The sequence below is a fragment of the Ovis aries genome, chromosome 1 (genome assembly GCF_016772045.2).
Source record: "Ovis aries strain OAR_USU_Benz2616 breed Rambouillet chromosome 1, ARS-UI_Ramb_v3.0, whole genome shotgun sequence".
NCBI lineage: Eukaryota > Metazoa > Chordata > Mammalia > Artiodactyla > Bovidae > Ovis > Ovis aries.
This window is the reverse complement of record NC_056054.1, coordinates 159,047,740-159,119,828: the sequence shown is the minus strand read 5'-3', so window position 1 is coordinate 159,119,828 and position 72,089 is coordinate 159,047,740.

The following is a 72,089-nucleotide window of genomic DNA, read 5'->3' as shown; positions in this document are numbered from 1 at the left end:
TATAGATGATATTTTAGGTTGTGCAAGATATAAACAAAAATATCATCACTGTCAGAGTGTTAACTTATCTCCACTATGTTCATGAATGTAATGTTTCTGTAGCCTCTCTTTGAAATAGGTGGAATGCTCTGTAAAGAAAAAAAAAAAAAATGGAATGGAGATCAACTCAACTTTCATTCTTTGAGTTTCCAATTAGAGCTTGAAGCAGATATGACTTCATGAATTAAAGTGATTTAAAATGTCTTTTGCCTATGGTATTACTCCAGCACCACCAACTTAATGGACATGAATTTGTCCAAACTCCAGGAAATAGTGAAGGACAGGGAATCCTGGTGTGCTGCAGTCCATGGGGTTGAAAAGAATCGGACACGACTTAGCAACTGAACAACCTTACTCTATTTCCTCTTTTACTGTCCTTTGCTCTCTTTCTGTCTTACATACTAAATTACAAGTTCGTTTTAAGAAGTCTTTGCCTCTTTGTCTTCTAGCAGGGCAGTTGATCATAAAAGCTAACATTCATGGCATATATTCTTACTGCTAGGTGCTCACCATATACTTCACATGAACTGTTCTTTTATTTCTCACAAAATTTTTTGAGATAAATTTTGAAATCATTCCCATTCACAGAGGGAGAGATGGAGAACTACAGAGGTTGTGTATAAATGTCATATAGGCAGTTCTTCCTTAAGAAGCATTTGAACAAACTTAACATCCAAGTATGTTTCTCCTGAAGTTAAAATTGACTATGAAAGAAGAATTTGCTTTAGGGGAAAGAATTTGAGGACTGGGACCAAGGGGCTCACTGTTAAATCACAGCAGCAGAAATGCTCTGAACCCCCCTGTCAGGAACAGCTATGGGGGGCCAGTAGGATTAAAGTGAAAGTTGTTCAGTCATGTCTGCCTCTTGCGACCCCTCCTGGGATTCTCCAGGCCAGAATACTGAAGTGGGTAGCCTTTCCCTTCTCCAGAGGATCTTCCCAACCTAAGAATCAATCCCAGGTCTCCCACCATTGCAGGTGGATTCTGTACCAGCTGAGCCACAAGGGAAGCTAGGATTAAGATGATCCAATAATCTTACCTCCATTGCTTTCTGAGGAAGGAAGTGCATTGTTTTTGTTTTCCTCACTGGATGGTAGAAAGAAATCACCATAAAACAGGACAAAATAATATACATTTCTTTTAAAAAATAAAAAGATTTAAGAGCTCTCTGATAGGCATGAAAAGTGAAAATGAAAGTCGTTCAGTGTCCAACTCTTGCCACCCCATGGACTATATATAAGATGCCATAAATTAACATTTATTAGTAACAATTTTCATAAGTTATCCTATTCTATCATTTTAGAATCTGTGGGCAATTTTTCTGGTATTTTATAATCAGATTTTTAGTTAGGTTTTAACTACATATAGGAAAATTCAGACAACATTTGATAAATTGCATGTTGGATCATAAATCATCTGGGGACTCATTTTGCCAGCTGAACCTTTCTTTTTTTTTTTTTTAGGCTTTTGATTCTTTTGCTAATCTTAATAATGTTTCTGTTTAAAAATAACCATCATCAGATAGTGTGTATTTAGGGCTGTGACCAATGAAGCTGGAATGCCTTCCACCGTCTGTCTAGGAGGGAGGTTTTGCTTGTGGGAACACAGGTTTGCTGAATGAATTCCCCTGGTACAAATACACTGTTCAAGGCAGCACTTGTTCACTGTACTTTAAGTGAACAGATACATTCCAAAATCAAATGAGGACTTGGGGAATTGCCCACATTTAACCAAACAACCAGCTGTGCAAATGTTAAAATGCAATTGATCCACTATAGTATTTGAGAATCATGGAGGGTCATTTAGTTCAATACTCCGACGGTTACCCAGCAGGGCTGGAAGCTTTGCAGGTCCAGCCATGACTGATAATAGTCATTACTGAAGATGATCAAAAAGGTTGACTGGACCTCTTTTACCCTATTACCGCTCCAATTATGCGTACCTCCCCTCAATTTCCAGATCCTGGAAATTTCTCCCCTAAAATCTGGCTGAAGAGAAGGGTTGTGTTGGTTTTTTTTTTTTCTGTTACATTTTCCCTTCTTCATTTGATTTCTAACTGCTATATGGAAATAACAAAATCCAACAGACAGACAGTGGAAAATCAGAGTTTGTATCACAAACAAAAAGTGAGAATATTAGTCAAAAATATTTGTTTTCTGTTGTCTCTTGCTTGTTTTCTGTTAGTCTCTCCCTCCTGCTCTAGTCAAATTTTCTTAATGATTTTCAGCTCATGAAGTCTATATTCACTTTTTTTCTGTATGGAAATGAAGCTTTTACATGAATCTTAGATTTCATTTTGTTCTATTTCCTTTGGTTTTCTCATGTATTGGCTCTATTTTTTCACTCAGCTGTATTTTAATGAATTATTCCTGGTGACTGAAATATTCTTCTGAGATACATATATGTATATATATACATATTATTTTTTGCCATTATATAAATAATCAATTAATTTGTTAAGGAGAGTTATGCATTCCATAAAATTATAACAGCCTATTTTCAGACCAATTAAAATAAGATTGTTGTAAAATGTGGTTGAATTGAGAGTTGAATCCTTTGCTTTTTAGATAAGGGCTCTTATAACAACAAAAAAAGTATTTCCTTTTGGCTACACATAGCATTTTAGTGCTTTGGAACATGCTTAAAAAATGTAATTTTGGTTCAAATAAAAATAAAGTATTTATTATTTGAAAGAGTAGCTTAGGGCTGAATTTTCACATTTTCTGCTGAGATGCAAGCCAAAAGGAGTCAATTAAAATTATTCTTTTGCTTAGATAAATAGCAGTTACAACAAAAAGCATTGAAAAATAACACTTCAGCAGAGCCCAGAGATATGGAAAGCAGTGTTAGTGTGTAAGAAAGCTCTAGGAACCGAAAGATACCGTCAAGTGGACAGAAATTGTTTTCTTTGTATTTGCTTTAGTGGAGTAAGACACTTCTCCAAGAGGCAGAGAAAATGGTTTTCATGCTCTCTCTCTCTCCTAACTATTAAATCACGAGATTCCATTTCCATCATTAAGTCATTTCTTTGCAGGTGATGTCTCTAGTCCTTTTCCACTCTAAGGTTCTATGAATTCTAGAAGTATTGACTTAGAGATTGTTTCATAAATCATGAATGCAAACCAACCGATCCAATCACAGATTTTAATGTTATCAGACCTAGGAGTGACCCTCCAATTTTCATCACCATAACCTGAATTCCTGAACCAAACAAATAATCTCATCTGATGTTATCGAAAAAAGGTTGCACTTGAGTAATGAAATTCCAATGTAATTGAACTCTGAATTTCACAGGCAAAAATTTAAGTTTAACCTTATTTTGTTTCATGGACTTAGACTTTCAAAAGATAGCCTCTCTTAGATGATTTGTGTGGAGTACAAGGACTCAGCTGGTAAAGAATCCACCTGCAATGTAGGAGACCCCGGTTCGAATCCTGGGTTGAGAAGATCCTCTGGAGAAGGGATAGGTTACCCACTCCAGTATTCTTGGGCTTCCCTGGTGTCTCGGCTGGTAAAGAACCTGCTTGCAATGTGGGAGACCTGGGTTCAATCCCTGGGTTGGGACGATCCCCTGGAGAAGAGAATAGCTATGCACTCCAGTATTCAGGCCTGGAGAATTCCATGGACTATATAGTCCATGGGGTCACAAAGAGTTGGACACAGCTGAGTGACTTTCAAAAGGACTAATAGGCCCATTGTATTTTAAAGACTTTGAAGTATTTCTGTGTATCTCTCATTGCTAAGAAGTATAGGACCTTTCAGGATGCATATTTACAGTAACTTTCATTTCTTAGAAAATTAGGTAATCATAAAATACTGAAAACAGAAATATTTCAAAGTAATTGCATTGTCTATAAGATTCTGTTCTGTAATTAAGGGACTGGGAGGGGAGTGATAGTTACTCTTTTCTCATCCTTTCTGTGTTCCATTTTTATACTACATGGCATAAATTCATTTTTTAAAATGTAATAAAATATAAATAGAGCAGAAAAAAATCCAACCTCTACTCCTTCATAAAAGGATAGTTTAATTTAAAATTGCAGTCACTAGAATGATGTTTAGTACCCAAGGTCAAGTTTCAGGCCTTCCTTTGCCTTCGCTTTTGTGTAGGAAGAAATGCTTTTTATATTGAAATTATTGTTCTGTTTTTCACAATATCTGTCATGGATGACCGTCACTTACACAATACCAGTAAATGTTTGGATGAGGCTGATTGAATTAAATTGCCCTTGGGTTAGTGCTGGGTAGATGAAGAATAATTATGCTCACAAGCCAAGCTACTTTTGTTCTGTCATTTTGAGAAAAGATGGGCCAACTTTCCTGAAGCTGTGATCTAATAGTGGGCCAGATTCTAAGTAGGGACCTTTGAGTAGTTTAATTTATGTTGTTAACCTCAAGTAAAGCTGATTGTTATTTAAATATGATATTCTTTCTTGGAAATCAAGATTTTTCGTGCTTGCCTTCTAATACCTACCTTGCTTCTAATAACTTCTAATACCTAACTCACTTCTAATAACTTTGGCTCAATCCTCCAACTAAAAAGTTAACAGACGTATATACAAGTTTCTGTATTTTAGAAACTTATTTAGAGTTAGAACAAGATCAAACATAAAGGAAGACAAAACTGGTCAGTGATTGGAGTTAGAAAGGAAGTTGGCGTAAAGAGGGAGAATGAGTCTGGTTTGGAGTCACCATGCAAGAAAAGTAGGAGAAAGAAGTATCAGAAAACATTTCAAGGCCAGGTATGTATAACGTGGAATATAATAGATGGAGCAGCAAAACACATCCATGTCTTCAAATTATTGAAAAAAAATGAAGGCTGAAATTAGGAAGACAAGACTAAAACATTAGAAAATAGTTTCATTAAAATATATGAAGCCACATGCCTTTAACAGAGTAAATGATAACAAGACTTATTGCTAAAACCAGTTATAAGTAGCAAAATATTCATCTTTTCATGACTAAATGTAATTAGATTTGCATTATAAATAGGATAGCATTTATTACAGGAAAGTACAAGACATTAAACTGCATTCAGGGCTTACATCATTGAGAAAGCAAAATTATGCGAGAAATAATAATTAGCTATGCTAGAATAAAAAGCCCTTTTTATCTAGTTACTACCCACTTTAGATATTAATATGATCCAAACTAGTCTACACTGCTTTCTAAGAGTTTATTTAAGAAGTATAGCATGCTGCAATTCATGGGGTTGCAAAGAGTCGGACAAGACTGAACGACTGAACTGAACTGAACTGGTGGCTGCAACTTAGCGTTTTTCTTTATTTTTGGCTGGGTAGCATTTGTGTTTATCTTATTTCCAGTTACCTGCTTTTGTTGGTGAAATGTCTATAATGATTGGAATTGGTACCCATTCTAAACTGGGGAGAATTTTCATTTTACTCTTGGTATTTGCCAACCTTTTATTTTAAAGCAAAGCTCTACTTTTTACCTGGAGCCACCCTGAGGAAAATGGGAATTTAGTATAATGAAGTACGCTATTTATTTATGTGCAATTACTATTCTCTCAATTATACATTTTTCACAGTCAACTGCTTCGCTAAATTAATTCCTTTCGTTCCTTCAAACTGTATTCCCTTTAAACATGTTCCCCATGGTAAGGAAAGCTGCACGTAAGAAATATGGTCTATGATGTCAATATGAAGGCTTTATTTTATTTTATTATTCAGTTATGCATATTAAAACAAATACATTATTCCCAGCGCTGTTATTGTTTTGTCAGTCAGATTCTTTAATACCACAAGAAAGAGGCACACAGGAATTGCCTTGGCACAGGGAGCTCATTAAGTTTGTATAGAAATAGTAGGTTGAAAGTTTTTCTAAGATTAACATGTACTACTCTTGGAGAACTGAAACCGTAACTCAGTAGTATCTAGAATCTAATAGGAACGTGAGATACTTTTTCACTTACCGTTTATGTTTCTAAATATATGGGGATTTGGTTGGCTTAGGTTATCATCCTTCAATTTGGGTATAGTTTCACAATGGAGCCCTTCAGAGGTGGTTGGCCCCACTTTTGACCTGCTCCAAGTGTAGTTTCAGAATGAAACTATAGGGTTTCGTTTCCGAATGAAGTCTATTTGGTATAGTTTCAGAACGGAGCCCTTTAAAGGTGGTAGGCCTCACTTTGAACCTGCTCCAGCTTGGTTGTCTTTAACTAGCACACTGATTACTGCTGCAGTCAGTGTTGCCAAAGGACTAGATTGGTTTCACCCCATGTACCTTTGAAAGCATCATATATAGGAAAGGACTGGTTCTGGCCACTTTTCTTAGGAGGACATTGTGGGCTTGGCAGTCATCTGAGGTTATACAAATCTCCCTCCATCATGTCCCGTAAAAGTACCACTTTGTTAGCTAAAGGTTATTTTTCTCATTTAAATTAGTTGATTTTATTAAATTAGTTATTTCTTTATTTTAATTAGAAAATGTGGTAGGAATGAGAGGATTCAGGAAAAATTATTCTATGTTAAAATACTAAAATCTAAATATCCTTATATCAAGAGACTAGTTGCTAGCTTCATAGTTTTCTTCCTTGAAATCACACATATTAAATTTGAAAGTATTGCAGCCATGAAATTAAAAGACTCTTACTCCTTGGAAGAAAAGTTATGACCAACCTAGACAGCATATTCAAAAGCAGAGACATTACTTTGCCAACTAAGGTCCGTCTAGTCAAGGCTATGGTTTTCCAGTGGTCATGTATGGATGTGAGAGTTGGACTGTGAAGAAGGATGAGCGCCGAAGAATTGATGCTTTGAACTGTGGTGTTGGAGAAGACTCTTGAGAGTCCCTTGGACTGCAAGGAGATCCAACCAGTCCATTCTGAAGGAGATCAACCCTGGGATTTCTTTGGAAGGAATGATGCTAAAGCTGAAGCTCCAGTACTTTGGCCACCTCATGCGAAGAGTTGACTCATTGGAAAAGACTCTGATGCTGGGAGGGATTGGGGGCAGGAGGAGAAGGGGATGACAGAGGATGAGATGGCTGGATGGCATCACTGACTCAATGGACGCGAGTCTGGGTGAGCTCCAGGAGTTGGTGATGGACAGGGAGGCCTGGCGTGCTGCGATTCATGGGGTCGCAAAGAGTCAGACACAACTGAGCGACTGAACTGAACTGAACTGCACTGATTGCATATATAAAGGAGTTGGTAGATATTGTTTCATGAAAGTCAAAATTTCAGAGCCTGTTATCTCTGCAATCTGTAGGTTTGATATGATTGTAGTATGGAAACGAGGGTTTGTTAGACAGAGACTTGTGAATTTCTAGTGATGGCTCGTGGGTTGTGAGTCTAGAGTCTAATCCTTTTCTAAGATTAGAGTTCAGATTTATTGCTACAAATAAAACACTGCCTATTTTTTTTTAAAAAATAAGTTATTCATAGAAAGCAGAATAAATATACACTGCTGGCTTTCTTCCCACCGGTTTTGCTTTTTAAAACGGGATATATTACGAGGCAGTTAGCAGGAGACAACTGACACACCACATTTTGGGGTGAGGTGGGCAATAAAGCAGTAAGTGGAAGGGGAGAAGCTCCTTGAATAATTTAGTGGTCTCATAAACTGAATTCTACCAGGAACTGGTAAGAGTTTTGGTTTGCTCTGGAGGAAGTGTCCAGTGGGTTTAAAAGAGGGTTTCTGACACTCAAGTCACAGAAGGTGTGGAGTGTAACACTTCCACTTACCCAGTCACACCAAATTAAAGACAGAGAACTGGGGAAGAAGTAGGTTAGCAACTCTAAATTATGCAGGAACAAGAGGTAAATTAGTGAACCTCTCTGGCCATCTGCACACATTTAAAGGTTGAGAGAAACAGCTATTATTTTGATGAGTGCATAAGAAATGCAGTCACATAGCTTATAGAATGTGGGAATAAAGCAAACATTTATGGCATGTTTTATTACACGTGTCATACAGTGTTTTAGTGCTTTTCTATATCACTTATAATCCTTGACGCCTTTTGTGTCGGGCCTTGTTATCATCATTTACATCAATGAAAAACTGAGCTCAAGGTAAGGTCCCAAGATAGTAAAATGCCCTTTGGGGTCCAAAGCTGGCTGATTTAAAGTCCAAAATGCCTAAGGGACTTGGAGAAATTTATTTGCTATTGTTCTAGCAGCAATGAGAAGCTTCCTCCTGGAGTTATTGTGGGGGAACTGCTCGCTAATTAAAAAGACATTAAACAACTTGTAAATAAAATTTAGTGCCTTTTCATTTATTTGCTTCAACACCACCTGCCTTGAGCTGGTGCCAAGGGATGTTCTGTGTGTGGTAGAATAAATTAGGAATAAATGAGTCATAGTATCCACCCCCAATAAAGAGGAGAGGTGGACATATGAATGAAAATTACAGTATCATATAAAAAGGGCTAGAACATAGGTGCCTTAGCTAAAAGTATGAGTTCCACCTGATGTTATTCTTTTAAATGTGTGTTTTTAGAATTTTTTTGAGACAAACTTTATACACAGTGAAACAGACAGATATTATATGTTTCATTTAATGAATTTTAATGCAGCATATGCACCTGTGTAACCACCAACTAAAACCAGACATAGGACACTTTCATCATCCCAGAAAGTCCTCCCATGTCCTTTTTTATTCCTTTCCCATCCCTTAGCAACTGTTCTAATCTCTATCACCACAGAATTTCAACTTGAACATCATGCAAATGAAATCACTTAGTATGTTCTTTTTTCTTTTGATATAGCTTCATATTATCAGTAAAACATATCAAAAATTTGGCTCCAAATGTTGATTGTATCCATAATTCTTTCTTTTTATTGTGGAGTAGTATTCCATTGTGCAAATATACCACAATTTGCTTATCCATTCTTCTGCTGATGGACAATTGGATTGTCTCCAGTTATTGGCCAATTGTTATTTGATATCTGGCTCCTTAACTCGAGCAGTTTTTGGCTATACCAGCTATGTATTTATTCACTCATTTATTATATTTATACCTACCATTATCCACTAACCAATATATCTATGCAAAATATACATTTAGGGTGAGATTATTTGTTTGTGAATGTGGACATATGTTCATAATTTTAATCATTTTTTGATAACTTTAATATTTTAATGTTGATATATTAACATATCTGATCAGATTTTCATTGATTTTATTTTGCAGTGTAGTCAGTGAGGTTCTTATACTAGGATTAGCAATAATGTAATCCTCACCATTTGTCCACTTCATGTAGGTTTAATTTAGTTGAACTGAATAGTACAATTTGTAAGTTCACTTATTGGTTAAAATTGAGTATCATAATCTAAAAGTCCTCTTTCTGGTGCAAATGTAGACTGCTACATACATCAATAAAATGAAAACAAAGCATAAGTGAAAGAATTTGTCCCATTTCTCTTACTTGTAGGTGTTCCGCTCATTTCTCATCCCCTGAATACTGTAGATGACGTGAATATCTGACATATATATTGTTTTACTGAGGGGACTAACGTCAAACTTAATAGTACTTATCTCTTTAATTTTTTTAAATTTAGAAAGTAGTTATAAATGCTAACATTTTCTGCACTCTATAGCGGTTTGGTTTATTCACATCCTGGAGGGCCTGCACTCTACTTTAGAGACACCTGATGTAGACTGTGACTTAGCAGAAAAACTGGACGAGGTAGTCAGAATGCTCATTTGAAACTATATCACACTCCTGGACTCACTGTAGAACCCCATACTAGTCACTCCGTATCTTTTGTACCTCAATTCAAGATAAGCCATTAAGACTAAATAACTTCTAAGGTCTCCCTGCACCTAACACCACACGTGTTTCGTTCATTCTGTCTTTGTGTCTTTTTCATCTTCTCAGGAGACCCATCTCCTAATGTGACCTCCCTCTTATGACAGTGAGGCCCTTTCGTAGTATTTGAGACAACACTGTGGGCTCAGTCTGTGGCATACCTTCCCCCCTGCCTATAGTTTAGCTATATGTCCTGTTCCAAAAAGACTCCCAAACGATGTTCTGCCAAGGGCAGTATGTAAGGGTCTAAGATAAGCAAACCTGTGCCACACCCCCCCAGCTGGTAAGATCCTGAGGCAAATGTCCAAAAACTCTAGGATGAGAAGTAGTAGTAAAAGTAGTGAAAGTCACTCAATCATGTCTGACTCTTGCGACCCCGTGGACTGTAGCCTGCCAGGCTCTTCTGTCCATGGGATTCTCCAGGCAAGAATACTGGAGTGGGTTGCCCCTTCCTTCTCCAGGGGATCTCCCTGACGCAGGAGTCGAACCCAAGTCTCCTGCATTGCAGGCAGATTCTTTACCGACTGAGCTATGAGGGAAGCCCTAAAGATGAGAAAAAGAAGACAAATTGCTACAGCATATACTTACTCTCCTAAAAAGAGTTGGCAGTATTCAAAACGTGCTTAGAAGTGGGTAAAGTCATAGCAGGAAGGTTTATCTTATTGTTTCCTTGACCAGGATTTAGATCTCTTTCTCGTGCTAACTACTAATTATTTTTCTGAATACTCAATGAGAAAGTTGAGCATAGTTTGGAAGATCATTACAATAGCTGGCAACTTAGGGTACTTTGAGTTTTGATCATCATCTTACCATTGAATGTCTGAATTACTAATTTTAGGAAAAGAAGGATTGCACATAATCCTTGCAAGAACTATAAAAATCAGGATTAGAAGAGTGAAGTAAGATTTGAGAAGGAAGCTAGATTGGACTTTGATCACACTGAATGTCTGGCTGCTGTGTGGGGTTTTATCTTGTAAGCAATGGCAAACCACGGATACTTTTTGAGTTGGTTGAGACCTAGTTGTAAACCATGTTTTAGGGGAAAAACAAGATTGCTGATGATGTATAAGGTAGAATGTAGGAGTTAAAAACAAAGTAAGATACCTACAGGATTTCATGTAGTGATTGGGAGCAAGTGGAATGGAAAAACTGAAGTAGGTCTAAAATGGAAAAAATTAACAAACTGATAAGTGACCAAATATTAGGAGAAGGAAAAGAGAAAGTGTTACTGAGATAGTGTAAAAATGACTTCCTCTGAGAACGAACTTACAAAATAGAAAGAGACCCACAGATCTAGAGAATTAACTTATGATTGCCAGGGGAAGGTTGGAGGGAAAGGATAGCTAGGGAGTTTGGGATGGACATGTACACCTTGCTATATTTAAAATGGACAACCAATTAGACCTACTGTGTAGCACATGGAACTCTGCTCAGAGTTATGTAGCAGTTTGGATGGGATGGGAGTTAGGGGGAGAATGGATACATGTATGGCTGAGTCCCTTCAATGTTCCCCTGAAACTATCACGACATTTTTAATTGGTGATACCCAGATTTATAAAAATAAAAAGTTTTGAAAACAGAATAGTACAGAATTACTTCCTCTGAAATTAATACATTTAAATACAGTAATTGTAAATACAGATAAATATATGTAGCATATATATAACATAAATATGTGCAGATATGCTTTATCATTTAAATTCTACCAAAACTGAATTTTCTGAAGGAGAGAATTATTATGTCTCAGCAAAAGTAATGCAAGGCGGATACTAATGAAAAACAAGAAGCCTTGCTCTCACCGTATTCTTTCCATCCCCTCTGGCAGTGCTGTAATGAGGACCTATTAGTATTTTAGTTGTCACCAGCTACTCATGCAAACTACATTAATTTTGTTGAAAATGGTCATTAGCAAAGTTAATTATTTTTAAAGTGTTAACTGATTATTGTGTAAGTGTTATGTATTCACTAATTATTATTCCTTTCCATTAATTATATATAATTACCTAATTCCTAAAAGCAGATGATTCCTGTTTTGCCATGCTGTTCACTTCTGTTAATTTGGCTTACCAGATAATCCCTTGTATTAAAGGAGAGCCATACACATGAATGTTCAGAGTCATTTGATAAACATTAACTTGTTAATCCTAACGACTTCTTGATATCAAAATGAAAAGCTCTTATTTTGCAAGCTTGTGTCTTATAGTCACTATCAAGTTCACAATTGAATAATATCTGAATAAACAAAGATAATGAAATCTTATATAATGCTGGATAATCTATGGGAATTAGTCCATTTGCCCAATCAGGAAGAAAAATAAATCAAACCTGAGATACAGAATTAAATTATTCTTATCTTATAAATACAGAAGATTCAAGGATCATAGTTTCAATGTGAAGAGTAAGTAAATAAATATAGACAAACATAAATATAAGTCAAGTAGAGGGAGATTTTATATCTAATGCATAAACTCAAATTAATTTTAATTATAATTTGAGGTTATAATAATATGATATAATTTGTTGCACCTTGTAGATATAAATGAATGTTGTGTGAAATGATTTAATATTGTACTATTTAGTAGTGTGCTTTTTTTTTTTTCTATTTTCAGCATATCTGTCTTTGGTAGTTCACCACAAATGTTAAAATGATGGGTTTGAGTGTCAACAAATTCCATCTGTTACTCAAAACAGCATGTTTCCTTCCTTTTCTTATGCTCTAATCCCCACTATAGACACTTATAATTTCAATCCTATTTGCAGCATCTCTTTTTCTCAAGATACAGGCATCAACATTTTATAAAAGTAGAAGCTTAGAAGAAAATGTTTTGAGAAGCAGAATAGTGAACAAGTCACTATGGGATGGAATAAAATGGTTTAGCCTGATGTTTTCTGCCGCTTGTAGTATGTTAGCACACATTTCAAAGGTCATTTCATAGCCTTCCGACAAGTACTTTAGGGAATTGGGGAGGAAGGGTATTTTAACACTCAGCTTCTTGCTGTGTCCTCACGTAGCCTCTCTGTGCTCATGCCCTTGGTCTTCCTTCTTATAAGAACACCTTGTAAGGATACTAGATTAGGGTCTCTCATTTTTTTTTTTTTTGCCCTTTTTCTCTTGAGGTATAGTTGATTTACAATGTTATATCAATTTTAGGTATACAACATACTGAATTATAATTTTTAAAGGTTATAGTCCATTTATAGTTCCTGTAAAATATTGGCTGTGTTTCCTGTGCTATATAACATATCCTTGTAGCTTATGTTATACACAGTAAATAATTTGTACCTCTCGCTCCATTACCCCTGTCTTTTCCCTTCCCCTTCCCACACCCCGACTGGTAACCACTAGTTTGTTCTCTATAATTGTGAGTCTGTTTCTTTTTTGTTGTTGTTATTTCAGTAGTTTGTTTTATTTTTTTAGATTCCACATATAAGTGATATCATATAATATTTGTCTTTCTCTAACTTATTTCACTGAATACCATACCTTTCAAGTTCATCCATGTTGATGCAAATGGCAAAATTTCATTCTTTCGAGGATCACATTTAATCTCAATTGTCTCCTTAGAGGCCCTATCTTCCAAATGAGGGGTTGCGGCCTCAACATGTGAATTTTGGAGGAGCACAATTCAGTTCATGACATTCTGCCTTCTCATTCCCAAAATTCATGTCCGTCTCATATGCCATATACTTGACCTATCCCAACAGTCCTCACAAATCTTACCCATTCCAGCATCAATTTCAAGTTGAAAGCCTTGTCTAAATTTCATGTAAGTCAAGTGCAGGTGAGACCTGAGGTACAGTATTTCCTGATTCACTATTCCTCTCCAGCTGTGAACCTGTGAAATTAGACAACTTATATGCTTCCAAAATACAAGCAAGGTGGGACAGGCACAGGACAGATGGTCCCATTCCAAAAGGGAGGAGTTGGAAATAAAAATGGACGATAGGCTCCAATCAAGCAAAATTCCATCAGGTTGTAAAGCTTCAAAAGAATCCTCTGGCTCAGGGCTCTGTGTCTGGACTCAAGAGTCACCTCCACATTTCTAGGTGGCAGTCTCACCTCTGCAGCTCTGCGGGGTGGTCTTGCCCCTGGGCATTAGGAAGCAGCATCCTGACCCACAGACACTGAGCCAGCCTCACCTTCGGAAATCACTCGGGAAAGAGTCTGGCCCCCAGGGGCTGTGGTAGGAGTGAGATTCCTGATTGTCTCCAATTGCCCTCTTGATCATCCTTCCCTTTCTTTGAAGAACACTAGTTCAAAGATGGATAGTTCTGTTGTCCCATTCATTAGAATCCCTGAAATCCAACAGTGTTCCTTCATTTGTCCCACTTTTCCTGTCCTCTTTAATCCCAGCTGGCAATGTTTTTGTCACATTTTTAGTTAGTTTGTTTTTTTTAAACAGTAATGCCCTACTCAGAATACCAAAATCTGTATTGGTCTGCTCAGGTTGCCATAACAAAACACCCCAGACTAAGTGGTTAAAACCACAGAAATTTATTTTCTCACAGTTCTGGAGGCTAGAAGTCCAAGATTAAGGTGCCCACAGGGTTGGCTTCTGGTGAGTTCTCTCTTTTCTTGGCTGGCAGAAGACCACCTTCTCCCTGTGTTTTCACATAGTCTTTCCTCTGTGTGTTCATGGAGGGCAGTGGGGCGGGGGGAGAGAGAGAGACGGCCAGAGGGAGTGCATGAGTGCACCTCTAGTGTCTCTTTCTCTTCTCATAAGGATGCTAGTCCCATCGGATTAAAGCATCATCCATACCACCTCAGTGTTAACGGGCAGCTAGAAGGCTAAGGGCTGGAATCTTTTACTCACACATCCAACAACTGATGCTCGATCTGGGATTTTAGCAGGAACTGTTGGCTGAACACCTACAAGTTCCACCTGGTGGGTAGATTCCAAGTATGAGTATCCCAAGCGCTCAAGAAAGTCCAGCAGAAGCCATGTAATCACTTACAACTAACTTAACCTCAAAGTCACACGGCATCACTTGTGGGAGAGGTGAGAAAGCATGAGTCTCTCAGTCGTGTCCAACTCCTTGCAACCCCATGGACTGTAGCCACAAGGTTCCTCTGTCCGTACACTCTTCCAGGCAAGAATATTGAAGTGGGTAGCCACTCCCTTTTCCAGGGGATTTTCCCGACCCAGGGACTGAACCCAGGTCTCCTGCATTGGAGGTGGATTCTTTACATTTTATTTAAAGTACCACTCTCTTTCAAGGAGGAAAAATAGACTCTACTTCTTGATGGGGGAATGGCAAGGATATGAAAATATTGCTGTGTAACCAGAAATTTTGCTGTGGCCATTAAAAAAAAAACATTCTGCCACACTGTATATGGTTAACAGACTTTGAGGGGTATAAATTGGAATCTTCTCTCTGGTTTACCACTAATCACATCTTCTCTAGCAGTACTCTATCATAGCAAGCAATCAATCATAGATACTCTTTTTTACTTCAGAATCACCAAAAGGACAAGGACAGAAGCCAGAAGAAATTTATACATAGCTCAGCAATTTACAGATTTATTGGATATCATTTATATTAAATCTAATGTACCTACTTATAAAGGGGCTTCCCCCATAGCTCAGTTGGTATCTGCCTGCAATGTAGGAGACCCTGGTTTGATTCTTGGGTCGGGAAGATCCGTTGGAGAAGGGATAAGCTACCGACTCCAGTATTCTTGGGCCTCCCTTGTGGCTTAGCTGGTAAAGAATCTGCCTTCAATGAGAGAGACCTGGGTTTGAGACCTGGGTTTGATCCCTGGGTTGGGAAGATGCTCTGGAGAAGGGAAAGGCTACCCACTCCAGTATCCTGGCCTGGAGAATTCCAAGGACTGTATAGGCCATGGGGTCCCAAAGAGTCACACAAGAGTGAGCAATTTTTACTTTCATTTTACCTACTTATAAAGAAAAGTAAGAGCTTTAGCATAAACTTTAAAAAAACGTATTTTTAACCTGGAAGATGGCTGGATGTAAGAAAGAGAAGTATAATAAACTGCTTTGGTAAAGATTTTGAAAGCAAGTTAAAGCTCCTAAATTATTATAGAGCTAAATGTTACAAGTTGAGGCAAACATGGGACACATTTTTTCAAGTGAGTGTGTTAAACTTACGTAACTTCTTGAAATTACTATCTCAGATATTTGTTAAAATTTAATAATATATTTAATAAAATAATAAATTTAATAAAAATGTTATTTTGACTTGATTTTGAGCATTTATTATTTTAATTAATGGTCTCTATAGAACTACCTATTTTTTCATAGTGTACTAATTGACATCATATTACAATGATCCTTTATTCCAAAACTTTGTTAGAGAACATTGCAAAGGAAATCTGAAATCCACTGTAAATCCTTTGTAACTAATGTCTTTTTTTCCCTCAATCACTCTCTTTCCTTACAGCTTCCCCTGATCTCACTGTCTTCCTCACTTTTTTTCTAATTAAGGTGACATAATGTAGAGAAGGCATTCATAAATAGTTAAGTGTTCTTGAGGACTTCCCAGGTTAGACACCGATTAGCCTGTGGTGGTCATAGAGAAACACAAATTGATATTTTGTGCCCCAACAGGAACTGGCTGTGGGTTTGTCTTCACTTTGACTGGCGCCAGACAAAAATGAAAAGCAAAGTTGTGTTGAACCACATAATAATTCTGATGGGCATTAATTTTGAGTTTGTCCACAAAGAAGATGAATTTGTGAGTTTCAGAACACTGGATCTTTTGAGTAATAAGTAAAAACATAAATGCTGAAGTTGACCAGCATTATCTTTTAAAGATATTATTTTCGTATGTGACATGCAATTATTTAGCTTAAACAATTTTAGTCGGTTCTGGCTGCTCTAACAAATGATCATGGATTGAATGACTTAAGTAAGATACATTTATTTTTCACAGTTCTACAGGCTGGGAAATCTAAAATCAAGGTGCCTGCTGATCCAGTGTCTGGCAAGAACCCATTTCCTAGTGTAGGTGGCTGTCATTTTGTTGTTATCCTCACATGGCAGAGTGGAGAAGGAAATGGCAACCATGCCAGTATTCTTGCCTGGAGAATATAATGGACAGAGGAACCCGGCAGGCTACAATCCTTGGGGTTGTAAAGAGTCAGGCATGACTGAGCAACTATCACTCACATGGCAGAGAATAGAGAAGCAATTTCTCTTACAAAAGCACTTACCCTGTTCTGGAGGAGTCTGCCCTTATGACCTCCTCTAATGCTAATTCCTGCAAAGGTCCCACCTCCTAATACTATCACATTTTTGGGGTAGGGTTTTCTTATGATGACTTTTAGAAGAACACATTCAGTCCATAATAGACCAGTAAGTGCTTGGATGAAGATGGGAAAACGAAAATCTGAAATATTAAACAATGAAAAAAATGAGATCTACAAAATGAGTAAAATTCATTATTGAAACAGAACAATTTGATGTCAGTGTCTGAGATACTTATTTATAATCTACAGAAGCTTATCATTTCTCAGTGGGTCTTCATTCTTATTTTATTTCGCATGATAGAATGACATGCAGACTAAAATGCTAGAGTACTTTAAGGAGCAGACTGTTGCATGCCATCTGGATTTCAGAGAATAATTTATTCAACACTAAATTTTTCTTGGACTAAAAAGATAAATAAATAGATAGATAGATAACAACCAAACTTATGAGGACAGATTCTTATTTTAATTTGGAACAGATCTACCCTTAAAAAATTTGTCAACCAAAGCATACAGATTGAATCCAATTTATTTTATTGCAATTAAGTCATGAGTGGACGTTTTCCACACTATCCCTTAAGAAATAAACAATAAGGTAAGTTACTTGTTACACTATTTATTTTCCCAATATGAAACTAATTAGTGAGTTCATTCTTTTAACAGCTGTCTCTGTTGTTTAGGATTTTCCTAGGAAGATCAGGGCCACTGAATAGAAAATAGATCTTAAAAATCTAATAATAATAGTAGAAAAAGCCCACGAAGTATGTCTGAGGAATTAAGTAAAACAATAAATAAGTCATTTTACAAGAGTTCAGTGATCTTGAACTTCCTATTCCTCTTATCCACATTGAGGTGGTATTGGTTAGTGTCAATGGGAAATCTTACTCTGAAATGGAAAAATATTAGCAACAAGTCAACCTCAAAGGGTTCAATGAGTTTGAATAAGTATTCTGAGTTCAAAAGTCTGTTGGGATCTTAATTAAACCTCCACAATCTACCAGAGCAGACCAGAAACTTAGACAGAGCTGGCTTTTTTCCAGTATTGTCTCAGAATCATCTTGCTCCTATCAAAATGTTAATTTCTAAATCCCCATAAACTTTAATATCTTTTCCATTCATTCTCAGTGGGTGTTCCTTCACGACAGACTTAGTAAAGTTGAAGGTAAGTTTATATATGCAGAAGATATGCAGTGGTAGGTAAAAGATGAAAATCTAATGTCAAAGAGGCAAAACTCAGAGTTTCAAAACCTTTGACTCAGAGTGAATATGAGAAACAAATGGGAATAAAAAAGTTAAATGTTCTCCAAATCATACAAAAATACATGGCAACAGGTAAAACTGTGTTAATAGGTTATATACACTAAACATTACTTAATTGCGTCTTTATAAAATAATTCAATTCTTTGTCAATTACATCTCAATAAAGCTGGGAAAAAGTTACCTGTTAGCTCTTTGGTTTGCACTGCCAAGCATAATTTATCTATTATTGATTCTTGGTTTCATGTAATACATACAAAATACTTTTCTTACAGTGACGTGGAAGTTGGGAATTCTGAACATCAATATTTCTTGCTAATCCTTCAAACTCCCCTCATCTTATAAAAACCAAATCTTAAAGAAGGCTGTATTCCATCCAGAGTAATTCTCTTTTTCTTGATTTTATTGATTTCAGCCATGACAATCTCAGTATCCATGCTTGTATATTCAGAGTTAAAAAAATTAAGAAGAGGTGGAGAAAAGAACTAGCTTTCTAGTTCAGTTCAGTTCAGACGCTCAGTCATGTCTGACTCTTTGCAACCCCATGGACTGCAGCATGCCAGGCTTCCCTGTCCATCACTAACTCCCAAACCTTGCTCAAACTCATGTCCATTGAGCCAGTGATGCCATTCAACCATCTCATCCTCTGTCATCCCCTTCTCCTTGTGCCTTCAATCTTTCCCAGCATCAGAGTCTTTTCTAATGAGTCAGTTCTTCCCATCAGGTGGCCAGAGTAGTGGAGCTTCAGCTTCAGCATCAGTCCTTGCAGTGAATATTCAGGACTGATTTCCTTTAGGATGGACTGGCCTGATCTTCTTGCAGTCCAAGGGACTCTCAAGAATCTTCTCCAACACCACAGTTCAAAAGCATCAATTCTTCACTGCTCAGCTTTTTTTATGGTCCAACTCTCACATCCATACATGACTACTGGAAAAACCATAGTTTTGACTTGATGGACCTTTGTCAGCAAAGTAATATCTCTGCTTTTTAATATGCTGTCTAGGTTGGTCATAGCTTTTGTTCCAAGGAGTAAGCGTCTTGTAATTTCAGTCACCATCTGCAGTGATTTTGGAGACCAAGAAAATAAAGTCTCTTACTGTTTCCATTGTTTCCCCATTTTTTTGCCATGAAGTGATGTAAGTGGATATCGTGATCTTAGTTTTTTGACTGTTGAGTTTTAAGCCAACTTTTTCACTCTCCTCTTTCACCTTCATCAAGAGGCTCTTTAGCTCCTCTTTGCATTCTTCCATATAAGGGTGGTGTCATCTGTATATCTGAGGTTATTGATATTTCTACTGGCAATCTTGATTCCAGCTTGTGCTTCATCCAGCCCGGCATTTCACATGATGTACTCTGCATATGGACTTTCCTTGTAGCTCATCTGGTAAAGAATCCACCTGCAATGCAGGAGACCTGGGTTCAATCCCTGGGCTGGGAAGATCCCCTGGAGAAGGGAAAGACTTCCCACTCCAGTATTCTGGCCTGGAGAATTCCATGGACTGCATAATCCATGGGGTCCCAGAAAGTCAGACACAACTGAGTGACTTTCACCACAACAACTCTGCATATAAGCATATAAGCTTAAAAAGGCAGGTGATAATATACAGCCTTGACATACTCCTTTCCCAGTTTGGAACCAGTCTGTTGTTCCATATCCAGTTCTAACTGATGCTTCTTGACCTGCATACAGATTTCTCAGGAGGCAGGTAAGGTGGCCTGGTATTCCCATATCTTTACGAATTTTCCACAGTTTGTTGTGATTTACAGAGTCAAAGATTTTAGCGTAGTCACCGAAGCAGAAGTAGATATTTTTCTGGAATTCTCTTGCTCTTTTACTCCTACATAGTTTATCATTGGATATTCTGCTAACATTTTTAGGGGGACTTCTAATAAAATATTTGACTCAGGAAAGGATCATTCATGAATGATGAAATTGCTAGATGAAAGAGTGCTACAGATATTTATAGGATGCCAAAATGCCATCACGAAGATTAACTGTCACAAACGGAAAAAGATGTTACTTTACAGAGGAGGGGTAAGGCCATCATCCCTTAAACAGGGAATTCGATGTTAGCATCACAGATGGTGCAGACACTGTGTGCTTTTCATTATGATGCATTATGAGGAAAACAACATCATCTAAAGTATCATGCGTCATCACACTCCAACATAACGGTTGGTTCTTAATTGGCTTCTTGTTTGAACAAGACATTTTTGGATCATTGGGAGAATTCTAAGATGAACTGAGTATTAAATGATATGTAGAATAATTGTTTGTTAAGTATAATAATAGTATTTTCTTATTCAAGGAACTATTACTTTCAGGATTATACATAGTAACGTAATGACCTATTTAGGGGTGAAATATCATGTACCTGTATTTACTTTAAATTATTACACACAAAAATAGATTAAGTAAATATAGCAATTGTCAATTGTTAATGGAGATGATATGTGTATTATTTAGGGTTCTTTAGAGAAATAGAACCAATAGGATGTATGTGTGCGTGTGTGTTTATATTTATTTATTATAAGGAGTTGGCTCACACAATTATAGAGGCTGGCAGAGCCAAAATCTGTAGGATGGGTCAGCAAGTTGAAGATATGATACAATCTGAATGCTGTCCTCTGGCAGAATTTTCTCCTGCTTGAAAGAGGCCAGTCTTTTGTGCTGTTCAGGACTTCCGTTGCTTAGACAAAGCCCATCCACAGTAGGGGTTTCCCTCATAGTTCAGTAGGTAAAGAATCTGCCTCCAATGCAGGAGACTTGGGTTCAATCCCAGGGTCAGGAAAATCCCCTGGAGAAGGAAATGGCAACCCACACCAGTATTCTTGCCTGGAGAATCCCAGGGACAGAGGAGCCTGGTGGGCTACAGTCCATGGGGTTGCAAGAGTCAGACATAACTTACCGACTAAACCATCACCACCATTTACACTATACAGGGCAATCCGTTTTACTCAAAGTTTATTGATTCAAATGTTAATCTCATCCCAGACACCTTCATAGAGACTTTTAGAATTTGGTTGGCCAAATATCTGGGCACTGTGGCCCAAACAAATTGGTGTGTAAAATTAACCATCATAATGAATGTATGGGAATTAGTTATATTATTCTTTCTACTTTTATAGAAGATTAACCATCTTCAAAGTAAGAACTTTAAAAATTAAAAAAATTAACTTGTGAGTTTTCATTTCCTATGAAAGGGTAGCAAACTGAAAATATTTTGTTTCACAAGCTTTTTTATAGCATTACACAGAGGGGAAAAAAAGAGGAAAAAATGGAAGACTTTGATGTATAAAGTAGGAAAAACAGATGTGAGAGTACAGTGGTTTAGTTTTCTGGTGTATTTTATGTTGCATCTGTGAGGAAAATGAAAAAAAAAAGTTTCTAATCCCATAGAAGCTCTCAAGAGAATGTTTAAAATTATAAAGCCCACTTAATTACTTCATTCAGTAATATTTTATATGGACACATTTAAACAAGGTTTGATTGGAGAAGGAAATGGCAACCCACTCCAGTGTCCTTGCCAGGAGAGTCCCAGGGACAGGGGAGCCTGGTGGGCTGCTGTCTGCGGGATCACACAGAGTCGGACTCCACTGAAGTGACTTAGCAGCAGCAGCAGCAAACAAGGTTTGAAATAAAATCTTGTAGCCTCATGGCTTACAGTGTTGAGACAAATTTCATTTTACTTATTTGAATACTCTCTTCAGTAATCACAAAAGGAGATTACCCATCCCACCTGGAATACTTAGAGGAGAGATGAGAGATAGGATGTCTGCTCTTGAGATTTCTGACACAGATCAAATTGGAAAAAAAGGGAAAACACAAGCTAAATATCTGTCAGCCTTGTTTGTGATAATAACCAAGGCACTTAGGTAATGATTTTGAAAGAAATAGTGCCTAAAGCAATGATTTAAAGCAAGACAATGGGACAGCTGGAAAAATTGCAGATTGGAGTTAACCCTACTTTCTGAAGAATTGCCACTGGTAGGGAAAAGGTGTGGGTTTCCCTGGCGGGTCAGAGGTTAAAGCATCTGCCCGCAATGCGGGAGACCCAGGTTCAATCCCTGGGTCGGGAAGATCCCCTGGAGAAGGAAATGGCAACCCACTCCAGTATTCTCGCCTGGAGAATCCCGTGGACATAGGAGCTTGGTAGGTCGGAGGAGCCTGGTAGGCTACAGTCCACGGTGTCGCAAAGAGTCAGACAGGACTGAGCGACTTCACTCACTCACTCACTCACTCACTCAGGGGAAAGGTGTATGCTCGGGGCCCTGGGACAGGACAGGAAGCAATGTCTTTTCTTCGCCTTGGTTTTCCAGGTTCCCTCTAGCGCTGTCTGTTGCCACAGTTCAACAAAGATCCAACCAGGTAAAGCAGAACTGTTTCCAGTCTTCCAACCCCAGGATCACAAAAAGCAGTAAAAAGTTTGAGTTTAAAGTTTACTATCCAGATGTCTGTCAAATGTGATATGAGCATTTAATATAGTTAAGAATTTTATCTCGAGTAAAATCATGTCTTTTAGAATACAGAATACGTTCCAGAAAGTGTCAAGCTTGTCTTCCTCTGCAGATTGCCTTTGCCATTCTATATTTAATAATCCTTCCTTTAAAATGGAAGAGAAGGAGAAATGGGAAAGAGCTGATATAAGAATATATAGAAATTATAGTATGAAGAGAGGATTAGAAACCATGCCAGTCTCTAGTCTGTATTCTGGGAAATGTAGATTTCTGGGGGACAGAAACATCTTTGTGATCTTTAACATGGTATTCCATTGCTCATCAAACCTTCCTTCCGAAAGTACCAAGCACAGAAGAAAATATGTTCTAAAAAAAACTTCTACAAGCAATTTTTTGGCTTTTTATTAAAAAATAAAAGTCTACCTCATTATATATGGTTTATATATAGTTGCTTATTTTAGTACAAAATATTGCTCTGCCCCCATTTTTAAGGTGCTTCAAGTTTTAATCTGTGATTTTGAAAAACAGTAGTACACAGCATACACCCCATGCGTACATCGTTTAAGAAACATACAGTGATGCACATACCACTCAATGTAAATAAAAATATATCTAGAGACCCTCACATTAATCAATATGATCATCGGTGAAATACTTGTATTTGTGTAGAAAAATCACAGAATAGTCATTTTGAAGACTACTATTATGTCTGTCTCATCAGTCTATCAAGTCTTTGGCAAGTTACTTGATTTTTTTGTGGATTATGTTATCTTATAAATGGTTGCAATGCACAGTCAACTTAGTGGACTCATGCTCAAGCTCCAACTCTCTTCCAACCACTACACATTTAAAATATTTACAATTCTATTTGATAAATATTATTATTTTCATATAACAGAAGAGAAAACTAAACTTCAAAAGAAATAGGAAAAGGAAAGATCAAACGCATTCAGCTAGGAAATAATGACACTTGGATCAGCTATTCTGTCTCCAGTTAGGATAAAATGAGTAATGTAGTGATTATACTTGTAAACTATAAAGTGCTATATAAGTCTAATAAATTCAAGAAAATTCCTCACTTAGCTTTCATCATTTTAAATCAAGAAAGAGATTTTTAAAAAATCTCCTGACAAGCTTGTGGGCAGCAAATCTTAACTCCAAAATTCAGTCCTTTAAGAGGAAAAATAGTGCTTTGTCTGTTTTTCACCCTCCAACTTAATTTGCTATGATTTGTTTTATTATTTTTTTTGAGGTGTGTTAAAATTATCCTAATAATCACTCAGTTTTTCACTCCCTAAAAGTTTCATGTGAAGAAAGAAGCAATATTCATTAAGATCACTTCAATGTATGTTTCATCCCCCATAGAAATGAGAAAGCTCCACTGTCCCAATATAATTCATGCTTATAATTCAAGTGTTTGATTGCATTTTTCAACTGGCAGTGTCCTCCCCAACCCTACTTTTAAAAACTACTTTTTTTTCCCTCAAATCCTAGTTCACAGTTCAAATACCCCACACTTCTTAAATTTATTTTTTGTTTGAATTATTCCATCAATATTTGGAGTCCATGCTATATTATGTAACACTTAATCATGTAATAATAAAAATGTTCACTCTAAAGAAGACTGATTTTAAGAAAGACAATATTTGATGGTAATACTTCAATTTTGTTCACATTGCTACCATTTCTCAGTGTATTATTATTGTTTTTCTGAGGGGATTATAAACACTTTAAAGTAAGTTATAGTTTCATTATTAAACCAAAAGTTTCTAGCAACAGCTGTTACATGTGGTTGCTCCACGAATTTAACTAGCATCATTACTTCAGCAAAATTTTATTATCATAATGGTTCTGCCCTTTAGACCTCTATTCATATAGACCCAGCTTCAACCTCTACTAATAACATTCTCTTAAAAAGTACACATAATATTTAAAAAGTTGAAGGAAAGAATGCATAAGAAATAATAAAATAATATCTTCTATCCTTTAATTGAGTTCCTATAATTATTTCAATAAAAATGTTTAAATGCTGTTAAGTTAGTTACTTATAGGAATAAATACGTAAAAAACAAATTGCCTCAGAGAAAATGAATCTCATTTAAAGAAGTCATTTTATTATCTGGGTAGTAATGACTAGATGAACAGGTGTTTTTCTTTCTTTGTCCAAGGATGTCCCTCAGTAACAAAAGAATATCCATTCCTATATACCACTTCTATATTAACAAAAAAGCAGGGTAAAGTTTTTGTTAAAGTTGAAAGGTAGACTGCGTAAGTGTCAGCTTTCCATGAGGCTTTCCTTTCAGTCTGGCAAAATTCAGGTCAGTAAATCTGAGGCCCATCTGAGATTGGTCTCATAGATCAGTCATAGTTGGGGTCAGGTCCAGATCAACTTCAGGCTTCAATCAGTGTGCTGACCTGAATAAATTCAATCAGAAGGCTTCATTCAGTCCCAACTGAAAAAAAAAAATCTTTTAAAAAGTAAAAATCTCTTTTAAAACATCTACCCTCATACTTACAAGGGATATCAAGAGAAAAGGAATTGTCAGAGTAGATCATGATCTTGATACCACATTCTTGGAATCAGCTTATCCAGGTAGGAGTTAAAGCACTTCACTGTATAAACTGTAGAAGAAATTACAGTCATTGCCCGGCTAAACCTTGGAAGAAATGAAGAATTTCAGTCTTTGATGCTGTCAAACTGACACTATTCATCATCCTTGAATTGGCTTTTGGCTTTAAAATAAAACAAGCCAGAGCACCCCTTCAGATCCCCATAATAAAGGCAACTCCCTACCCTAGCTCATCTTGGTTTTAGAGCTGAGAGCTAAAAAAAGATTCCAAGTTGTTAATACTCCCAAGATTGCAACCAACACCGAAGTCAAACAATCTTAAGGAGTTACTGAACTAGGTATTGATTGTAAACACTGAGTTTGTTATTTGATTTTTCAGTTTTCTAGGATCAAGGTGAAATTCACATCTCTCCAAAAGAAAGCATGCTCTCGTTCCTGGAAGCCAGAGTTTACGTGACTTGAGTTCATTTGAAGAGAATAATTTATAGTGGCATGAATAAATAATAGCAGGGAGTTCTGTCTAAACAAGATATATTCTGAGAAAATGTTTGGTCCCCATTGTAACATCTCCTTTTATGCTATGAGTGACTTCAAGAACAAAATCATTTCAAAATCATTCAGATTTTTAAAGGTTGGATTTCTTAAACAGTGTCCTGGTATCACTAAGAGACACTTATGTTATGATCAACTATCTCCTTGCTAAGCTTACTTGGTAAACTTGAAAGCAGGTGATTTACAAAGGGTATCAGAGTGACATTTTGCCCTTTTATCAGATCTCTCTTCAAGAGAAAAAAAATAGATCTATAGCCAGTGAGTTTTTTTAGTACACCACAAACTGACTTGTTTGGTGTGGGAGAGAAAATTTGTGCATCTTCAGTTTGTAGGTGGGAACCTCCCCAAATATTACAAATTCAGCCCTCCTCACTGCTGCTGCTCATTATATCTGTACTGAGGATACTTGCAGGTTCTGTTTCCTTTTGTGCACATTAAATCTTTAACTGAACAAACTCCTTTAAATTAATCTGATAGCATTTAAGCAGTAAGCACTGTCCTCTTGAATTCTCTCTTTTGCAGATTAGACCTTTGCTGTTAAGGGGTTAGTAAGAACATTTATGTTACTAACTCCAGAAATAAAGGCTTAAACACTAATTGTGTGTTGTTGAGTCACTAAATAGTGTCTGACTCTTCTGTGACCCCAGGGACTGTAGCCCACCAGGCTTCTCTGTCCATGGGATTTTTCAGGCAAGAATACTGGAGTGGGTTGCCCACTTTCTTCTCCAAGGGATATTCTAGACCCAGGGATCGAACTCGCGTCTTCTACACATGTCTCCTGTACTTCAGGTGGATTCTTTACCTCTGACCCACAAGGGAAGCTTAAAGACCAATTAATGTGTTTTAATTCTAAGGGTTCAAAAACCTAAACAAGAAGGTGATTAAAACTAGCTTTTATTTCAGTAAATGATCAAATGAAAAAGAGAGTTGCATAGCTCAAAATGAAGAGCATGGAAGAGGAGTGAAGAACTATTAATTTGGATCTCATTCTGCCTCGTACTAGCTGTGGGATCTGTGAGCAGGTCCCTGAATCTCACTTTTCTTATCTGAAAAGTAAGGATAAAGGGTTGAGATCCTATCCAGCAATAAAATTCTATGGTGAGCTAAGGTCCCACATTGAGCTATTTCAGATTTTATTATCCTAAAGGGAGAGCAATAAATTTCCTTCCCGTATGCAGTGCTCTTAGTAGAGGCATTTGTGAGTAATAGAATTTTATAATAATCTGGTTCCATGCTTACTTATATAGACCATTCCACCAACATCTTTGGCTTCCAGAAATCTATTTCATTCTGACTACTGAGAATTAAAAATTGTATCTGTAGTTACAATGTAAGAATAAATTACATTAAAGAAGATGTTCCTGAAATCCAGCAAGTTTCTGGATTTCGAGTGTTAGTTTATTACCTAAAGGAATACAGATGGATTAGAAGTCTTATTCTGCATGTTATGTAATGTATCTCCTGTTGTTCACGTGTTGTGGTAGGCTGAAAAATGATCCCCCAAAAGATAGCCACTGAAACCTGTGAATGTTATGCTATGTTGGTGTTAATCTCAAAAATAGAACAGCCATTGATTTTATAAGCCAAATAGTTTTATTTAGAAATAGCAGAGAACTATAATTTGGTTCAGACAACCAATGGTGAATCATAGGCAAGTCCAGGAAACAAAGGAGAGAGGCTTACTATTATTAGATTTTAGGAGGAAACTGGGGAGGGCTATTTTGAACAAAACTTCAAGACTGTGGCTTCTTATTGGCTGCAAGCAGTGGCTAGTGTGTTGTTGTTGGGGCAGGGAGAACTCTTCCTTCTTTTTCTTAAAAGCAGGAGATGAAATTCCTGTGTGAAAATGTTCCTCCCTATAGTAGAAGAAAGGTAACATTCTTTTCATCATGGGTAAGAAATTGATGAAAATGCTAGCAAAGTAATGCTCAAAATTCTCCAAGCCAGGCTTCAACAGTCCATGAACCAAGAACTTCCAGATGTTCAAGCTGGATTTAGAAAAGGCAGAGGAGCCGGAGATAAAATTGCCAACATCTGTTGGATCATAGAAAAAACAAGAGAGTTCCAGAAAAACATCTACTTCTGCTTCAGTGACTATTCCGAAGCCTTTGACTGTGTGGATCACAACAAACTGGAAAATTCTTGAAGAGATGGGAATATCAGACCACCTGAGGTGCCTCCTGAGAAATCTGTAGGCAGGTCAAGAAGCAACAGTTAGAACTGGACATGGAACAACAGACTGGTTCCAAATAGCAAAAGGAGTACATTAAGGCTGTATATTGTCACCCTGCTTATTTAACTTATATGCAGGGTACATCATGAGAAACGCTGGGCTGGATGAAGCACAAGCTGGAATCAAGTTTGCCAGAACTAGCAACAGCCTCAGATATGCAGATGACACCGTCCTTATGGCAGAAAACAAAGAGGAACTAAAGAGCCTCCTGATGAAAGTGAAAGAGGAGTGAAAAAGTTGACTTAAAACTCAACATTCAAAAAACTAAGATCATGGCATCTGGTCCCATCACTTCATGGCAAATAGATGGGGAAACAATGGAAACAGTGAGAGACTTTATTTTTGGGCTCCCAAATCACTGTAGATGGTGACTGCAGCCATGAAATTAAAAGACACTTGTTCCTTGGAAGAAAAGTTATAACCAACCTAGACAGCATATTAAAAAGCAGAGACATTACTTTGCCAACAAAGGTCTGTCTCGTCAGAGCTATGGGTTTTCCAATAGTCATGTATGGATGTAAGAGTTGGACTATAAAGAAAGCAGAGCACCAAAGAATTGATGCTTTTGAACTGTGGTGTTGGAGAAGACTCTTGAGAGTCCCTTGGACTGCAAGGATATCCAACCAGTCCATCCTAAAGGAAATGGATCCTGAATATTCATTGGAAGGACTGATGCTGAAACTGAAGCTCCAATACTTTGGTCACCTGATGTGAATGCTGACTCATTGGAAAAGACCCTGACTCAGGGAAAGATTGAAGGCAGGAGGAGAAGGGGATGACAGAGGATGAGATGTTTGGATGGCATCACCGACTCAATGGACATGAGTTTGAGTAAGCTCTGGGAGTTGGTGATGGACAGGGAGGCCTGGTGTGCTGCAGTCCGTGGGGTCGAGATAGCTTAGAGTGAACGCTATCGGATTTGTGATCTCCAAAGAAGAAGATTTAGCTTTGGCACCAGAGACCGGGCTTGACCACTCAGGGCTCCTGTGTGGCACAAGTTTTACTACAGTGAAAAGGGACAGAGAAAGCTTCTGACATAGACATCAGAAAGGGGTGGAGAGTGCTCCACCTGCTAGTCTTTAGCAAGGGAATTATATACTTTTAAATTAGTTATTACAATAAATCAAAAGAATGTCTCAAGTTTGTGAAAATTTTACCAGACCCACTCCCACAATTTACATTTTAGGATAACAGGATTAGAATATAACTATTGAAAAATCCTACTAGACCCACTCCCGTAATTTAGATTTTATGATACCAGGATTAATTAGAAGTTTCTCAGGAAGGAGAAACTGTCCTCAAGCAGGGTACATTGTTGTTATATAATCCCTAATACAGAGTTTAAACTGAGTTGTTTGTGTATAATCATCAGTTCTGGGCTTAAAGAAAAAAAAAAGAGTTGTATGTGACTAAGACTAAGGAAAGTAGAGGGGGGGAAAAAAGTTGTTTTTCCTCCTCGTTGAGAACCATACATGGGGTCACAAAGAGTCAGACATGACTGAGCGACTGAACTGACTGATCAAAGACTGTGTACAATATAAGTCTGGATGTCAGAGATTTGGTAAGCAGCTGGGCTTTAGACATCTTTGTTTCTATTTTGCATCTCTTACAGTATACCCATATTTAATGATAATTTATTTTTAGATACTAGTTTTAAAAAAACTTTGTGATGAGGGTATGGTGTGACACTTACTTTTGATAATGAAGATTATACGTTTGAGGTTTTCCTTTTTTGGTTTCTAGGAAGCTGAATATGAAAATAAATATTTTATCTTAATGAATAGAAAATAAAAATGCTACATAATTGGTCTTAAGTCCAGACATCAATCTTTTAAAGAAAGTCATCCAGAATACTTTGCCATCTACATCCCAAGAATTTCATGGGACTCTATTCCCTGTAATTAACTCACTGTCAAATTAATATATATAACTTAAAAAATTAGTATATCATATGACATAGTTAAGAAGCAACTTTATTTTTGTCTCCTACTGACCATTCAAAATGTTTTCAGTGATGCTCTTCGTTCGTGTGTGCATACTAAGTTGCTTCACTTGTGTCTGACTCTGTGCAGCCCTATGGACTGCAATCTGCAGGCTCCTTTGTCCATGGAATTCTCCAGGTGAGAACACTGGAGTTGCCATGCCCTCCTCCAGAGGATCTTTTTGACCCAGGGATCGAACCCATGTCTCTTACATCTACCTGCATTGGCAGGTGTTAGATGCAGGTGCTATGATTTTTCTATCATTCTGTTATAACAGGTCTTCCATTAACTTTATGTTTAGGACATAGTCTCCAATTAGTAAATAGAATGTCTGGGCTGACATTAGTGAAGACTACAAGCTTGATTTACTGTCAAAGTCTTTTCTCCATCTGCAGATTGCAGCCTCAGTATGGAAGTCTTTATCAGGGAAGGAGACATGCTCGGTTTCTCCTCCTTTCTTCCACCTGAACCACCACATCAACCGCTCTCACCACTTGTTAGCTCCCTCCATTGTTACCTACTGTTTCTTATCCTGCAGGTTCTGAGGGAGTAGGAGAAAGAAAGTAAAGTGAGGGATTTGGAGAGATCTGACTTGAAGTTGTACCATTATTAGCTGACTGTGTGCCCTTTGGGTCCAGTGTTTTCTTTTATGAGCTTTGAGGGGCCCCTGTGTTCCCTTCACACCAGCGGATGAACCACTGATCTCTTTTCTGCGAGATCATCAAGACTTGGATTCCTTCTTCAAACTAAAATTTAAAAAAAAAAAAAAAAAGAAAAGGATTCCTTCTTCAGATCTGGGCATCCAGCCTTTTTTGGCTGGGTTCTGTTTGTCCCAGAAAACCTTGGGATAGCACCCCAGATAACCCCCAGGCTGAATCGGTTGTCTTGACTACCTCTGAGAGAGCAACTCAGTAGTCACAGCAGAAGTCCCCTGATTCTCACTAAGGCTAGTTATCAGATCTACTTTCTATCTCTGCATTCTCTATATGCAGTAGGAGTTATACCTAGATCACTATCTGTTTAACTGATTCAGGTGTGATTTGTTGCTCAACTCAGAGAACACATTTCAAAGCTCTCAGAGTGGTCCCCTTGAAACATGTCACCCCTTGAAATGTTTGAGGTAAGGGGAAAGATATTCTTCCATTAGGGTGAGTGGGTTTTTCCCCAGCGATATTTTCCTCATGACATCTTTACTCTTTCTCCACACTCTGACCCCTTTAATTGGTCCATGATTTGTTGACAAGATTCGAAAGCCATGGAATTGGTCCATAGGGAAGCTGCTTGAGTATCTGCATATGTGTATTTCTCTCATAGTCCCTGTGGTGTTTGCTCTTTCTAGTACTGACTCCTCAGTTACTGAAATAGAATTGCACTAAAAAATCCTAATAACCTGTGGTCTTTCAACCTTGACAGTCATATAAATCATATAAAAAGTATTCTAGAACACATGCCTAGATCCCTCTCCAGATTATGAATCACAGCCTCTGTGGTTCAGCGACTAGGAATCTAGTTGGTTTTTTTTAAAAGCTCTTATATTTTTGCTTCATTGACAGGTACATTCAAAGAGGCATAAATGATGTAATACTTATGAGTGTCTGAGTCTCTTTTGGTGGAAAAATCATGGATACTGTGAATGATGCTTTTATTAACTATTCTAAATACTTTGCAACCTAAAATTGCTTTCTTATTTATAGAGAAATAAAATCGTTTTATTTCTTATATATGACAAATTCTTGAGTATCTTGGTATAGAAATGATTAATCCATGAAGTTTTACACTTTTGGAAAATTTGGATTTTTCTTTTAGTTTCCTTATACAACAGAGTCATTTAGTAGATAATCAAATATGTATTATATGCATCCATAAGTTCTTGTGTGTGTTGTTGCTAAAGAGTTAAGCATCAGTGGAAAAGCCAGTTTCACTCATGTTTTCAATTCAGGCCCCTTTCTGGGGCTTATATTCTCCCAAATAGAGCAAAAGTCTTGCAATATGTTTTGATTTTCTTCCAAAAAAGAAAAAATCCAGAAAAGTCTGCCCTCCAAATGCATAATATAAAAATATATACTTACATTTTAACTAAGAATCATAATTAAACACCTCAGGCAGCCAAATAAAATTTATCAGAAAGAAAAGGGTTTGCTGATCATTTATGCTATTGTGCCTTAGGATAACATGCAGAAGCCAGTCGATATTACTATAAAGATTTGTGTAATGTCAACAATGAGCAACCAAGTCATTCTGGAAAGTGAGAGATACTTTACACAAAAGTTTTACTCATGGTTTCGATTTGATATGAACTTAAACTTTACTTACCCTTGAGAATCTTAAACCATAATCTTAAACCTGGAATCAAACAAAAGTATATTTAAATATTTCTATGGGCATATAAAAGTGCATGTTTAAAGTCAGTCCCTGTAGAGTGACATAGGAGCTGTTGTAGATGGGGTAAAATTTTTACCCATAAATATCAGTGTCATATAGCAGCGTTAGAGAATTTCTCCTTGTCTTCTCTCCTCAAATACAAATATTTCCTCTGCTTAAGTTACCACATTATAGAAAAATAACACTTTATTAGGAATAAATTTGCCAAATTTGTTTCCTTTTTTTGACAAGGAGATCTAGTGACACATTAAAGAACTGAAAATCTGCGAACCCAGAAATGGTAATTAAAGAGAAGATAGGAACCCAACAATGTTCCTTATTTCCTTGAAAGATTGACCTGGGGATAGCTTCATTTAATTTAAACCTCATTTGCTTCTATAATTTTAACTACCATTGTATTAGTCATGTATTACTGTGAAACAAGTTATCCCAAAACTCAGTGGCTTAAAATAACACATGTATTATTTCATAACTTTTGTGGGTCAGAAATCTGGGTGTAGTTTAACTAGGTCCTTTGCTTCACTGTCTCTTTTAAGAATATAATTAAGGTATTATCTAGGGTTGTGGGGGGGGGTCTCACATGAAGGCTTGAATGGGTAAGGATCTCTTTTGAAGCTCATATACATGGTTGCTGGCAGGATTCAGGGGTGTTGAATGAAGGCCTCAGTATCTCACTGGCTGTTGGCTGGAGGCTGCCCTCAGTTTGCTCTGTGAGGATTTTCCAACACGGTAACTTGTTTTGTCAAAGCCAGCAAGAAAGGGAATCTGTTAGCCAAGAGGAAGTCGTAATTTTCTAACCTAACAGTGGAAATAATATCCTATCACTTTTGTCATATTGGATAGACAGAAATCACTAGATCCAACTCACTTTTTAGGGGAAGGAATTATATAAGGATGAGACTTCTACCACATAGCAATCACTGGGGGCCATCTTAGAAGTCTGCCTATCATAGCCTTCAACACGCTAAATCTAACCTTCAGCTCTCCCAGGAGAACACATGTGGGTTCCATCAAGTTCCACAACACAAATATGGCTAAATCTGCTTCTCTCCTTGTGTTTTTTAATTTCAGTTAAAGTCATCACCAGCCACTCAGTTTCTTATACTAAGAACTTGATGTCATACTCAGTGTATGTGCTGTGTGCCAAGTTATTTCAGTCGTGTTGGACTCTTTGTGACCCTGTGGACTTGAACCCACCAGGCTCCTCTGACCATAGGATTCCCCAGGCAAAAAAACTGGGGTGGGTTGCCATGCCCTTCTTAAGCGGATCTTTCCAACTCAGGGAATGAACCCAGGTCTCCTGCATTGCAGGCAGATTCTTTATTGTCTGAGCCAAGTCCCAGTCTGCCCAAATAAATATTTCTCCATGAGCAAAGTAGTTTGAAGGGAATTTGATCCTAAGAATTGTTATTTTAAGTATATTCATAATTTTTGACTGCTACAAAATTGCTAGTCCCAGAACAACTTAGATTTTTTTAAACAATTATTATAACTTCAAAACTTTAAAGATAGCTACCCCTTTGTTTTTATGTAATACTTCTATTTATCTTTTTTTTAGCAGCTTTCTGCTTTATAAATCAATTTTCTGAAAATTTAATGTTAAAAAGTGAAATCATCTCATAGTAATTGCTTCAGTGACAAGTCCAAGACTAGGCAAACCATGCTTGTTATTGTGCTGTACATAGTATTGGGATATCCCTGTGGCTCAGTTGGTAAAGAATCCGCCTGCAATGCGGGAGACCTGGGTTTGATCCCTGGGTTTGGAAAATCCCCTGGAGAAGGGAAAGGCTACCCACTCCAGTATTCTGGCCTGGAGAATTCCATGGACTGTATAGTCCATGGGGTCACAAAGAGTCGGACACGACAGCGACTTTAACTTCACTTCACTTCAGTTACCTAATCATCAGAAGATCAGGAATTTTCCTTAACTTGTCACTTACTCATTAGAGTTAGAAAAAATATTTTTGTTGTTAGGTATGCTATATGCTGTCTCGAGGGCTCTGATTGAATACCCCCTAGAAAATTTATTTTAGATGGGTGTTCAGTCCTGTTCTATCTATTCATTATATTACGAGATGGGATCCTCTCACCTTGCCAGTTAATAATATCTGCTTTGATACTGGCCACAGATTTAAGTTTTCTCTTAGGGTCATTTAAACTCAATCGAGTGATGAGCTAAGTCTCAATAAAAAATTAACTTCTCATCCATTAAAAGGAAAACTCCCACAATTATGGGGAGGATGTACATGGTTAACACAGATTATGGTCATTTAAGTTTAAAGGCTCCTCTATGTTGAGAACGGTTAAATCATACTAAAAATGATCAACCTGGTAATTATGAGACAAGGCTGGGTGCTTTATGAACTATGCTTGTTATTACCCTTAAAGAGAGTGATTGGTATGGAACTCAGTGGATTTGTGGCACTAATTTATGGCCTTGACATCTACAGGGATGATACGAAGCTGTAACCTGGGATTCCTATGAATTTAAGGTCATACTTGTTAATAATTTAGAGGTAACCACAACCAATCTATCACTGGCATGATCCCAGTGGGTCAAAGATCTGTATTCTACTAGTATGACCATTTAGCAGCTTTTGTGTGTGTGTGTGTGTGTGTGTGTGTGTGTGCCTTCAATGGGGTTGGAGGATGTAATTGATCATATCTAAGCCTTAACACGGAGAAGGCAATGGCACCCCACTCCAGTACTCTTGCCTGGAAAATCCCATGGATGGAGGAGCCTGGTGGGCTATAGTCCATGGGGTCGCGAAGATTCGGACACTACTGAGCGACTTCACTTTCACATGCTATGATTTAACATTAATATGTTTAGAGGCTTTTGTTTTCTTGTAATTGTCTACTGTATTATTGGTAGCAATGGAGGGAAATACAGGGTTGAGGTATAAAAAAGAAAACATGAAGGTATTATTGAAGAAATAGTTTTGCAGACCTACTTGTTTCTTACAGTGGGTTTTACTTTTTCTTTCTTCCTGTCAATATAATATCTTACTTAGTCATTTGGTGATCTAATAAGAAGTTGAATGAGTGAGAAGCTTGGATAATTCTCTATTGAGAGCTTTGCATAAACAACTCAATATGGTGCAGGAATTGGAAATTGAATAATTCCTTTGTCTAAAATAACTGTGTTGATACATGGAAGCTATATAAGAGATTTTATTCTGCATGTTATAAGTGAGATAGAGAACTCCCCATAGAGATGCTATGTTTTTGGCAATAAGGAACAACTTTTATTTCTGTATTAAAATCACATGTTGGTCTGATTTATCACAGGTTTGGGTATTTAATTGCTGTGTGTAATAATTGAAAACCTACTTCTCACATGCACCTTGATTCTTTGATGATAAATATAAGTTTTACAAGAAGAATCAATATTAATTTAACAAGAAAAATCAATAGTCTGGTGAAGTCACTGTAATAGTAATTTGAAACTTCAGGATTACTTTACATTCATTCAAAATATATTTATTGAATACCTATTCAGTGATAGGTACTAGCATCAAATATGAATGTTGCATAATTGTATTGCTATTTTCAGTGCATCTCATCACGTACGGGGAGAGACACTAAATGAGAAATGAGCAGCTATTTTATTAGAATTCTCTCCTACCAAGTGACCTCAGACTTTGTAGATGGGCTATGACCAGTAGCTGTGGGGAGAACTCAGGGAAGGCCTCTTTATTCCAGGTTCTTGCTGACATTGTTCTTAGTTAAAGAGCTTTTACTTACTGCCAGAGCTGGAGTTTCAGGCCCTCAAAGAGGTTACAGGCAAAAACAGAAAATGCAACTTGATCTGTGTAAGACATATGAAAGCATCTATCATAACACCGCGAAGGAAATAAACTTTTGAATGAGAAAGAACTAGGAAGCATTGGGTGGGGGAACTGCATTAATGCTGTAGACCAGGCCTGGGGAAAAAGTTTCTCAATAGAAACTGACTATTTACAGAAGTGCTACAAAGTGCTTTGACGCCAATCTCCTACTTGGAGACAATGATCAGAGCTGTCTGTGATTTATTAGTGGCTCAGGGATTGCGAGTTGCTATCAGATCTACATTTACTCAATTGAATTAAATGAGTTGCTCGGCAGAAGCACCAAAGTAAGAATACAATGACTTTGGGGTCGAATTTAACTCGTTTTCAATCCTGGCTCTGATAACAGGCAAATTATTTAAGGACTCTGGTCTCAGTTTTCTGTTTTTCAAGTGGGATCGTACCTATTCAAAGGAGTAGTTCTGATGATTATATAGCATACAGTACTTTTAGTGGCTACAGACTGAAGGAATCAAACGAATAAAACTCCAGGTCTAGCCCAGGAACGTGGTGAGTAAATGTGTTTTCTTTTCCTTTACATCTCCCTATTTGTGCCACAATTTCTACTGATTCCAGGCTTTTTCAGGAAACGATTTTCCAAGAATGAGTCTCTAGTTCTAATCTGGTAACCATGATCTCAGATGAAAGTTTTTGGTACAATAGGGAGTAGTGGTTAAAATCACAGACTCTGAAACATTGCTGAGGGCGAAAGCTGAGGCCTGATGTTAGCAAGTGGGGTGGTTGTGGGGCCTCAGTCTGTAAAATACAATCTTCCTTATAGAATGGATACAAGAAATTATGTGAATTAATATATTTAGAGCACATGCCATACAGTAAGCCCTTTTTAATCTTTAAATTTTAATGAAAAACATTATTGAGATATATTTGACATCCAAAGTTGTAAACATTGAAAGTGTGCAACTTAATGATTTGATAGGTTTATTTTGCAATATGATGGCCATTGTGTATTAGCCAACATCTCTATCATGTCACATTATTATCATTTCTTCTGGTGGTAGAACAATTAAGATCTGGTCTGTTAGCAAGTTTAAAGTTTATGATCCAGTTTTGTTGTCTATAGGGCTTCCCTGATAGCTCAGTTGGTAAAGAATCTGCATCTACTGCAGGAAACCCTGGTTCGATACCTGAGTTGGAAAGATCCCCTGGAGAAAGGATAGGCTATCCACTCTAGTATTCTTGGGCTTCCTTTGTGGCTCAGCTGGTAAAGAATCTACCTGCAATGCGGGAGACCTAGGTTCAATCCCTGGGTTGGGAAGAGCCCCTGGAGAAGGGAAAGGCTATCCCCTCCAGTATTCTGGCCTGGAGAATTCCATGGAGTGAGGGTCTCAAAGAGTTGAAGCCAGCTGAGTGATTTTCACTTTTGTGGTCTATAATCCTTGTACTGTGTATCAGGTCTTCAGGTCATATTGGTCTATTAGTTACAAATATGTACCTTTACACATCTCTCTCATTCCTCCACCTTCTAATTTCTGGTAATCTTCTGCTTTTATGATTTGCGTTTTTTAGATTCCATGTATATGAGGTATCATATTGAGCATAATGTCTTCAATAATATTAGCTTGATATAAACCAAATCAAAGGCATGTAAAGTACTGCAAGGAAAAATACTCAAGTCAGAAGTTGGAGTCTTAGTCTCACCTTTATTCCTGCTAGAATTCTTTTCAAGGTTCCCTGTTTATAAAATTAGATTAATATTATCTACCTGTCAAGCTTATTTTATAGGGACAAATTAAATGAGACGATGTACATCAGATGATGAACGTATTTTGAGCAATGTTGTTATCTAGGACAGTATTATCTTGATTATTTACAATCTACCAATATTACAACAAAACTGGTTTTATTAAACAGTTATAAATACATTATCTTCATCTCTGCAGGGCTGAATTAAGTGCGTGCTCAATATTATAACTACGAGATCAGGAAGACAAACTACAGAGGTCTTCAGCAATGTTTCAACTTAGGCCTGATACCTTATTTTTCTCTTGTGGTTGCAATTTTTCTTCGAATAATTACTAGTTTATAAGGGAACTTTTTTTTTAAACTTTAGATTCTGGCTTTTAAATTTGAAGGGTAAGCTTAAGGCACATTATTATTATAATTATTTAGTTTTTTGCTGCTGCCGCTGCTGCTGTGTCACTTCAGCTGTGTCTGACTCTGTGCTACCCCATAGACGGCAGCCCACCAGGCTCCTCCATCCATGGGATTTTTCAGGCAAGAGTATTGGAGTGGGGTGCCATTGCCTTCTCTCTTAGGGTTTTTTTTTTTTTTTTTTTTGCTAGTAAACTCTAATTATATGAACCCAGTAGAAAAGCCACTTCCACAAGTAAAATATTTAAATTATTCCAGAAAAGCTTAAAATTTCAAGTACTTTATCCCACTTAAAGGAAAAAGTGCTTGCTGGGATTAAGCCAACCCAATTAATTTGTGAAAAATATACTAAAGATGTTTTTCTATATGCAAGAATAAAAGATGATAAAGGTGTGGACAGAATGTGGCTGATCTGTGATGAATTAATCTGAACCTTCCCACCTTTTCGCCTTCCAATGCTCACTGCATGATTTCTTTCCAACCTTACTAACTTAAAGTGAATGTCATGTTTAAAGGAGATAAACAGGATTAGAGGAAGAACAATGACTAGGGGGAAGAGATTTGCAAGGTAAAAAGACTTGTGTTGCTGTCTTTTGTACAAAGAGTTTGTGTCCATTTTGGAAAGTTCTCTGAATTTACATGCTATGATTAAATTCCTTATTTTTCTACATGTAAGATTTTTAAAATTGTTCCATGCCCTGCAATTAAAAAAAAAAAAAAAAAGAAGCCTATTTCTATTATTGCCTATGGGGTTAAAGTGAAGTGAAGAGTTAGTCACTCAGTCGTGTCCAAATCTTTGCGACCACATGGACTGTAAGCTGCCAGGCTCCTCTGTCCATGGGATTTTTCAGTCAAGAGTACTGGAGTGGGTTGCCATTGCCTTCTCCAGGGGATCTTCCCAACCCAGGGAAGATCTTACCATGAACCCAGATCTTATCATGTTACAGGCAGATTCTTCACCATCTGAGCCACCAGGGAAGCCTATGAGGTTAGTATTTCTTTTTAAACAGTGTGAGTCTGGATACATCCGAACTGTCCATGATATTGTGTGTCAAATTAACTCTCCTTAGTAATGCTATCCTGGCCCGTATTCTCAAATAAAACTGGAGTTATTGTTTGTGTAGATTTTAATTAAAATCTTCTCAGTTCTTTACGTCTGTTTTATCTTTTCTTTCTGTCACCTCTCTTGCCATCTTAGCGACTTCACTTTCAGTTTTCACTTTCATGCATTGGAGAAGGAAATGGCAACCCACTCCATTGTTCTTGCCTGGAGGGTCCCAGGGACGGGGAGCCTGGTGGGCTGCCGTCTATGGGTAGCACAGGGTCAGACACGACTGAAGTGACTTAGCAGCAGCAGCACCTTCTTCTAGGCTTTCTTTCCTTCTTTCCTAAAACTCCTTCCTCCTTTTTGGTCTTCTATGGTTAGGGGTTAGGGTAGTTAAACCCCAGTCATTATATGTATATATTTGAATAGATCCTATCAACAATGAATAAACTTCTGGAATAATTTTGGATATATTTTAGAGTCCTGTATAAATGAATGTTTCTATGGTTTTGCAGTAAAAACATTGAAGAATAACTTTCTAAATGGCCATCTTCAAGTTTTTATGTACTCTTCTTGAAAATAATTTGTTGAGAATTTAAAAGTTTTTTTTACAAGATACTGAGTGTGACAGTTAATTTTGTGTGGTAACTTGACTAGACTATAGTGGCCAATTGTGTGATCAAACACTGGTCTATATGTTACTGTGAAGGTATTTTGCAGATACGATAACATTTATAATCAGCTGACTTTAGAAAGGAGAGTATCATCAGTGATATGAATGGAGTGAAGGTAAAGTGCCCAGTTGTGTTAGACTCTTTTGTGACCCCGTGGACTGCAGCCCTCCAGGCTCCTCTGTTCATGGCATTCTCCAGGCAAGAATACTGAAGTGGGTTGCCCTTTCCTTCTCCAGGGTATCTTCCTAACCTAGGAATCAAACCATTATCTCTGGTGTCCTGCACCGACAGTCGGGTTCTTTACCACTAGTGCCACCTGGGAAGCCCAGTGTGACTGGGTCTCATCCAATCAGGTCTTCAGGGCAGAAAGTTAGGTTTTCTAGAACAGAATAAATTCTGCCTCAAGACTGTGACATAGAACTCTTGCTTGATTTTCCAGCCTGCCAGCTTACTTAACAGATTTCAGACTAAAAACTAATGTCAGTTTTTAACTCTTACCTGAGTTTCCAGGATACTTGTCTCCTTATGAATTTTTGAGTTAACAGTCCCCACAGTCATGAGAGTAAGTTTCTTAAAATCAGTCTTTCTCTATATCTCTGTCTCTCTTTGCTTCTCCATCTGTCTCTCTCTGTCTCTACATATATGTAACATGTACATGTGATATATGTATATTATCTGTATATATACATATTTATTTATTTATCTGAATGTAAAAAAGGTTGTTTTTCTGGAGGACCCTGACTATCTGATGCACTGAGGCATGCATCATAATATTCTACAACTTTAATTAGGATTGGTTTATTTGATTGAACTGATTATCTCCAGGCTCTCTTGCTTTTTCAGGCAGGAAGCTCTAGCTGAACTTGTGATTCACAAAAAGCCTGTTCTTGAAATGAAACATTCCCTCCCAGGAAGCTGTCAGGAAACCCGGCTCACCACTGTGATGCATATTTAGCACCCACAGCTCAGCTCTGGGCCAATATTTTGAAATTGGATTTCAGTGCATCTGCTTTTAAAATTGAGGAGGATACTATTCTAGATGCTTTACCAAGGTACTGAATACACCAGACTCCTGCTCCTTACAGACACCACACAGTTCATTGTACTTAAATTATTGACTTTCTCTTCAGTAAACATTTCACCTGTGGCTTTGATTTGTATAATGAATAAGTCAGAGGTTTTTTATTTTTCTAATCTTGAAAAACCTTGAAATAAGAAAATATACTGTTTTGATAAAATTATGACAAATGAAACATTTCATTTATTCAATATGACACTTATCTTTGTTTTGGTTGCTATAATAAAGTACCATAGACTGAGTGGCTTGTAAATATCAGACATTTATTCCTCACAGTTCTGGAGGCTTGAAGAATGAGATCAAGGTGCCAGCATGTCAAGTTCTGGTGAGAACCCTCTTCTAGGGGGCAGACTGAGACTTACTGTATCCTCACAGGGAAGAAGCAGAGATAGAGGATACATGTTCTCTGGTACATGTATTTTTTTAAAGCAAGGGCACTGATCCCGCTTATGAGGGCCCCATCCTTATTGCCTCTCAAAGGCCCCACCTCCTAACATCATCACACTGAGGGCTAGAATTCCAACAGATACATTTAAGGAGACACAAGCATCCAGCCCATAATAATATTATATTCAAATCTTCAGGGAAACAGTCATAAAAATGATACATATCTAATTCTGGTGACTCAGTGGTAATGAACCCACCTGCCAATGGGTTCATTGAGAACCCACTGAGATGAGATGCAAGCTTGATTCCTGAATCAGGAAGATCCCTTGGAGAAGAAAATGGCAATTCACTCCAGTATTCTTGCCTGGGAAATCCCATGGACAGAGGAACCTGGTGGGCTACAGTCCATACGGCTCAATAGAGTTGGACATGACTTGGTGACTAAACAACAACAAAAAGTCTTGTAAAAGTATTAGATTATTGAAATTCAACTTGCTAGGTTTACATAGTTAGAAGAAAGTTAGGATTTGAGCCTTGATCTGGTCAGATTCCAAAACTCATGAACTTTCTGTAAGTTACCAACAAAGCCAAGAAATTGATTTCTGGGGAAAATGTTAGGTTAGGCCAGTGGTTCTCAAAGTGAGTTTCCAGAATGAACATCACCTGTTATACTCCATTCCAACATATTATCTAACCTAACATTCTCCATTTAACTTCTGCACTCTCTTGCTTCATGCAGGAAGATATCAATGCTTGACGTTGTGTTTTTATTATGGATGAAAAATAACTCAGGGTTGAAAACAGAAGGAAAATGTCTCTTCAAAAACTTGACCCCCCCTAGAGTTTACTGCAGCTACTTCTGAGAGAAACTTAACATTTAGAATTAGAGTTCATTTTCCATTTTCATCATTCTGTTTTCTTCTATTTGTTGTCATTTTACTGTAAGGAAGAGGTTTTTCTTTTTATTTGTTCATTTGTTTATTTATTTGTGACCCCATGGATTGTAGGCCATCAAGCTCCTCTGTCTATGGAACTCTCCAGGCAAGAATACTGGAATGGGTTGTCATTTCCTTTTCCAAGGGATCTTCCCAACCCAGGGATTAAATCAGGATCTCCTGCATTGCAGGTGGATTCTTTACCATCTAAGCCACCAGGGAAGCCCATATTATATGAACTTTATTTTATTATTTTTTAGTTTACTTTATGCTCAGATGTTCAGCCATGTCCAACTCTTTGCAACCCCACGGGTTGTAGCACACCAGCCTCCTCTGTCCATGAGATTTCCCAGGCAAGAATACTGGAGTAGGTTGCCATTTCCTAGAGGATCTTCCCAATCCAGGGACTGAACCCATATCTCTTACATTTCCTGCTTTGGCAGGCAGGTTCTTTACCACTAGAGCCACCATATGAACTTACAAAGTCATATTTTGTTCAATGAGTTAGTAATCAATCACTCTTACTTACTTTGATACAAATTGTTTTAGATTTGGATTCCTAAGCTGACTCCTACGTTCTTTACATTTTTCTACTACTTGGCATAAGAAGATGTTCCTGGTTCATTCTGTATTTGCTTCACCCCAGCGGTGGAATCAACCATTTCCCTAAGAGGGTCTAGTTTCATCTGATGGTGGATGGTGTGCTGAAACCAAAACCAAAACATTAGACATGTTCATTGCTACTGGGATGGCACTATTTCAAGGACCTCTCAGAAAACAGAACTAGGAAATACATGTACAAATATTCATACATCTCTGTATGTTGCTATATGTATTTTAGGATTGGAGAGAGGTCCAAGAGGGAGGGAATATACGTATACATATAGCTGACTCACGTTTTTGTACAGCAGAAACTAACACAACATTGTAAAGCAATTATACTTCAATAAAAAAATAATTCATAATGATATGTTTTACTTGAACTCTCCCAAAGATTTTCTTCTATCCTTCTCTCTGTCCATGTCTGCAAATCTCTTCTTTGGCAGTGAGAAACCACACAAACACCAATTTGCTCAATCTCCCAACCACATGGGCTACCTCTGCACCTGCCAGCTCTGTGCATCTCACAACTCACACAGCTTCCTTGACTTCCAGCTACCCTACCGATGAATCTGTGGTGTAGCCTCACCTCTTTGCTGGCCTGTAGCAGTTGACCCTTGTGTCCAAAATGTATTTCTTACACATTTGATTTTTATGGGTACTTATATGTTCTTTTCAAGATTATTACTTACCTGAAACTTTAAATTAATTGCAGTTAAGATACTACCTTTTCTTGAAGCCCTCTCAGATCCTCCAAATGGGAAGAGCTTCTTCCTACTTTTTATCTTTCCCATTCTCACCTCTGTCCTCAGAGCATTAGGTCTTTGGGAGACTTGAACACCATTGGTTGACTGGATACATCTTGCCTATTTGGTTCTGGCAAGATGCGAAACAATGGGAATTGAATGAGTTCTTTTTCTTTTCTCCATGTAATCTCTGACCAGGTATTGTTGATGACCTGGCTTGCAACAAACACGACATTGTATCTGCCCTTCCATTTTAATATTGCCCTCACTTGCATCTAGTGTGTTCTCTGTGTGTTTATGTCTAGTCTTTTAAAGCTGGCCCTGTTCTGGAGATGCAGGTTTTGCCCGTTTGCCCCACATTTGGACTAATTTTCTCCCGATTTCCGAAACTATTCATGTCAAGATCTCCAAACCTTATAAAGGGTCAATCTCTTTGGAGACTGCTCTTTCGTGCCTCTGTCACAGAGTTTATGGTTCTCCTAATAGTTGTCTGCATTCGTCACATTAAACTGTGAGTTCCTCAAGGTCATAAATTTTTCTTTTTTATGTACTCTATAGAATTTAAACCAAAGACTTGCATGTGAAAGTGACTCAGAAGATATTTCCCAAATTTGAGTATGTGATAAACTACTTTACTCTGACATCTTACACTAAGACAACTCCATGTCTAGTTTATTAATCTGTGACTAGGATTTGATTTAATGATTATTTCCAATGTTATAACCCATCCCAGTCTAACCTGATCAGGTGTACTGTAGTCTGAGATGGTGCAATTCAAGAAAACTTCAAAACAATTAAAAATAATGTATTTTTGTTACATTCAATGCACATATTTGCTGTTTATTTGGAACTTCCAAAAGCCTTGGATTAATGTTAAAGTAATTTTCTAGAGAAAACTATAGTTAAGGAAACAAATTATTGATTCTTTTCAGGATTCTCAGTTTCCATAATGCCAGTTTTTCATCCATTTGAAAACTGAGAACATCATATACTGAATTTTATTGGCCATTCACATATTTTCCAGGCTTTGGCTTGTTATTCAGAGGATAAATTCATAGTTCAGTGACTTTCATTCTCACTGTAAACACTTTAAAATATAATATGTAAAATGCCAATTATTTAAAAAAATTGCCATGTGTTAAACAACCTTACTGGACAATAAAGAAATACTTCAAATAAATATAAAACTAAAATACTGTTCTATATACTTCATCTCTGGAATCTACAGGTCAAACGATGTTCTATTTTGTTTCTTGTGGGCTTTTTCTGACAGCCTAGTAAGAACCATAGAGGTAAGTTTATAATTTGAGCTCAGTGTTCAACTGTTCTATCTCCTGTATTTAAGCCATTCTCCTTAATAAATGGATATGCAATTACAGTATCTATCTGAGCTGCTTGCACAGAGAGAGTTTTAGTTAATATTTGGTCATTCAATACATTTCTACATAAAAAATTTCTCATGTCCAAATTACCACTGAAGCAAGCTCTTTATTAATCCAACGGTCTATCCACTTAAAAACTGGATATACACTGAAAATTTGGCCACCACTGCTGCTGTGAACTGTTCTCTGAACATGAGAGACCTTGACTTGAGATGATCCGAATGAATAGGTTTTCTTAGGTTTCACTTTTATTCCTCTCTTCTTGTTCATCTCTTTGCATTTGTGAAACTGATTCTTATTTAAAAATCCTTGAGTGCACGAGAAGCTGCTCAGTAAATCTGCATGCCTTTTCAATGGAAATGGCAAGATTTTCGCTGGCAGCACTAGTTTCAATGGAGCTTGTCTTAAAAATATAGATTATGACAGAATCTAAGAAAAAAGGAGAACCTTCAGTTTTTACACAGGCACTGTCACCATGGGTGATTTCATATTTCACATATCAGGCCAAATGTCTAAAAGAACACATAAAACTGAAAATTGGGAATAAAAATCTTTTATTTTTGCCAATTAGTGTAACAAATCCTGCATTTAGACAGTCATCCAAATTGGTTCTGTAGGACCCTTGAAAGACAGAAGAACCTACCATTGTTTTTTCTTATTTTGGGGTGAAAACTCATGTTTAGTTACCATGATGGTTTCCTCCTCTGCCTAGGTAGACCAAACATCTTCACATCTGGGCTATTTAAAAGCCTATCAGAACATAAGAACAAGAATTAATAATAATTCAGAATACAGTTTGGCTTATCATGAAGTTTTCAATAAATATTTGTTGAGTTGAAATTGTTTTGTGAGGCACTGATGAGAAACCATCAGATATTGGTGCTGTCTGCTGACCTTTTATCATAGTCACTTTCAACTCAGACATCAAGCCTGCTTTCCATTCTCAGTCTGGAGAATCTATTATGCTTAAAGGCTTTGTTTGCAAAATACATTATCAGGAAAAGGAAAATATGCCACTAGAAAAGCCCTGTGTTTACACAGAGCTCAGTAAACTATTTTACACAGCAGTAAAAAATAAAAACCAGTCATGTCTCTTCTTCGCCTTATATAATGTGAGATACGGAAAATTTCTAGGCGTCAAAAACCATAATAAGTGTGCCCCAGGGAAACCATAGTATCTCTAAAAATTCATATATGTACTCTCACCAGAAAAATTTGCCTTTGCTTCATTGTTTTGGAACAACCGTCTAAAGTTTCTTGCAAAATAAACTTTACATGTACCTAGAAGGCTCAATTACTGGATGTAATTTTAAGTTCCGTAACAAACCGCAAGGGGAAACACTCACAGCTGGAATTAGAAATTATATTTTACTTGAAGTTTGTAATACAAGTTGAACGGAAGACATAAATTATGGTGTAAGTCTTATCAAAATTGGGTTCAGTCATAATGTCACAAAAATTATTGTGCTAAAATCTTCCGACAATCCAATAAAGAAATGACTGTACAAGACAGGCCTTGCTTAGAACCCAACATAGTTTTCCACGGCTAACTGCACTTACTAGTTAAAACCTGTCCATAGTCCTTTTATGGAGAATGCAGTGGCACCCGACTCCAGTACTCTTGCCTGGAAAATCCCATGGATGTAGGAGCCTGGTGGGCTGCAGTCCATGGGGTCGCTAAGAGTCGGACACGACTGAGCCACTTCACTTTCACTTTCATGCATCGGAGAAGGAAATGGCAACCCACTCCAGTGTTCTTGCCTGGAGAATCCCAGGGACGGAGGAGCCTGGTGGGCTGCCGTCTCTGGGGTCGCAGAGTCGGACACGACTGAAGTGACTTAGCAGCATAGTCCTTTTATAGGGACTTTTATAGGGACTTCCCTGGTGGCTCAGATGCGTGTGACCCAGGTTCAATCCCTGGGTCAGGAAGATCTCCTGGAGAAGGAAGTGGCAACCCACTCCAGTATTCTTGCCTGGAAAATCCCATGGATGGAAGAGCCTGGTAGGCCACAGTCCATGAGCGACTTTTCTTTCACTTTATAGTCCTTTTATAAGTCATAGTTAATTTCCAGTTAAAAACTGAAGAATGAAATGACGCATTACTTTTAGGACATTATCCCAGCATAATGTGGCGGTTTAGTCGCTAAGTCGTGTCCGATGCTTGCTACCCCGTGGGCTGTCGCCCACCAGGTTCCTCTGTCCATGGAATTTTCCAGTCAAGAATGCCGGAGTGGGCTGACATTTCCCTCTCCAGGAGATCTTCCCTGCCACCGATCCAACCAGGGTCTCCTGCACTGCAGGCAGATTCTTTACTGAAGGAGCTACCAGAGACCCCAACGTAATTGCCATTTAAAACCCTTGGCAGTGGGAGTGGAGAGCGGATCCCAAAGCCATGGGCAGCCCCGCAGGTCAAGTCACCATGAGACCCGGATGAGCGCAGCTGCCCCTTCGCTCACGCCGCCCCCTGAGCGCCCAGGCCGAGAGCCGAGTTCCACGCCCCGCGTCGGGGCCAGGACGCCACGCCCGGCCCCACCCACTTCCGCACGCCGCCCGCCGGAAGAGGAAGAGCGACGCCATGACGGTTTGGAGAACAAACGTTCACTGTAAGAAAGAGAAATGCTTTCTTCAACGGGAGTGGCTCCAAGGAGGACTTATTTGTACGGCCGACTGCTGTGACGAATCTCCCAGTGTGGTGTAGGGGATGGAGAGACTGCAGTGTTCGATGGAGAAAGGGTTGTAGACGCAGTCAGCTTGCGGGGCCGCAGAATGGTTCTAGATATTTCCATGCTGCAGGTGATGTGGCGCATGGACCAGAATGGCCTGAATGGAGAGAGTGGGGTAAAAAGTGAAGGATGGAAGATGCTCTCCAAGGCCAGGCTGTACCGCGCCGGCCCTGCCGCGGCCCACGCCACCCACCCACGTGCAGACGTGCGGTGGGCCTCAAGGTGCTCCAGCCCTCACGTGCAGGGAGAGGAGTGGAGGGTGCTGCCACCAGGGTGCCCTGAACAAGGCAGACCAGTGAGAGGGAATGCGTACCGGGGTCAGAGACGGAGATGCCACGGATGCCAGAGATGAAGGAAGGAAGGAACGTGATAGCAGGCGTAAGTAGAGCTGAGTTCTGGTTCCAGTTCTGTCCCATTTTCCTTGTGCAGTCTGGAACATTTCGTGTCACCAACAAGGTTTCCGTTTCTTTTTTACAATGGGAATGATTGGGCAAAGTGGGCTCTGGTATAGCCTTTCTGGCTTTAAAATTGGATATGTTGTGTTCGTCACTATTGTTTTTGTGCCGAAGAGTTATTAATGAATGTCCCATGAAATTAAAATGTAAATGTTTTGCATTTACATTCTATGTTAAATGTTTCTTAAAAAAAAAAAAAAAGCCCATCATTTTGAGTATTAGTGAAGAGGAAATAAAGGGTGGAATTAAATTTATTGTCTGCCTTCATGACCCAGAGCTTCACATACCTTAGAGGTCATCTGAGCAGCACACCCGACCCTGAGAACGCAGTTTCCCCATTTTCCAGTGGAAAGTAAAGTGAAGTAAAAAGTCGCTCAGTCGTCTCCGAGTCTTTGGGACCCCGTGGACTGTAGCCTACCAGGCTCCTCCGTCCATGGGATTCTCCGGTGCCTAGTAGCCCACTTCACTTATCAAGCGTGCTGGCCCTTCTGTTCCCTTTTCCTGTCTACTTGGTATATTATGTTAGTGTAATTGTGCTCACCTCAACATGTTAGGTGGTACTGAATGCACTCCTGCCTTCCTCTGTCTTCTTGGTTGCTACTTGATTTCAGAGTGCTTTTGCCTAAATTTTTGGGCTTCCCTGGTGGCTTAGAGGGTAAAGAGTCTGCCTGCAATGCGGAAGTCCTGGGTTCGATCCTTGGGTCGGGAAGATCCCCTGGGAGAAGGCAATGGCAACCTACTCCAGTAATCTTGCCTGGAAAATCCCATGGACAGAGGAGCCTGGTAGGCTACAGTCCACGGGGTCGCAAAGAGTCCGGACAGGACTGAGCGACTTCACTTTCACTTTTCGTAAATTTATGGACTATTAACTTTGTCCACATCTTTCCTGTGACGTGAGTGGTAGAGGGTGAATAAAACATTGAAATCCTTGGAGACAGGTTTTCAATAACTGTGAGGTATTATTATTGATAGGTCATTAAGCTCAAAAAAGTTGATTGTTCCAGATTTTTGCATATCTTAGCAACCTGTTTGAAATGATTGCAATGACACGTTTGACTGACTGAGAATCTGGCCTTAGGGACTGTTTGTTTAATTGAAATTTGTTATGATTTTCCATGTCAAAGCAACTAAGTTTATACTCAGTGGTAGTAGTTGAGCTTAGAAGAAACAAAATGGTCGAGTTCTTACACTATGCGTGTGGCTGTGAACATCAGACTGCCAAAAGAAGGTGTAAGTAGCATTACACACAGAGCCTGACTTGTGCAGGAAAAACTGCCAGACTGAATTATTTTAAATATCAGGGTTTTCCACACTGGTTCTTCTTTGCGTTAAGGGAAAGAAACGGATGTAAAGACATCTGGAAAGCTTTCATGAAGGGAGATTTTACTTATCTACCTCTGGGTAGATAACTTTAATTTCCAAACTCTGTAACTATGAAGGGAATATGTTTGCTCATCGCTCTGTGGAGTATTGTAGCAGAGAGGGAGGGCAAGACCTGTTACAAGTAACAGGCCAGTGTGGCTAAATCTGCCACATGTTGAAATTAAAGGTTTTCAAACTGGAGAATGCAAGGATACCTGAGAGACTTATTTATATAGTAGTGACTAAGCCCTTTTGTCCATTCTGTAGTGTGAATTGGAGCATTTTTCTGTTTTTCCATCTGGATCTGTTTTCTGTGATAGATCACTGACATCATTTTAATACAAGGGGAAAAATATATATAAAAATACAACAGAAGAAATAGAAAAAAAAAAAAGATTGAAGCAGGACCTGTGATTAGGATATATAGAGTAATGGTTCTTCTTTTTAGCTCTTCACTCTTGAACTGAACTTTTGTCACAACTGAAGATTTTACTTTTGTGTTGATTTTGAACTTTGTGCATGCTTTTGTGCGTCTCTTCTTTGATCGATGGTCTTAAGCTTTAGAGTTTTTGCATCTGAATTAAAGCTTTATTTGTGGACATGTGTGTGCTGAGAGCTATTGGACTAGTCCCGAGATTCCCAAAAGAGCAGAAAGTGTGAGAAAAATTTCTTTGATAAACAGGCATGACTGTCACTAGTAATTTCAAATATAAGGAAGAGGCTTTAGTTGTTGAGTTTTACACCTTGTATGCTGGCGCCTATTATTCATGGGAGGAGTTGCTGACAATACTTTGGGAAAACTTAGAAATTGTATGTATGGAGTTTTAGCAACATAGATTTTGAAGTGCTTTTGAGGTTAAGAGTTATTTAAGAAGAGCACAGGCTGCAGAAAAAATATCTGAGGTGAACTTTGGTGGTCGTGGTTTAGTTGCTAAGTTGTGTCTGACTCTTCGTGATCCCATGGACTGTAGCACACCAGGCTCCTCTGTCCATGGGATTTTTCCAGGTGAGAATACTGGAATGGGTTGCCATTCCCTTCTCCAGGGGATCTTCTCCACCCAGGGATTGAACCTTGGTCTCCTGCCTTACAGGCGGTTTCTTTACCGTCTGAGCCACCAGGGAAGCCCAAGAATACTGGAGTGGGTAGCTTATCCCTTCTCCAGGGGACCTTCCTGATTCAGGAATTGAATCAGGGCCTCCTGCACTGCAGGCAGATTCTTTACCAGCTGAACTACTAGGGAAGCCCATTGGTTCTCTAATTACATGCAAAAAATAAAATGAAATGAAAGTTTTATTAGAACCTCTAAACCTTAGAGCTTGAGTTTCTAAAATATTCTGAGTTGTTTTAGTGGAATGCCAGGATATATAGTGCCATGAGATGAGCATTTGTTAGCTTGGTCTTTCTACTGTTGACCACATTCCTGTTTTTTTCAGCAGAACTTTGTCTCCTCCTTGTTAGTTTTCTTTAAGTTATTGTGATTTTGGTTGTGGAGGAGGAGGAAAAATTCAAAGATTCGTACTCTCCTAGGACACCAATAGCTTAGAAGAAGCCATATAATTTAAGAGCTTCTTAAGTTGACCTGAAGAATTCTTGAATTTGCAGAGTCATTTCACATTAACGCCACGATTCGAGAAATGGGTTGCATATGTGTTTATCTCATTTCTTTTGATTTTCATTTTCAGCAGTATGCATTTTATGTAGTTAACAACTTACGGTTTCTTTATTTGAGCTGTAGTGCATTATAGAATCTGTTACTCATGGTGGAACAATTTCTAGATGGCCTGTGTATTGTGTATATATGTATATATATTTTTTCTAAGATGAGGCAAACAGTAACCATTTTTTGAAAGATGGTGGGGATATACAAGTTTATCTTCAGGCACTCATGATATCAGTGACTATCCTATTTTGCCCACTTACCAGTGACTCATGGACTTATCTAGTAGGGATGGGGAAAAAGCAAAAAATAGAAATATTTCTCTCTGAGAAGCAAAAAGAAAAAGAACGCCTCACATTTAGAACATCTTGCAGTTTCCCTCTGAGAGGTCAGTAGGAAATAGCTTGAGGAAAGAGAACATGATGATCAAGAGATCTCTTACTTGGCCCTTGTGGGTGACTTTTGTTTCTAAACTCCTTAATTATAACAAGAATTGCCTTAGTGACTCTGTGGTCAAGACTGATGGGGGAAAAAAGGCTGTTGAATTCAGTTCAGTAGCTCAGTCGTGTCTGATTCTTTGAGACCCCATGAATCAGCATCACCAACTCCAGGAGTTCACTCAGACTCCCGTCCATCAAGTCAGTGATGCCATCTGGCCATCTCATCCTCTGTCGTCCCCTTCTCCTCCTGCCTCCAGTCCCAGCATCAGAGTCTTTTCCAGTGATTCAACTCTTTACATGAGGTGGCTAAAGTACCGGAGTTTCAGCTTTAGGATCATTCCTTCCAAAGAAATCCCAGGGCTGATCTTCTTCAGAATGGACTGGTTGGATCTCCTTGCAGTCCAAGGGACTCTCAAGAGTCTTCTCCAACACCACAGTTCAAACGCATCAATTCTTCGGCGCTCAGCCTTGTTCACAGTCCATCTCTCACATCCATACATGACCACAGGAAAAACCATAGCCTTGACTAGATGGACCTTTGTTGGTAAAGTAGAAAAGGCTGTTAATTTCTAGTTTTATATGTATAAAACCATTTACTTACTCATTTCTCACTTTCCTTAAACCTAACCATTATTTGACATTGATATGTAATTTTTGTTTGATTATAAAAAGGAGCACATAATATATGAAATAAGTTGCTCTTCCTTTTTACTAACACTGTCAGCTTTATTTGTAATTATTATGTAGTTAACATTAATGACATATGTTTTAATTTTTTATTACTTAGAAACGTACAAATTGCTTTTTTAAGATTGTATGAAGATTTTCAAAGTGTTGTCTCATAGAGACACAGATGTGGTGACAATAGTAGAGGCCACATAGATTAACCTATGACTCGGTCCTTTAAGGGAGATAGTCCCATCTAATAGGTCTGTTACGTGTTAAATTGCTTGCTCCTTTATTATAAATTTTGTAGATTGTTTATTCCGTTTTTAGAGAGGACAGTATGGCTACATATGTCACTTAGAATTTACATGTTTATGAAGCTATATAAAGCTTCATTAAGCTAAGCTAAGTAAACTTGGTCTCTTTTTTAAAGGCAGTTTTCCGAGACTTGTCCCTGCAGCGGTCAGTTTATATCACTAGGGGTCAGTCTGCATGAACAGATGTCCATGTATATTACTTAGGTGTCCAGTTTTAGGACAGTGTTATCCTTAGATTTCATGTAGTGTCTTTTCATTTGGGGATAGAAGAATCTCCCTGGACACTTAAACGGTAATATACAGCTTCTCGCATCCTACATTTTCTAGCTATACTCTTGACAGGGCATTTCTCAAAGGATTTCAATACGTAGCTTAACGTTCTTTCCCTTAGCTGTCTCCTTTCACTTCTCTCTGATGTCAGTTCAGAGCCTTCGTCTAATTTAATATGCAGGAACGAGAGAATGGCTGACAACATTGGAATCCTAGGTCAGGGTCTTCCCTAAGCATTATGAATGGAACTGAAGATGACAGTTGCTCACAAAATGATTGAATTTGGAGAGTGACTAACATGTGGGAGTTATGTATGAGGGTGACTTTGTAACTGTGATGCTCTTAATTGCCGGCTTCTGTTATTTATTCCTGTTCTCTGGTATCTGGAGGACAGTGAGGTCTCTCGTCTTTACTCCATTGTAAGTTCTTCCCAGGCAGTGGCTGTATATTCCAATCCTTGTTCTTCTTGTACCGTAATGTTTGACACATATTTGGAACAGATTGTGTTGTTTGAACTGAACTGAACTCCATAAATACCAATATGCCAGAATGACTTACTTTTAATACATAGTCGTTTTTATTGGTAGAGAAATGTTAAACATCAATGGAAATACCCATGGCATGATGGCCAAAAATATAAAGACCCATTCTTCTTTTTTCTAAAGAAGGAGAAGAAGGTACATAATTTAAAGTAATTGGGACAATTTAGAACTCTTATAAAGCTAATGATTGTTCTGAGGAAAGAAAAATGCCTCTAATTTCTAGGCTCAGTTCAGTTGAATCGCTCAGTCACGTCTGACTCTTTGTGACCCCATGAACCGCCGCAGCACGCCAGGCCTCCCTGTCCATCACCAACTCCTGGAGTCCACACAAACCCATGTCCATTGAGTCAGTAATGCCCTCCAACCATCTTATCCTCTGTTGTCCCCTTCTCCTCCTGCCCTCAATCTTTCCCAGCATCAGGGTCTTTTCAGATGAGTCAGCTCTTCACATCAGGTGGCCAAAGTGTTGGGAGTTTCAGCTTCAACATCAGTTCTTCCAGTGAACATCCAGGACTGATCTCCTTTAGGATGGACGGGTTGGATCTCCTTGTAGTCGAAGGGACTCTCAAGAGTCAGAGCTCAGAAATAGTCCCGTATCTTTCTCCAAGAGCTTTCTCCACTTGTTAGTTGGGAGACAAGACTTATTTCTCAGAATAAGCTTCATGTTCGGTCTAACATCACACTGAACATGTTAGAAAATTTAGGTGTTTTTTTGGCCATACTGTGCGGTATGTGTGATCTTTGTTCTTGACCATGGATGGAACTCATGGCCTTTGCCCCACCCCCGAATTGGAAGTACAGAGTCTCTACCACTGAACCGCCAAGGAAATCCCAGAAATTTAGTTTGAAATCACAGAATCCTGCTTTCAAGATGGGAAAGGAGCTTTTTGTTTGTTAGCTCACTGTATTGTGCTTGGCAGAAGTATTACTCAGTTTTAAGCAGAATGAGCACCAAAGTTTGTTAAAAGGGTGATGACTTTAGTAGTTACACTAAATGATATAATACATATGTGTGTGTATGTATATATATATATGGTTATATTAATATATTTACCTTGCTATGATTACAGATGAGGTTCAACTTGTGACCACTAGGAGTCACTGTGTAGCTGTCAGAGCTAAGGAGGCTCCCACGCCATCCACACCAGCTTGTTGGGCTGCTGCGGAGATAAGGTACTCATCTCTTTTTCCCCAACCACTGCCATTTATCGATTTGCCAACCGGTAGTTATTAAGTGTCTACAGAGATCTGGGTGCTGTGTTAAATTAGGCAACACAGTGAGAATAAGCTGCCTGTGTGGCTAGCCATGTTTCCCTGCCCCCGCCCCCATCCCCAGCAAAGAAAGCTCTTTAAGTCACCCTTATAATTTATGTTTCATTTATTATTATTTATACATTTATTAGATTATATCTTTCTTACTAGAGATCTTTGAGTGAGAGGTCTGCATTTTTATTTTGTAATTGTTAATCCCATTGGCTGATGTATAGTAGATACTTACTGTGTGTTTGTTGAGTGGCTGGATGCTATGCCAGTCATTTCCTCTTGTTCTTACTGCACTATGTGTTATTACCTAGTTATTGCCACTCACCTGCCTCACTCCCTGTCCTTTAATGCTACTGTGGTAATTGAACATTTTCCTTTGGTATCAGGTATTCTTCCTCATTCTGCTGTAACAGTTTAGAAGTCTTGTTTATACCACATCAGAAATGAATGACATCATCATTATCAGTGGCAACATTAATAGTTTCACCTTTGTTAATAGGAATGAGAATTCAGTGATGTATATGAAAAGGTGTGTTGTGTTGGAAAACAGCTCTGAAAGAGGACTAAGTTCTCAAGAGAAAAATGTACACTGTAGTCTTGCATTTTTCAAGAATAGAAACTGTATTAATTTTCACCACCTCCCTTTTTTCATTTATAAAATGAGTAAACTCAACTCTTACTAAATATTAAGTGGGGACCAGGCAGTGTACTAGGTATTGAAGAGAGTACAGTGATAGGAATTAAGCAGAGTCTAATGTGTTAAACAGCTCACTGTACAGTTGTGGGTGAAAGCTAGAAATAATAAAATACAATTAGACTGTAAATGCAGAATTTAACTGCCAAATAAGTGAAAGAGACCATAGGAATTTAGAAGTGTGAGTGATTTCATTTAGATTAGATCTGTCATGACTGGCTCTAGAAAGTTGAATTTTTCTTGTGGTTTTGAAGTATTGAGACATTCCCTTCCCTGGAATGGAGAGCAGAGAATGTTCGGGGAGAGATGTTCAGGTATGTCTGGGAAATAAAGAAAAAATTATGTCTAAAGATGAGAACATGTGTAGGGGAAAACTATCTTGGAGGTAGTGAGGCCATCTTGTGAAGTACATAGGGTATATTTCTAATCATGAGTTTGGGGCTACAGTAGATCATGCTTAAAATTGGGTCTTGAAGGTCATTTCTCATTTTGTACCCTACTCTTCTTGCTAGAACAACTGAGTGTCTCTGTAGGCACTACATCTAGAATTACCATATCCAATAATTTTTTCTGACACTGGCTGTTACCAACAGTGCAAGTCTAAATATTGCCAGAGGGGCTTATGTTTCTTGCAGAAAAGTTGGCATTTCATCCAAGGAAGCTTTGCCTTTGTAGATGACAACCACTCGAACATATGTGGCCTGAAGGTTACCCAATGTTTGGGCACATGATTTGTTAAAGACAGTATAGAGCTCCAAGTCATATCACTGTATTTGTTTTTCCTTTGGCTACCATTATTAAAAAAGTATTCTCCTGGAAAACAACTCTGCCAGGCTAGGAACCACAGATGCTAAGCTTGTGTGATAAAACATTGAAGCCCTTAAGGATATATTGGTGGCTGGAAATGTTGTTAGTAAAATTAATTAAATTTGCATCTTTAAATATTTTGGTTATTAGGTTAGTAGAAATGTGTGCTTAGGAAAAAATTAGTAGTATAATCCTGTTTGTATTCTTTTCTTAACTTCTCTCCTTCATGTTATATTTAAGGATTGCCAGTCAGGGGAACAACCCTTTTTTCCCATAATTGAGAACCAACCTTTATTCCCATAATTGCATAGAGACTTCTGTTCCTGTCAACGCCAATAGATTGTTAGTCCCATTAAGGATCTTTGTTTTTGTGAAAGTTGTAGAATGAGGTGGCTGGAACCTCACAGATAATGAAGACCAGATAAACTGATTAAATGAAGAAAACATAAAGAAAAGAATTGATTTATGGTAGTGATTTTTTTTGTTTATCCAAAAAGTCTCTAATTAAATTTTCTTTCGTGGGAGTAATAGTGAAGGAACCTCTGGAAATTATTTGTGTGTATGTCTGATTTCAGGATATAAATTTTATTATTTTATGTAATTAGCTCATGTACCCTGAGCTCTCACTCACCTGTAGGGCATGTTATTCAAGCTACAAGAGGAAGTAAACCACAATTTTAAATCAACAACTGAAAGAGATGGTGTACCTGGTATAAAAACATCGTACTTCTCATTCTAAGGACTGGTTAATCGTATGTCTATCCAAGACTTGCAGTATGACTGGGGGAAAAAAATTTCAACAGGTATTTACCATTTAACTCAGTAGGTGGTTATATAGATCTTAGCTATTTAAAAAAATAGATTAATAAGTAACTAATTATTGTAATAAGTGAAGTCACTCAGTCATGTCCCAGTCTTTGCAGCCTCATTTACTGTAGCCTGCCAGGTTCCTCCATCCATGGGATTTTCCAGGCAAAAATACTGGAGTGGGTTGCCATTTCCTTCTCTACTTTATTGTAATAAAAGTGTCCATAAATAATTGTGTTCAAAGTGATTTACAAAATGTAATTATCATATGTGTACAAAAAATAGTTTCCTATTAACAGAATTGCAGAGATTTCTTGGTAATTAACCTTTTAAATATTGCACATAACCTTTACATATATAAAATGTAAATTATATTTAGTAAGATAGGATTTTTCATATATACTGAGATCTTTTAAAATTGGTCAAGTATGAAACTTCCTTCTATTTGGAATTAATTAAAAGTGTTTCTACTAAATGACACCAGGAGCATACTCACCATTCAGGTTGACCTAAATACTAAGCTAAGAGGACAGAATGGGTTGGCAGGCCATCCAAGCAATCAAATGAAAATTAAACAATTTTATCAGCTATAAAGACAGATATTTTCTACTAAACACACTGAATTATTTACAGAAATTTTTACTTTAAATAAAAAATTTGAACAGTGTGAGGTTGAGTCTCTATAAATATAACTATAAATGTAATACAAAAAATATCAAATGAACACATTCGATAAATCCATGAAGTTACTAGACCAAATTTTAAAAAATAATGGGGAAAATTCCCAAGATATTTTAATTCCTATTCCTTTAAAATCACTTTTTGAACATGAATGGTGATTTATATTTGTGCTTTTAATCTGCCTCTTCCGTTTCTCACTGGGGCCAAATGGTTAATATTGTGTGAAAGGAAAAACTGAATGAACGAAATAGTGGTAAATGAAAACTGAGCTTATATGTGACCATTTGGTTTTGAAGCAGTAGAAAAATTATTTTATGTATAAATGGTCATTTGTCTGAAAATATTTCTTAGATAAATTAAGAATGGTGATTCTCAGGTCATAATTTTTTGACAGCATAAAGGAATTCCTTTTTTTTAAAATGTCCATATTCCTATAGAGTAGTGAAAAATCAGAATACTTTAGGAAGAGAATCTTGGAAACAGAATTAGAAGACACTTCAGAAATGATCTAATGACTAGTACAGTTCCCTCAACGTGTAAATGGGAAAACTGAGCTATGGTGAGAGACAGGCGCAAGTTTATTGACTTTTTAAAAAAACTTTATTATGAAAACATTTTTCACATGCATAAAAGTAAAGTGAATAGCAAAGGACTCAGCTTTTCTCCTAATCGATGGCAAGGTGGCAATACAGCACTTCAGAGGTGGCTAGTGACACATGTTGAAATGATGATGGTTTGGATGTATTGAGTTAAATGTGATTGAAAATGAATTTCATCTGTTTCTTTTTTACTTTTCCAAACATGGCTTCTAGAAAATTTGAAACTACATAAATGGCTTACATTATATTTTTATTGGACAGTGCTGGCATAGAATCCTCAGTTACTTATACCTACTTCAGTGGTCGTCAGGTCCTGACACATCTTGTTTCATTTATACCCCATAGAACCACATATGGTCATACTGGTAATCAGTCTCAGCTCTGGCATGGGATACCTGCTTGTTGTCTAGTGCCCTTTCCTCCTTTATACTTTTAAATTGAAGTCTTGTGTGTGTGTGCTAGTTTCACTATCTCCTAATTAAGATTGCATTTCTGAGATTTACTGATTTTGACAAGTTAATAATACATTCATTCATTTCCTTTACAGACTATTATTTTAATTTAATTGATAAAGATTCTTGGATCAAATTTCCTATTTACTAAGTTGGGTGGACTTATTCATAAATCATTGCTTATTCTTCCAAAATCCAGGCTAGCAGTGGACTTAGTGCTTTCTCTACTGTGCTTCTCATTTATATTTTTCATGCACAGTTTCATTATTCACTGAAAGTAGATGTTAGAAATCATAATTGTTCAATAATCAGTAAATATACCCATTGAATGTTTACCATGTAAGAAAGCTCAGGGGGTGTGTATGTACCACCCTGTGCCCTATGATCCATCATTCAGAGAGTAGTCATGGGTGGGAAGAAAGAGAAGGAAACATAAATGTGTTTTTGAGGATGCTGGACCTGAAGTGTCAGGAAGAGATCAAAGCAGAAATGTCTAGAGATTAGTAAGAGCTGAACTACTGGGAAGAGGTTTTCTATCTAGACGTTCTCTTTAGTGATGATTTTCTGAATCAAAGAGGAAAACATTTGGATAAAACTGTTTATTACAGAAATATGCTCTTTCAGGGCATATTTACAATTTAGTTTCTTCATATGTCTTTATCCTTGTTATAGTTATTTCAGTGAAGTATACTATCTGTATTTTAAAAAACATATTTGTGTTGTTAAAGTGCATGTAAATCATTAATGGAATCTATGTAATATTATGTTTTTAAGCTTAATTACAAACCTGACTTCCACATTTCCACCTTGGAAAATTGAATGGGCTTTATCAAAGAAAATCTGAGAGTTTTGAATTTTTCCTTTTATTTGGCATCAGCACTTAGAGCAGGTGTCTGCTGTTTACCTTCAGGGTGATTTAGGTGGCAGTGGTGATGTCAGTTGGTAGGCTGTCTTCTGCAGGCTCCACAGAGCCACATCCCCCTGGAAAAATGACCTGGAAGGACTATGTCACCTGACTCCCTGGCACTCTGACCCCTGGTTATGTGAGGACTTTGGGGAAAACCAGTGGGAAATAGAAAGTAGGGAGGTGAGTCTGGGGACCTCTTCCCCTTGTTCTGTTCCTGTGGGGTTGCTGAAGGTGGCTGCTGTCCACCCAGCCCCTCTGTCTCTGGGTTTTGGTTATCACCACTCAGTCCTCAGAGAAGGCACTGGCACCCCACTCCAGTGCTCTTGCCTGGAAAATCTCATGGACAGAGGAGCCTGGTAGGCTGCAGTCCATGGGGTCGCAAAGAGTCAGACATGACTGAGCGGCTTCACTTTCACTTTTCACTTTCATGCATTGGAGAAGGAAATGGCAACCCACTCCAGTGTTCTTGCCTGGAGAATCCCAGGGATGGGGGAGCCTGGTGGGCTGCCATCTATAGGGTCTCACAGTCAGACATGACTGAAGTGACTTAGCAGCACTCAGTCCTCTGCCCTAGGGTTGCTAATGCCTACCTGGTAAAAGGCCAGTGAAAGTGAAAGTGTTAGTTGCTGAGTTGTGTCTGACTCCTTGCAGCCCTCTGGACTGTAGCCCACCAGGCTCCTCTGTCCATAGAAGTCTCCAGGCAAGAATACTGCAGTCGGTTGCCATACCCTTCTCCAGGTGATTTTCCTAACCTAGGGATTGAACTTGGGTCTTCTGCATTGCCGGTGGATTCTTTACCATCTGAGCCACCAGGAAACCCATTGAAAGGCCAGAGGTACTGTTTATCCTTTCTAGGGTTTCCACCTTTGCACATACATTTATAAATCCTTTTATTAAATTTCCCTTAAACTATCCTAATTTGAATGTGCCATTTGTCTTCCATGGAATTAAAAATGTATGAGGATTTCTAGCCCCGGCCCTTCATGTTGGAATTCTGATGTGACCCTGGATGCTCAGCATTCTCACCTCAGAAGCTGAGTTTCTACTTTGAAAAGAAATTAGTGTGTTACTGGAGGTTCTGGTACTTTGAGCACAGGCTATAGAACAAGGATTTCCTCACATTCCTTTCTATTTAAATAATAAAATGCATGCTTCACCAGAATGAAATACAGAACTGACATTCCAGAATGTACTTGAAAACTAAACAGTTCTTCAAGGTATCTTTCAATGAAACTAAGGATTGGGGTGGCAGCTGCAGCCCTGAAGTCAGTACATTTGGACTTGACTTTAAATCAACGCACAGACACATTTGGCCTCAAGTTGCTGGCAGTGACATTAAGTCCTAGTGCACTTAAGAGCTTCAGGTTTCTAATAAGCATTTTCTTCAAAGCAGTGGCTTGATTTGCTGTGTGATTTTTGTCAAGTGCATATCATATCAAAGGATAAGTGTTTGCCAAAGCCTTTCTTCAGCCACAAAAAGGGGAGTTTTGTTTGAAGAAAGTCAAGTTGTGCTGGCTGGCCCCCGCCGGGAAGATGAAAGGAATGACTGGATTTCCTGTTACCCTGTTGTTGTTGTTTATATCCCTCAAGTATTTTAATCAACATGAAAGGACTTGTCGCACTGTGAGAGCCATGCAATCTGAGAAAGCCATTCAAAGGCCGCCAAATAGATTTGCAGCTAATAAAGTTGTATTTGTCTGTGGTGTCAAAGACCAGATTTATGGGAGATGATTAATAAGGACCAGAATACCAGGCATGGAAAGATGGTCAGGAGATTATTTTCCAAGTTTATTTCTCCACTGTAGATTCTTGGTATGCATTATATACATTGAAAGAAACAAGATAAGTTTTAAGAGGCTGGTTTTGGTCTGGCTATAATGTAGCATTGAGACATGATTATGATATAAACTGCATATGGCATAAGCCCTCTTGGAGGAGGTAGCCATTAACCTCACCATAGAGCCCCCAGAACTTACACAGCACTGGGAAACAGACTCTTGGAGGGCACAAACAAAACCTTGTGTGCACCAGGACCCAGGAGAAAGGAGCAGTGACCCCAAAAGTGACTGACCTAGACCTTTCTGTGACTGTCCAGGAGTTTCCGGCAGAGGCATGGGTTGATGGTGGCCTGCTGCAGGACTGGGGGCACTCAGTGCAGGAGCGCATGTATGGGACCTTTTGAAGAACCATTATCTTCATTAACTCCACCATATCTTGGCCTCAGGTCAAACAATAGGGAGGGAACACAGCCCCACCCATCAATAGAAAATTGGATTAAAGATGTACTAAGCATGACCCCCCCATCAGAGCAAGACTTAGTTTCTCTGTCAGTCTCTCCCATCAGGAAGCTTCCATAAGCTCCCTATCCATCAGAAGGCCAACAGAATGAAAACCACAATCACAGAAAACTAAACAAACTGATCACACGGACCACAGCCTTGTCTAACTCAGTGAAACTATGAGCCATGCGATGTAGGGCCACCCAAGATGGATGGGTCATGCTGGAGAGTTCTGGCAAAATGTGGTCTACTGGAGAAGGGAATGGCAAACCACTTCAGTATTCTTGCCTTGAGAACCCCATGAAGAATATGAAAAAGCAAAAAGATAGGACACTGAAAGATGAACTCCCCAGGTTGGTAGGTGCCCAGTATGCTACTTCATATCAGTTGAGAAATAACTCTAGAGAGAATGAAGAGATGGAGCCAAGCAAAAACAGAACCCAGTTGTGGATGTGACTGGTGATAGAAGCAAGGTCCGATGCTGTAAAGAGCAGTACTGCATGGGAACCTGGAATGTTAGGTCCATGAATCAAGGCAAATTGGAAATGGTCAAACAGGAGATGGCAGGCGGGAACATCGACATTTTAGGAATCTGTGAACTAAAATGGACTGCAATGGGTGAATTTAAACCAGCTGACCATTATATCTACTACTGTGGGCAAGAATCCCTTAGAAGAAATGGAGTAGTCATCATAGTCAACAAGAGAGTCCAAAATGCAGTACTTGGATGCAATCTCAAAAACGACAGAATGATTGCTGTTCGTTTCCAAGGCAAACCATTCAGTATCACAGTAATCCAAGTCTATGTCCTGACCAGTAATGCAGAAGAAGCTGAAGTTGAATGATTCAGTGAAGACCTACAAGACCTTCAAGAACTAACACCCCCAAAAGATACCCTTTTCTTTATAGGGGACTGAAATGCAAAAGTAGGAAGTCAAGAAATAGCTAGGGTAACAGGCTAATTTAGCCTTGGAGTACAGAATGAAGCAGGGCAAAGGCTAGCAGAGTTTTGCCAAGAGAATGCACTGGTCATAGCAAACACCCTCTTCAACAACACAAGAGAAGACTCTACACATGGACATCACCAGATGGTCAATACTAAAATCAGATTGATTACATTCTTTGCAGGCAAAGATGGAGAAGCTGTCTATAGTCAGCAAAAACAAGACCAGGAGCTGACTGTCATGAACTCCTTATTGCCAAATTCAGACTTAAGTCATGAATTCCTTATTGCTAAATTCAGACTTAAAATGAAAAGTAGAGAAAACCACTAGACCATTCAGGTATGACCTAAATCAAATCCCTTAAGATTATACAGTGAAAGTGAGAAATAGATTCAAGGGATTAGATCTGATAGACAGAGTGCCTGAAGAACTATGGACAGAGGTTCATGACATTGTACTGGAGACAAGGATCAAGACCATCTCCAAGAAAAAGAAATGCAAAAAGGCAAAATAGTTGTCTGAGGAGGCCTTCCAAATAGCTGAGAAAAGAAGAGAAGCTAAAGGCAAAGGAGAAAAAGATATAGCCATTTGAATGCAGAGTTCCAGAGAATAGCAAGGAGACATGAGAAAGCCTTCCTCAGTGATCAGTGCAAAGAAATAGAGGAAAACAATAGAATGGGAAATACTAGAGACCTCTTCAAGAAAATTAGAGATACCAAGGGACTATTTCATGCAAAGATGGACCCAGTAAAGGACAGAAATGGTATGGACCTAACAGAAGCAGAAGATATTAAGAAGTGGCAAGAATACACAGAAGAACTATACAAAAAAGATCTTCATGACCCAGATAACTGCAATGGTGGGATGACTCACCTAGAGCCAGATGTCCTGAAATGCTAAATCAAGTGAGCCTTAGGAAGCAGCACTAGAAACAAAGCTAGTGGAGGTGATAGAATACCTGTTGAGCTATTTCAGATCCTGAAAGATGATGATATGAAAGTGCTGCATTCAATATGCCAGCAAATTTGGAAAACTCAGCAGTGGCCACAGGACTGGAAAAGGTCAGTTTTCATTCCAATCCCAAAGAAAGGCAGTATCAAAGAATGTTCAAACTACTGCACAATTGCACTCATCTCACACTCTAGCAAAGTAATGCTCAAAATTCTCCAAGCCAGGCTTCAACAGTATATGAACTGTGAACTTCCAGATGTTCAAGCTGGATTTAGAAAAGGCAGAGGAACTGGAGATCAAATTGCCAACATCTGCTGGATCATTGAAAAAGCAAGAGAGTTCCAGAAATACATCTAATTCTGCTTTATTGGCTATGCCAAAGCCTTTGACTGTGTGGATCACAGTCAAACAATGGAAGATTCTTGAAGAAATGGGAATACCAGACCACCTGACCTGCCTCTTGAGAAACCTATATGCAGGTCAGGAAGCAACAGTTAGAAATGGACATGGAACAACAGACTGGTTCCAAATCAGGAAAGGAGTACGTCAAGTCTGTATATTGTTACCCTGCTTATTTAACTTATATGCAGAGTACATCATGCGAAATGCCAGGATGGATGAAGCACAAGGTGGAATCAAGATTTCTGGGAGAAATATCAGTAACCTCAGATATACAGATGATACCACTCTTATGGCAGAATGTGAAGAAGAACTAAAGAGCCTCTGGATAAAAGTGAAAGAGGAGAGTTAAAGGCTGGCTTAAAACTCAGTATTCAAAATACGAAGATCATGGCATCTGGTCCCATCACTTCATGGCAAATAGATGGGGAAATAATGGAAACTGTTATAGACTTTATTTTCTTGGGCTCTAAAATCACTGCATATGGTGACTGCTCCATGAAATTAAAAGACTCTCACTCCTTGGAAGAGAAGCTTTGACCAGCCTAGACAGCATACTAAAAAGCAGAGACATTTCTTTGCTAACAAAAGTCCGTCTAGTCAAAGTTATGGCTTTTCTAGTAGTCATATATGGATGTGAGAGCTGGACTTTAAAGAGAGCTGAGCAGCGAAGAATTGATGCTTTTGAAGTGTGGTGTTAGAGAAGACTCTTAAGAGTCCCTTGGACTGCAGAGAGATCCTACCAGTCCATCCTAAAGGAAAAAAGTCCTGAATATTCATTGGAAGGACAGATGCTGAAGCTGAAGCTCCAATACTTTGGCCACCTGTTGCGAAAAACTGACTCATTTGAAAAGACCCTGATGCTGGTAAAGATTGAAGGTGGGAGGAGAAGGGGATGACTGAGGATGAGATGGTTGGATGGGATCACCGATTCAATAGACATGAGTTTGAGGAAGCTCCGGGAGTTTATGTTGGACAGGGAAGCCTGGCATGTTGTAGTCCATGGAGTCTTAAAGAGTTGGACACGACTGAGCAACTGAACTGAACTGAAATTTTATGTATGTACATGACCCAGTGAATTTAGAATAATGATTTCCAATTGAAGTTACTTTATTAATGATAATGATGTATGCAGTATCTGAATTTATTTATTTTATTCTGTATTCTTGTTATCATTCTATATGTGTCTGAGAAGTGAAAGAAGTCGTCACTCAGTTGTGTGATTCTTTGCCACCCCCATGGACTATACAGTCCATGGAATTCTCCAGGCCAAAATACTGGGGTTTGTAGCCTTTCCATTATCCAGGTGATCTTCCAAATCCAGGAACTGAACCCAGGTCTCCTGCATTGCAGGCAGGTTCTTTACCACCAGAGCCACAAGGGAAGCCCATACACATATGTATGTATATACATATGTACTGATACATTTTTGTTATTTTTGAGCCTTTAAATATTCTATTACAGCAATCATGTGACAATGCTTGTGCCCTTAAAAAAAAGAGAAAGGTAAAGAAAAATGGAAAAAGTACCACCACCTTTTAATTTAATATATTATAATTACCAGCTAGGAAATTAACTGTATGGTATATTCTTACTCAAATGAAGCAAAACTCAGAATTTCTCATTGTCAGTTATTGAGACAGGAACGAAGTACGGCATTATTATGCTTACTTTCAGAAAGTTGAATCGTGTCACTTGAGGGCAAAAATGTAAGAATACCACCCCTACTCTGTATTTCTTTTTGAGTCTCATCTTTTCTTGTTCTTATTTTTTATGTCTTGTCTTATTTTATTTTCTTCCTATTAAAAAAATTATGCAAGAAGTTAATCATATTCCTTGTCGTCGTCTAGTCACTAAGTCACATCCAGCACTTGTGACCCCATGGGCTGTAGCAGGTTTCCGTGTCCTTCACGGTCTCCCGGAGTTTGCTAAAAACTCGTGTCCCTTGAGTTGGAAATGCCATCCAGTTAACTATCTCATCCTCTGTTGCCTCCTTCTCCTCTTGCCCTCAAGCTTTCCCAGTATCAGAATATTTTCCAGTGAGTCAGCTCTTTGCATCAGGTGGCCTCAGTATTGGAGTTTCAGCTGCAGTGCCAGTCCTTCCAATGAATATTCAAGACTGATTTCTTTTAGAATCGACTGGTTTGACTTTGTTGCTGTTCAGGAGACTCTCAAAAGTCTTCTCCAGTACCACATTTCAAAAGCATCAATTCTTTGGCACTCAGCTTTCTTCATGGTCCAACCTCACATCTGTACGTGACTACTGAAGAAACCATAGCTTTGACTATTTGGACCTTTGTCGGCAAAGTGATATTTCCGCTTTGTAATATACTGCCTATGTTTGTTATAGCTTTTCTTCCAAGGAGCAAGTATGTTTTAATTTTGTGGCTGCAGTCACTGTTCTTAGTGATTTTAGAGCCCAAGAAAGTAAAGTCTGTCACTGTTTCCACTGTTTCCCAGTCTGTTTGGCAGTGGGATGTGATGGGAACGGATACTGTCATCTTAGTTTTTTGAATGTTGAGTTTTAAGCCAGGCTTTTAGCTCTCTTCTTTCAGTTTCATCAAGAGACTCTTTAATTCCTCTTCACTTTCTGCTATATGGTGGTGTCATTGCCATATCTGAGGTTATTGATATTTTTCCCGGCAATCATGATTCCAACTTGTGGTTCACCTAGCCTGGCATTTCACATGCTCTACTCTACATAGAAGTTAAATAAGCAGGGTGATATATAGCCTTGACATACTCCTTTCCCAGTTTTGATCCAACCCATTGTTCAGTGTCTGGTTCTAGCTGTTGCTTCCTGACCTGCATACCATGACCACTTGTTTCTCATGAGATAGGTAGTTCAGTTCAGTTCAGCCACTCAGTCATGTCCGACTGTTGGTGAGCCCATGGACTATAGCAGCCCAGGCCTCCCTGTCCATCACCAATTCCCTGAGTTTACTCAAAACTCATGTCCATCTCATCCTCTGTCGTCCCCTTCTCCTCCTACCTTCAATCTTTACCAGCATCAGGGTCTTTTCAAATGAGTCAGTTCTTCACATCAGGTGGCCAAAATATTGTAGTTTCAGCTTCAGCATCCGTCCTTCCAATGAGTATTCAGGACTGATTTCCTTTAGGATGGACTGGTAGGATCTCCTTGCAGTGCAAGGGACTCTCAAGAGTCTTCTTCAACACCACAGTTCAAAAGCATCAGTTCTTCGGTACTCAGCTTTATATTGGATGTCTGGTATCCCCATCTCTTAAAGAAGTTTCCGCAGTTTGTTGTGATCCACACAGTCAAAAGCTTTAGCATAGTCATTGAAGGAGAAGTAGAAGTTTTTCTGGAATTCCTTTGCTTATTCTGTGATCTAGTGGATGTTGGCAATTTGATCTCTGGTTCTTCTGCCTTTTCTAAATCCAGCTTGTACATCTGGAGCTTTTCAGTTCATGTACTGCTGAAGCCTAGCTTGAAGGTTTTTGAGCATTATTTTGCTAGCATGTGAAATAGGCACAATTGTGCAGTAGTTTGAACTTTCTTTGGCATTGCCTTTCTTTGAGATTGGAATGAAAACTGACATTAGTCATGTATTCCTTAGTATTTGGATATTCTTAACAGTGTTCTGAAAAAAGTTCCTCTCTTTTTGTATATATTGATGCATTTCTTTTATTCCCATCATTCAACCCCCTCCTCCATAAAAGATAACCGTAATGTATATTTTTCTGTTCATATAGTCTTATATATATTACTGTTCACATGCATCTTTTTAATTTATGTAAATGATGTTGAAATTGTGTTTTTGTTCTTACCATCTTCCCTTATTAGCATGTTTTAAGATTTTTCTTGTGGCTGTGTTTAATATAGTGTTTGTGGAGAGCAATTACTAATAGCTCCAGAAAGAAGGAAGTGGCTGGGCCAAAGCAAAAATGATGCTCAGTTGTGAATGTGTCTGGTGTTGAAAGTAAAGTCTGATACTGTAAAGAACAATATTGCAAAGGAACCTGGAATGTTAGATCCATGAATCAAGGTAAATTGGACAGGGTCAATCAGAGATGGCAAGAGTGAACATCGACATTTTATAAATCAGTGAACAAAAATGGATAGGAATTGGCAAATTTTATTCAGATGACCATTGTATCTATTACTGTGGGCAGGAATCCCTTAGAAGAAATGGAGTAGCCCTTATATTCAAGAAAAGAGTCCAAAATGCATTACCTCGGTGCAGCCTCAAAAATGACAGAATGGTCTCGATTTGTTTCTGAGGCAAATCATTCAACATCACAGTGATCCAAGTCTGTGCCCCAACCACTGATTCTGAAGAAGCTGAGTTGAACGGTTCTGTGAAGACCTATAAGACCTCCTGCTGCTGCCGCTAAGTCGCTTCAGTTGTGTCTGACTCTCTACGACCCCATAGAGGCAGCCCATCAGGCTCCCCATCCCTGGGATTCTCTAGGCAAGAACACTGGAGTGGGTTGCCATTTCCTTCTCCAATGCATGAAAGTGAAAAGTGAAAGTGAAGTCATTCAGTCCTGTTGGACTCTTTGAGACCCGGTGGACTGTAGCCTACCAGGCTCCTCCGTCCATGGGATTTTCCAGGCACGGGTACTGGAGTGGGTTGCCATTTCCTTCTCCAATAGGACCTCCTAGAACTAAACAAAAAAAAAGATGTCCTTTTCATCACTGGGGACTGGAATGCAAAAGTAGGAAGTCAAGAGATACCCGGAATAATGGAAAGTTTGGCCTTGAAGTACAAAATGAAGCAGGCAAAGGCTATCAGTTTTATCAAGGGAACATACTCATAATAGCAAACAGCCTTTCCAACAACCCAAGAGACAGCTTTACACATGGACAGTGCCAGTTGGTCAATACTGAAATCAGATTGATATTCTTTTGTACTTGAAGATGGAGAAACTCTACATAGTAAGCAAAAGCAAGACCTGGAGCTGACTGTGGCTCAGACTGTGAACTCCTTATTGCAAAATTCAAACTTAAATTGAAGAAAATAGGGAAAAGCCACTAGGCCATTCAGGTATGACATAAATAAAATATTTTATGATTGTACAGTAGAGGTGATGTGTAGATTCAAGGGATTAGATCTTGTAGATACAGTGTTTAAAGAATATGGATGGAGGTTCATAACATTGTATAGGATGCAATCTAAAGAAAGAGAAATGCAAGAAGGCAAAATGGTTGTCTGAGGAGGCTTTATGTGAAGTGAAATGTAAGGGATAAAGGGAAAGATACACCCAAATGAATGCAGAGTTCCATAGAATAGCAAGGATAGATAAGAAAGCCTTCTTAAATGAACAGTGCAAAGAAATAGAGGAAAACAGTAGAATGGGAAAGACTGGAGATCTCTTCTAGAAAATTGGAGTATTAAAGGGAATATTTCATGCCAGGATGGGCATGATAAAGGACAGAAACGTTAAGGAAGGACTTAATAGAAACAGGAGAGATTAAGAAAAGGTGGCAGGAATACACGATGAACTATAAAAATGAACTGTACAAAAAAGGTCTTAATGACCTGGATAACCATGATGGTGTGATCACTCACCTAGAGCCGGACATCCTGGAGTGTGAAGTCAAGTGGGCCTTAAGAAGCATTACTATGAACAAAGCTAGTGGAGGTGATAGAATTCCAGCTGAACTATTTAAAATCCTAAAAGATGATGCTGTTAAAGTGCCACACTCAATATGTCAGCAAATTTGGAAAATCAGGCAATGAAAAGTAGGAGTGGAAAAGGTCAGTTTTCATTCTAGTCTCAAAGAAGGGCAGTGTCAGAGAATGTTCAAAGTACCCTATAGTTGTGCTCGTTTCACATGCTGGCAAGGTGATGCTCAAAATCCTTTAAGCTAGGCTTTAGCAGTATGTGAACCTGTATGGCTCACAGATTTGAAAACAAGCTTACAGTGTCCAGTGAGGAAACATAGACAGGGGGGAGGGAGTGGATAAATTAGGAGTTGGCAATCTTGATTTCAGCTTGTGGTTCATCCAGCCTGGCCTATATCATGATGTACTCTGCATGTAAGTTAAATCAGGAGGGTGACAGTGTACAGCTGTGTTGTACTTCTTTCCCAATTTTGATCCGGTCTGTTGTTCCATGTCCAGTTGTAGCTCTTGCTTCTGACCTGTGTACAGATTTCTCAGGAGGCAAATAAGGTGGTCCCATCTCTTTAAGAATTTTCCACAGTTTGTTATGATCCACACAGTCAAAAAAGGCATCAGTATAATCAGTGAAACAGAAGTAGATGTTTTTCTGGAACTCTCTTGCTTTCTTCATGATCCAGCTGATGTTGGAGGTTTGATTTCTGGTTCCTCTGCCTCTTCGAAACCCAGCGAGAGCATTTGGAAGTTCTCCATTCACATACTGCTGAAGCCTAGCTTGAAGGATTTTGATCATTACCTTGCCAGCATGTGAAATGAGCACAGTTGTAAGGTAGTTTGAACTTTCTAAATTAGTTCATTTGTAAATTTTTTTTTTAGATTCCTCATATAAGTGGTATCATATGATACTTATCTTTCTTTGTCTGACTTACTTCATCTAGTATGATAATATAGGTCCATCCATGTTATTGCAAATGGCTTTATTTCACTGTTTTTTTTTAATGACTGAGTAATATTCTATTGTGCTTCCAATGTGGCTCAGTTGTAAAGAAAGAGTCTGCTTGTGGGAGATGCAGGTTTGATCCCTGGATTTGAAAGATTCCCTGGAGAAGGTAATGGCAACCCACTGCATTATTCTTGCCTGGAACATACCATGGATGGCGGAGCCTGCTACACTATAGTCCATGGGGTTTCGAAAGAGTTGAACATGACTTAATAAATGGCAACAACAGCAATATTTTGTTGTATATATGTACCACATCCTCTTTATTCATTCCTCTGTCAGTGGACGTTTAGATCGTTTCCATATCTTGGCTATTGTAAACAGTGCTTCAGTGAACATTGGGGTGCATATATCTTTTCAAATTATGGTTTTCTCTGGATGCATGCCCGGGGTTGGGACTGCTTGATCATATGATAGTTCTGTTTTTGGTTTTTAAGCAACCTCCATACTGTTCACCATAATGCTGTAAGAGTTTACATTCCCCAATATAGGAGGGTTCAGTTCAGTTCAGTTGTGTTCGATCTTTGCAACCCTATGGACTGCATCACTTCAAGCTTCCCTGTCCATCACCCACTCCCAGAGCTTTCTCAGATTCATGTCCATTAAGTCAGTGATGCCACCCAACCACCTCATCCTCTGTCATCCCCTTCTCCTCCTGCTTTCAGTCTTTCCCAGCATCAGGGTTTTTTCCAATGAGTCAGTTCTTCACATCAGGTGGCCAGACTATTGGAGTATCAGCTTCAGAATCTGTCCTTCCAATGAATATTCAGGACTGATTTCCTCTAGGATGGACTGGGTGGATCTCCTTGTAGTCCAAGGGACTCTCAAGAGTCTTCTCCAGCACCACAATTCAAAAGCATCAATTTTTCGGTGCTCAGCTTTCTTCATAGTCCAACTCTCACATCCATACATGACTGCTGGAAAAACCGTAGCTTTGACTAGATGGACCTTTGTTGGCAGAGTAATGTGCTATCTAAGTTGATCATAACTTTTCTTCCAAGGAGCAGGCGTCTTTTAATTTCATGGCTGCAGTCACCATCA